Below are 69,854 nucleotides of genomic sequence, written 5' to 3'. Positions count from 1 at the left end.
ACAGTGGGGTCTCTGTCCCTGATCCCTGTGGGGCATCTCCTATGGATCTGAATGGATCTTTGACACTAGTTCCCTTGAAGGGGGTCTTTGACCTGGATATCTATGGTGGGTCACTCTCTCATCTCCATGAGCTGTCTCTGATATCCATTGGGGTTCTTTCCTGATCTCTATGGGGGTGTCTGCTTCTTATCTCCATCGGGTGTCTCTGACCCTAATCTCCATGCTGGTCTCCAAAGAGGGGTCTACCTATGCTGTCCATGGAGGGTCTCCCCCTGATGTCCACAGGGGATCTCTAAACTTGATTTCCATAAGGGTAGGTCAGCCTCTGCTCTCCATGAGGGATCCACCTTTGATTTGCCTGGGGGGGGGTATTTGCCTCTTATCTCCTTGGGGAGTCTCTTCCTCAACCTTCCTTGAAGGTATCTAGGAATAGTTGACCCAGATCTCCACAGTGGGGTCTCTGTCCCTGATCCCCGTGGGCTATCTCCCACACTGCATGGGCCTGGGATGCATGGGGGGATTTGTGTCCCAGTCTACATAAAAAGTGCCTTTTCTTGGGATGACTTGGACCCTGATCTACTTAGGGGACCTTCATCTCCATGGGGATTCTCTGACCTGATCTTCACTGAGAGACTCTATCCCTTGGAATATTTGACCTGGTTTCCATGGGGGGTCTGCTCTGATCTCCGCAGGGGTCTGCCTCTGATCTTCATTGGAGGTTTTGTCCCTGATCTCCATGGGGGTCTCTGCCCTGGGTCTCTAAGGGAGGTCTACCTCTCATCTCTCTGTGGCGCCTGTTGCTGATGTCCATGAGATTCTTCCATGATCTCAATGTTGGGGGGGGGGCGTCTTTCACCATGATCTCCATGGGGATCTCCCTTGATCTTCATGGAGGGGTGTAATTCTGATGTCCATGGAGGGTCTCATCCAATCTCCCTGTGGGGTTTCTGACCTGAATCACAATAAAGGGGCTCTAAATGTGATTTCCACAGGGTGGGGGGGGTCTGCCTGTGATCTCCATGGGGGTTTTCTGGGACGTCCATGGACAATCTTTGACCTGGATCTCTATGGGAGAGGTTCTCTGCCCCTGATCTACATAGGAGTAGGAGTAGGTGTCCCTTATCTCATTGGAGGGGTCTCTCACCCCAAACTTAAAGGGTGGACTGCCAGTTATCTCTATGAGGGGGGCTACCTCTGATCTCCATCGCGGGTCTCCCACTGATCTCCATAGGAGTCTTCCCGATCTTTATGGAGGGACTCCCACTAATCTCCATGAGGGATCTCTGATCCTGATTTCCAAGGGGGGTTTCTCCCTGATCTCCATGGAGGGATCTGCTTCTGATGGCCATGGGGGGGGGCTCTCTAACTCTGATCTCCATGGGGTGTCTGCCCCTAATCTCCATAAGGGTCTACCTCTGATGTCCATGGAGGGGCTCTCTAACCCGGATCTCCAAGGGTGGTATGCCCCTCATCTCCTCAAATAACCTTGCCAACTTTTCTTCCTTCCACATTTCTCTTCCCTTCCTGGTGACCTCCTTGGTGACCTCCTGATCTTTTCTCCCACATTTCCCTGAACATCTTTGTCCCACATCTCCACACAGGCTGCTGCCCCCTTCCATCTCTTGTCTTCCCTGGGTCTACAGCTCTCTATTCCTGTGTTCTTTGATCCCATCCCATGATCTCCATGTGGGGTCTTCCCCTGATCTCCAATGGGGAGTCTCTGAACCTGATTTCAATAGGGGGTCTCTAAACTTGATTTCCATACTGGAGTCTGTCTTTGATCTCTATAAGAGGGCTTCCCTGATATCTTCATGGCTTATTTCTGACTCCGATATCCATAGGGGATTCTGCATGTGATCTCCATGGGGGGGGGGGTCTGCTCTTGCTCTTATCTCCATGGGGAGCTTGCCTGTGATCTCATAGGGGTCTCCCCCCTGATCTCCAGGGGAGGTCTTTGACCCAGATCTCCACCCAAGTAACCCTGCCAACATTTCTTCATTACACATTTCTCTTGTGTTCTTTATTACCTCCTCATCTTCCCCCCATATATCTCTAAAAACGTTTGCCCCACATCTCCACATGCCCTTTGTTTTCTTCCCTGACTCTACCACTATCTATCACTGACTTGTTTTAAGCCATGATCTCCATAGGGGGTCTGTCTTTGATTTGCATGGGGGATATTTACCCCTTATCTCCATGGGTTTCTCTTACCTTGATTTCCATGGGGAGTTTCTTCCTCAATCTTCATTGAAGGTATCTATCCCTAGGGATATTTGACCTGGATCTCCATGGGGGGGGTCTTTATCCCTGATCTCCACGGGCTATCTCCCACACTACATGGGAGCTCTCTGCCCCAGTTACACAGAGAGTCTTTCCCTGAGACTCCTGCTCTCCTTAGGGGGTCTCTGACCTTCATCTCCATGGGGATTCTCTGCCCTGATCTTCATTGAGGGATTCTACCCAGGGATATCTCCCTGGAGGGGTCTCACCCCAAATTTCATGGGTGGACTGCCAGTAATCTCTAAGGGGGGCTACCTCTGATCTCCATAGGGGTCTTCCCTATCTCCATGGGGAGACTCCCATTAATTTCCATGAAGGGTCTCTGATTCCGATTTCCAGGGTGTTCTCTCCCTGATCTCCATGGAGGGATCTGCCTCTTATCTCCATGTCATTTCTTTGACCCTGATCTCCATGGAGGAGTCTGCCCCTAATCTCCATGGGGGGGGGCTCTCTAACCCGGATCTCCATAGGGAGTCTCTACCACTGATCTCCAGGAGGGGGTTCTCTGCCCCTCATATCCATGGAAGTGCCTCTCCTCAAATAACCTTGACAAATTTTCTTCCTTTCACATTTCTCTTCCATTCCTCAGACCTCCTGATCTTTCCCCCCATATTTTCCTGTACATCTTTGCCCCACATCTCCACACATGCTGTTGCCCCCTTCCGCCTTCTCTTGTCTTCCCTGGTTCTACAGCTCTCTATCCCTCATAGTTCCTGAATCTCATCCCATCATGTCCATGGTGGGGTCTACCTCTGATGTCCAGGGGTTGTCTGTGACTGATCTCCATGGGGGGGGTGTTCCCCGATTTCCATGGGGGAGTCTTTGATCTAGATCTCCATGGGGGTGTCTAACTCTGTTCTCCATGAAAGGTCTCTAACCCTAATTTCCAGGGGTGTCTCCCCCAGACCTCCATGGGAGGGGTCTGCCTCTTCTCTCTATGGGAAATTTCTGCCCCTGATCTCAATGGGGCATCTATGGCACAGCACTTCATGGTGGATCTCCCTCTGATCTACATGGAGGGTCTCTGACCCTGATCTCCATGGGAGGTCTCCCTGTGATCTTTACGGGGAGGGGGAGGCTGCCTGTGATCTCCAAGGAAGGTCTTTCCCCTCATTTCAATTGGGGATCTCTGATCTTGATTTCCTTGATATTCTTTGACCCTGACCTCCATGAAGGGTCCCCACTCCTATGGATCTTTGGCCTTAATCTCCATGGGAAGGTCTATGACCTGGCTCTCTAGGGGGGGTATCCCTCTCTTCTCCATGGGGTTAGGTTTAGGGGTCTCTGATATCCATGGGATGTTTCCCTGATGTCAATGGGGGAATCTCTCACCCTATCTCAATGGAGGGACTGCTAGTGATCTCCATTCGGGGTCTCCCACTAATTGCCATGAGGAGTCTCTGACCCTGATTTCCAAGGGAGTCTCTCCCTGATCTCGATGGGGTGCCTCTTATCTCCATTGGGTGGTTCTGACCTTAATCTCCATGGCGGTCTCCCTTGATCTCCATGGAAGGGTTTACCTATGATGTCCATGGAGGGTCTCCCCATGTTCTCCATAGGGGGTCTCTAAATTTGATTTCCATGGATCAGCCTGTGATCTCCACGGGCAGTCTTTACCCAGATCTCCATGGGGGTCTATGCCCCTAATCTCCATGGAGGGGTCTCTCACCCCAATCTTCATTGGGCTGCCTGACTGGGTCTCCAGTGACTGCCAGTGATCCCCATGGATGGGCTTACCTCTGACCTCATGGGGTGTCTCCCACTGATCTCCATCCGGGTCTTCCCTATCTCCATGGGGGGGACTCCCTCTAATCTCCAAGAGGGATCTCTGATCCTAATTTCCAGGGGGTTCTCCCCCTGATCTCCATGGAGGTCTTACTTCCACGTGGTTTCTTTAACTCGGATCTCCATGGGGGAGTGTCTGTCACCCAGATCTTTATGGTGGGTCTCTACCACTGATCTTTATGGGGGTTTATGCCCCTCATCTCCATGGAGGGATCTGGGCCTAAATAACCTTTCCAACTTCTTACTTACACATTTCTCTTCCCTTCCTGGTGACCTCCTGATCTTTCCCCCCACATTTCCCTGAACATCTTTGTCCCACATCACACACGCTGCTGCCCCCTTCCACCTTCTCTTGTCTTGGGTCTACAGCTCTCTTTTCCTCATGTGTTCCCCAGTCTCATCCTGTCACCTCCATGGGGGATCTGCCTCTGACATCCAGGGAGTGTCTCTGACTCTGATCTCTATGGGAGGGTCTGTTTCTGAGCCTCTGACCCTGATCCCCATTGCGGGGGTTTTCTCTCATTTCCATGGGGGAGTTTTTGATCTGGATCTCCATGGGGGGGTCAAACTCTGTTCTCCATGAGGGGTCTCTAAACCTGCTTTATAGGGGGGTCTCTCCCTGATCTTCATGGGGAATCTCTGCCCCTGATCTCAATGGGGTATCTCTGACACTGCAATTCATGATGGGTCTCCTCCTGATCCACATGGAGGATCTCTGACCCTGATCTCCATAAGGGGTCTGCCTATAATCTCCAAGGAGGGGGTCTATCTCTGATTTCCATGGAAGGTCTTTGCCCCTGATGTCTATGGGGAATCTCTGATCTTGACCTCCTTGATGGTCTTTGACCCTGAACTCTATGGGGAGGTCCCTCCCCTTATGGATCTTTCATTCTGATCTTATGGGGTATCTCTGCCTATAATCTCAACTAGGGGTCACTACCTCTGGTCTCCATGTGGAGTCTTCCCATGATCTCCATTGGGGGCTTCTGACCCTGATCTCCATAGGAGGTTACCCCCTGATCTCCATGGCAGGTCTGTGACTCTGATCTACATAGTATGCCTTTGATCTCCATGGGACTTCTCTGACCATGATCTCTATTGGGGGGGGGTCTGTCTCTGATCTCCATTGAGAGTCTCCCCTGAATTTCATGGGGGTTTCTGATGCTTATCTCCATGAAGGGTCTGTCCATGATCTCCATGGGGGTTGTCCCCCAGATTTTCATAGGGCCTGCATCTCCATAGAGGGGGTATTGCCCAAATAATCTTGCCAACTTTTCTTCCTTTCACATCTCTCTCCCCTTCCTGGTGACCTCCCGATCTTTCCTCCCACATTTCCCTGAACATCTTTGCCCCATATCTCCACACACCCTGCTGCGCCCTTTCACCTTCTCTTGTCTTCCCTGGGTCTACAGCAATGTAATAACAAATCACAATGAATCCAACATTATCAAATATGACAAAATAGAGTAAACCCCATGCATCCCCAGATGCAGATTATTTGAGACATGGCTTGTAGAGGGCCTGGAGGTAAGAATCCATTTCAGCTTCTGATACTTACAGTACCTTGGCTCACCAACTTCCCTTTTCTATATACAATAGCAGAAACATGCTTATTAATATATTGATAAGAAACCTGGCAACTGAAGCAAAATGCAAACTCGGCTATATAATGCATCAAAGACATAACTTTGAACGTAGGACAGGAAAAGCATCCCACAATGGAGACTAAAGGCATTTGGGAGAAAGGTACTTGAATACATTGGTATTATAATTTTACTCTGGTGTGTATCTAAAGTATTTACATCTCTGTTGAAATAGCCAAGATCTGGGCTTAATCATTTGTATCTCAGGAGACTGTGCTTGTTAGAAAAGATATAGGAATATCAAAAAGTGTATTTTGTATCAAATCTATAAGCATTGGAGATATATATATATATATATATATATATATATATATATATATATATATATATATATATATATATATATATATATTTGTCTCTCTGATCAATAAAATTTGAGCAGTTCATATCGAACATCTCTCCACCTGGCCCCCGGCTACACGCTCTTATTTCGCTACTGGAGTTGGACTCCAACAATGGCCAATGCAGGATTGGCTTTGCTTAACTATACCTATTTGTAATGAGAACTTTCTTATTCTTTCTTTTTGTTGATGTTGTGTTAAGTGGGAGGGAGAGGAGTGGAAGGGAGTCATAATAGGCAATTGTTAATAAAAATTACATTTAAAAAAGAAGTGGAGAGGTCCAGAGGAAAGATAGAGAAAAGATCATTTGGTCTAGCCATTAAGAGAGCATTGGCAACTTGGAAAGAACAGTTTCATTTGAATTAAAAGTGGATGGCAATGTTTGTGGCGGCCCTCTTTGCAGTGGCCAGAAACTGGAAACTACGTGAATGCCCATCCATTGGAGAATGGCTGAATAAATTGTTTGTATATGAATATTATTGTTCTGTAAGAAATGACCAGCAGGATGATTTCAGAAAGGCCTTTTTCAGAAAGAGACTTACATGAACTGATACTGAGTGAAATGACCAAGAGATCATTATATACTTCAACAACACCACCATATGAAGATCAATTCTGATGGACATAGCCATCTTCAAAAATTAGAAGAACCAAATCAGTTCCAATAGAGTGGTAATGAACTGAACCAGCTATGCCCAGCAAAAGATCTCTTAGGAGATGACTACGAACCACTACAAAGAATTCCCAATCCCTCTATTTTTGTCTGCCTGTGATTTTTGATTTCCCTCACAGGCTAATTGTACACTATCTCAAAGTCCTATTCTTATTGTATAGCAAAAAATACTTGTCCAGTATACATATATTGTACTTAATTTAGACTCTAACATATTTAACATGTATTGGTCAACCTGCCATCTGGGGGGAGGGGAGAAGGGGAAAAGTTGGAACAAAAGGTTTGGCCATTGTCAATGCTGTAAAATTACCCATGCATATATCTGGTAAATAAAAAGGATAAATAAATGAATGAATGAATAAATAAATAAATAAATTTTTAAAAAGGAAAAAAAAGTGGATGGCAGATTGCAGAGGATTTAGAAAAGACTAAGGAAAGAGCAAGTAGAAGCACAATTAGAGACTGCTTTCTTAAGTAGTTTACATCCAAAAGAGAGGAAAGAGATAGAATGGTAATTAGTACAGATAGCTACACCAAGTGAAGGTTTTTTTAAGGATTAGAGAGAGATGAAAGGGCAGGGGCTAATACATAAGGAAGGCTTGATTCTCTCTCTTTTGCTGGCTCTTCATACATGATCAGACTCTTGAAGGTGGGTGTTACTCTGGGCTCTGAAGCAGCTACATTTAAAGCCCCATGAATCTAGACCAAGATAGAGCAGCACCACAGTCTCTTTCTCAGTACTTTGTTCCTGTTTCCTATTCCTAGAAGGCACTCTCTCATGCTCGAGGAAAATGTCTCAAGTGATTTCCCCTAACCTGGGTTCAACCTACTTAGGACCCTAGATCTGTAGGGCTCACAACTATGGCACAGCTGGATGTTGAACAACCACCTGTACTCCAAATCAACCATCTAGCAGTTTTCATGATGGGCCGTGGCCTGGAAAGGTGAAAGGGTGGGTGGGGGAGAGATATATACCCTTTGACCTAGTGATAACACTACTGAGTCTATACCCCCAAAAGACCAAGTAAAATGCATATGTACAAAAATATGGCTAACGATTATTTGTAGTGGCAAAGAATTAGAAACTAAAAGGCTAAAGTCAACAAGCATTTATTAAGTGCCTCCTATGTGCCAAGTATTGGGGATTCAAATAAAGGCAAAAGAAATCCCTGCCCCCAAGAAGCTAACACTTTAATGAGGGAGACAACATGCCAAAAACTACGCACAAACAAGATACAGAGTAAACTGGAGGTAAACTCAAAAGGAAAGCCCTAATATAAGGAGGATCTGGAAAGATTACTTGTACAAAGTGAGATTTTACCTGAGATTTGAAGGAAGCCAGGAGGCTAAGATGGAAAGAATCCCAGACAAAGGAGACACTCAGCAAAAAAAAAATCTATGGAGTTAAGAGATGGAGTCTTATTCAAGGAATAACCAAGAGGCCAGTGTCACTGTACAAATATACAGCGTGTGGGAAAGAGAAAGTGTAAAGAGATTGGAAAGGTAGGACCGAGCCAGGCTGTTAAGAATTTTAAAAACTAGAGAATTTTATATTTGATTTCGGAGTCAACAAGGAGTCACTGGATGTTATTGAATAGGGGGAGTAACATGGTAGGATCTGACCTGAGTAACAGAACATATTGTGGTGTGTGAATGTAATAGAATACTGGGGTGCCATAAGAAATGACTAAAGGGACAATTTCAGAGAAACCCACTGAGACCTGTTTGAACTGATATAAAGTGAAAATACACAGAATAAGGAGTACAATTTCTACAATGAGAGTCATGCTGCAAAGGCAAACAATTTTATCAGACTTAAGAACTTATCAAAAACTGAAAGAAAATGACCAATTGGGCCTCCAGAGAATCAATGATGGAGCGGGCTGTCACCCTCCTGACAGAGAGACAATGGACTCAGAATACACAATAAAATATGCATGTGGTTAATGTGGGAATTTGTTTTGCTTGATTGTACATGCTTGTTACAATAATTTTCTTTTTATCTTATTTAAATGGCAGGAGAAACAATGCTTGTTAACAAAAAAAAAAAAAAGAAAAGAAAAGAAAAAAAATTTTTTAAAGAGTCAATGGAAATTCTAAATGACTCATGATGAAAAATATTATCCATCTCCAAAGAAAGAACTGATGAATCCTGAGTGTATATTGAACCATAATTTTTCCTTTCTTTTTGTTTTTTTTGTGTTTTATTTTGCAACATAGCTAATATGAAAATATGTTGGGGCATCTAGGTGGCCCAGGGGATAGAGCACCAGCCCTGACATCAGGAGGACCTGATTTCAAGTTTGACCTCAGATACTTAATACTTCCTAGCTGTGTGACCCTGGGAAAGTCACTTAACCCCAATTGCCTCAGGGGAAAAAAAGGAAAGAAAAGAAAAGATGTCTTGCATGACTTCACATGTATAATAATATCATATTACTTGCAAAAGGTAGAGGAAGAGAGGAAGGGAAAAATTTGGAACTCAAATTTTTTCTGCATTTATTATTATTAAGTAAAAATTAGATGCTATTTTAATATTTTCAAATAATTACCTTATGATTATTTGATAGTATTTTCATTAGAAATTGAAACATTGGAAGAAAATGATATTTTGGTTTCCAACTAATAATATTAATTATTTTGTCAGTAACTATTCAATGTTCACAGAATTCACAAATAGGTAGTATTTTCAATTTCAGTTTCAAACAGGTAAAGTTTCAAAAAGGCATATTTATTTACTTATTTAAAATTTAATATTTTATTTGTCCCAGTTACATGTAAAATGATTTTTAACATTTGTTTTTAAATTTTTGGAACTCAAAAAATATTTAAATGAGGGTTTAAAAACTGTTTACATGTAACTCAATAATATTTAATGGAATAAATGAAAAATATATTTTTAAAAGTCTGTGGCAAATACTCTACTAGGAGAGTAGTCCAGAGCTGCTGGACAGAGAACTAATATCACTCTAGTACTCTAGGATATGACCATCAGAGTTCCAGTTAAATGGAGGGAGGGAAAGAATCTAAAATATACAAACCCTTAAATAATTTGATTTTTTAAAAAAAGAAAAAAAAATACCGTTATCAATAATGAAAAAGGTAAATTAGCAAAAAATGAAGAAACAAAAGAAATGATATTCATTGTTTTCCCTTTTTCTCTTCCAAATCATTTTTCTTTTTTTAACATTTTGTTGATAATCTTTTCCCTTTTTTTCCACATCACTGTTACTTTCCAATGCAACTCTCAAAACAAATAGTCAAATAAAATAAATCAATGCTCTGAAACTGTCTGAAAATGTATACTTCTCTTTGAACCAGTAGTCTAACACCTCTCTTGAGAGACAGTGTGTTTCATGATCAACCCTTTAAAGTTACAAATAAACATCAGATTTATCACAATACTAAAGTTTTTCAATGTTGTTTTCCTGCACACTATTTCCTTCTTACCTCTCAACCCTTATAGCCTAGTGTCTGATTTCACTACTCAACTGAACTGCAATTTTGAAATTAAAAATGAGCAATTTTAATAAGCTAATCTCTATGATGTACCTAATTTCCTTTTTCAATATAATAAAATATAATATATAATAATAATTAATATAAAAGGAGAAGGAAGATTTTTCCTTTCTCAGCTTGATCATTTTATGTGTTCTGTTTCAGGTTTTTTTGTTGCTGTTATTCCCACTTAAATTAGGTACTAATTTTCTATACTGTATTCCTGATTTGGCTTATCTCACTTTGCATCTGTTCATATAAGTCACCCCATCCTCTGTATTCTTCATTTTTATCATTCCTTGTACTGAAGTAACATCTTATTACATTCATATACTACAATTAATTAGCTGTTTCTCAATTGATGAGTGTCTACATAATATCCAGGTCTTTACCACTGTTAATGTTAAAATGCTGTTAAAAATATTTTAGTGTATATAGGATCTTCCTATTTTTTGAACTAATGTTCTCTTAATTATTAAATCTGATAGTTTATTCTCAACCACTGGCTCACTCTATAATATTCTGAAACTGCTAGTGAATGCCTCCTTCTAAATTCTCTCTTCTCCCTGAGTCTTTTATGACACTGCCGTATCTTGGTTCTCTTCCTGAATGTGTGATTGCTCAGTCTCTTTTAATGGCATCTCTGTTCACATATGCAAATATCTGAATTATCTTAGACCTACATCTATATATCCAGTCCCCTATCACCAATCATTTGTGTATCACTACCTGGATGTCCCACTAGCATCTCAAATTTAATATGTTTAAAACAGAACTCAACTATCTTCCCCTGATCTAACTCCACCTCTCTTCAAAACTTCCCTATTTATTTTGAGAGCATTACCTTTCTTTTAGTCATCCAGGTTGACAACTTTGGAGTCATCTTCTCTTCTCCCCCATAACCAATCAGATGGAAAGTCTTATTGATTACACCTACACAAGTATATCTATCCCTTCTGTCCACTCACAGGCTGACACCATACATTAACAAAACAGAAAATGAGAGGGTTAATGGACTGGATATGCATTTTTTAAATGTAAAGTCAACTAAGATAAACACAAAAGAGAAGATTTTTTAAAATGAGAAGAGAAACAGATTAACTGAAATCCAGGGGGAAATGATAAAATAAAATCCAGTTCTTTGAAAAGACTAATACAATTAATAAACTTTAGCCAGTATGTTTAAAAATGAGAGGACAGAGGGGATAGCTGTGTTGTGCAGTGGATAGAGCAGCGGCCCTAGAGTCAGGAGAATCTGAGTTCAAAATTGGCCTCAGATATTTGAAACTAGCCATGTGACTGGACAATTCACTTAGCCACAACTGCCTCACCAAAATAATAACAGAACACAAAGTCAAATCTACAAAATAGCAAATAAACAAGGTGAAATCATAACAAAAGCAGAAGCACAATTTTTAAGTGAGAACTTTGTGTACATGTTAACAAAACTGAGAAGACCAAAGAGAGAAATGCCTTCAAAAATACAAAATGCCTGAAATCACAGAAGACCAAAGAGAGCTTAAAAATTCAACCTCAGAAAAGAACTAGCTATAAAAGAATGACTTTCTTTTTTTAGTGTTCTTTCTCTTGAAAGAAAAAGAGAATTCTATAAAATTGTTAAAGAGCATTGACTACTAATACAGGCAAAGCAACAATCATTGATCAAACGTTTACTATATGAGCACTGAGGATACAAATATAAGTAAAGGAGACGTTTCTGTCCTCAGAGAGCTTCCACTCAAATTAAGGAACTGAAAATAGGAGAGGGGGAAGTGTCCCAGAGGAGCATAGGGTCAAAATGGCAAAGCCAGAAGTAAATCTAGGAAAGGAATGAAGAAAGATCTACCCCAAAATGTATTCTGAGAAAGGAAGTATTCTACTAGACTCCTTTGAGAGAAGAGAGAAAACCATCCCTTCATTGCTTATGACTTGATGGTTTGCATGGAGAATCCTAGAGAATCAAAAAAGACTTGTTAAGACCAGAGTTTCAGCAAAATACAAAATAAAACCCTCTAGAGATCACTGGTAACTAGCTTCCATTGAATGATAAAATTAGAAGCCAGATGGCAGAGGGTTTGGGAACAGCAGAAAGGATTAGGGAAAAGAAGGGGAAGCACTGACTACAAAGTTCTCAAGGAGTTCAGCTGAGAAAAGGAGGAATGACCCGGCAAATTAACTAGCAGGGATAGTACTATCTAGAGAGGTTTTATTTTAAGAATTCAGAAGACATGGATGAGTTTATAGGCGACAGGGAAGCAGCCAGTAAGTGGGAAGACATTGAAGATTAGGAAAGAGAGTAGGGGGAGCAATCTGTTGGAAGAGATAGGAAGAACTAGAATCAGGGCACCTGAAGAAGGGAAAGTTCATCATAAGAGATGGAGTGGATGGAGTAGGGGGGGGGCACATCAAAATGTCAGATGTAAAATGCGGAAAGGAGAAGGGGAGCCTGAATGTCTTGTGTAGTGTTAGACAAGGTCCTCACCAGAGAGGGTGGGGTAAGCCAGTGGTATGGAAAGGTTGAAAAGAAAAGTTTTGGAACAATTGCTGTAATGAGTGGGTTAAGGACCAATATAGGATTGCCTTTCAATAGTAAGGGTCCAGTTGAGCTCAGCTAAAATGAATTTCTTGTGGACCCAACAAGATTTCATTATTTTCTCCAGCTCCATTCAGCATCATATGAGTAAGAGTGAAGAAATATGACAAGAGTAATGAGGTTAGGTTTAGCAAGATATGATCAGTGACAGTGTAGACTTCAGCTGGCCTTTTCTCAGGCTTCATCATTACTGGCTTCTCTTCATTCTATGACACTGCCAATCACGCTCTTCTTTAATAGCTTATTCTCTAGGTGCAGCTAAATGATGTAGGGCTTGGCACACTGGGCCTAGAATCAGGAAGACTTGATTTCAAATTCAGCCTACAGATACTTATTACCTGTGTGATCTTGGACAAGTCACTGAATCTCTTTCTATTTCAATTTCTTCCTCTATAAAATGGGGATCATAATAGTACCTACCTTCCTGAGTTGTTATGAGAATCAAAGGATATAAAAATTATAAATAGTGCCTGGCATATGATAAGCAATATGTAAATGTTAGCTATTAAAAATGAGAGAATACTACCTAATTTTTGCAACATGACTCTTTCCTGGTTCTTCTTCTACCTGTCAACTTATTTCCCTTGCTGGATTTTTATCCAGGTCACACCTGCCAAGTGCAGGTAAGCTTCTAGGACTCTGTCCTGTGACCTCTTCTCTCCCCCTATATTTCACTATTGATCTCATCCCCTCGAATGGATTCAATGAGCATCTCTATGCTAATGATTCACAAAACTACTTTGCATGGTGCACTCTGCAAAATGTCAACTCCTCTACATATACCTTTGATCACATCCCTCATTTCTTCTCCAAAAGATTGTTTCCTCAATAGTCTGCTCCCTCTCTAATCTTTGAATCCCTGTCTACTGGTTCCTACTCTCTTCAAGAATTACTAAGAACACTCACTTCTGTTAAAAACTTTAAAAAGCATAGGAATAAGTGGACCTTTCTTTAAAATAAGTAGTATCTATATAAAATCAAAAGCCAAGATTATATGTAATGGGTATAAGTTCCTAGTTTATCCAATAAAATCAGAAACAAAGCATGGATGTATATTATCTACTATCTATTTTATATAAGGCCAGAAATGCTAGCTATAATAATAAGACCAGAAAAAAATTAGAGAAATAAACAGGCAAAAAAATGAAACAAAATGATAACTTTTGCAGATGACATGGTTTACTTAGAAAACTCTAGAGAGTTAAGATTAGATAGAGATAAGTTAGATAAACTCCAAATGTGTTCATAACTTAGACACAAAGGGTGATACAAAAAAATTTGAGAAGCAGGGCAAAAATTATTGAGAGAAAGAAAGAGAGAGAGAGAGAGAGAGAGAGAGAGAGAGAGAGAGAAAGAGAGAAAGAGAGAGAGAGAGAGAGAGAGAGAGAGAGAGAGAGAGAGAGAGAGAGAGAGAGAGAGAGAGAGAGAGAATCACAGAAGGCAAAAATGGTCAGTTTTGATTACATAAAATGAAAAAGGTTTTGCAAAAAAAAAAAAGCAATGCAGCTAAAATTGGAAAAGAAGCAAGCATGTGGGGAAAAATCTTTGCAGAAAGTTTGATAAAAACCTTATTTTTAACATATGTAGAGAATTGATTCAAATTTATAAGAATAAGAGCAATTTTTCAGTTGAGTGTTAGTCAAAGGAATATTAATAGCCAGTATTCAAAGGAAGAAATCTAAGCTATAAACCATCACATTAAAATGCTTTAAATCACTAATAAACAGTTGAGCTTCTATTATTTAAGGTTCTATCTCTCACCCAATAGATTATCAATACTGACCCCAAAAAAGGGGAAAATAATAAGTACTGAAGGGGCTTTGAGGAAACAGGTAAATGAATATACTGTGCATAGAGCTGTGAAGTGATCCCATTGTTCTAGAAAGCAATTTGAAAATATACCCTAAAAGCTATTAGATTATGCATATCCTTTGTATGTACAGCAATTGTATTGTTGGGCTCATAAGCTCAAGAGATCAAAGAAAGATAAAATAATACCTATATAATATAATGCCTATATGTACAAAAATATACATAGCAGCTCTTTTTATTGTAGCAAAGAATCGGAAATGAAGTGGGTACCCAACAACTGGGGAATGGCTGAACAAATTATGGTATATGAATGTAATGAAACACTGTTGTGTTTTTAGAAATGATGAAGAGGATGGTTTCAGAGAAATCTGGGAAGGATTATATTAATTAATACAGGGTGAAGTAAGCAGAATAAGGAGAACAATTTATGAAGTAACTACAATATTGTGAAAACAAATAACTTTGAAAGATTTAGGAAGAGGAACCCTAATCAACATAATTATCAAATATGACTCTAAAGGATTCATGATGAAACATGCTATCCAACTCCTTTTAGACACATGATGGATGATGCAAAAATTTTAAATAAATTTTAAAGAAAATATTAACAAAGAGACTACAGCAGCTTATCAGTATAATACACTATGACCAAGAGGGATTTGTACCAGAAATGCAGGGCTGGTTCAATATCAAGAAAACTATTACCATATTTGACCATATCAATAACAAAACCAACAGAAATCATATGATAATCTCAATAGATGCAGAAAAAGCTTTTGACAAAATACAGCACCCATTCCTATTAAAAACACTACAGAACATAGAAATAAAGGAAGCTTTCCTTAAAATAATAAGTAATATCTATCTAAAATCTATAGCAAGCATTATTCGTAATGGAGAGAAGTTGGATGCATACTCAATACAATCAGGGGATGCCCATTATCCCCACTGTTATTCGACATTGTACTAAAAATGCTGGCTTTAGTAATAAGAAAAAGAAATTAAAGGAATTATAATAGGCAATGAGGAAATAAAACTATCACTCTTTGCAGATGATATGATGATATACTTATAAAATACTAAAAAATCATCCAAAAATCTACTGGAAATAATCCTCAGTTTTAGAAAAGTAGCAGGATATAAAACAAATCCACACAAATCATCAGTATTTCTAAATATTGCTGACATAGCCCATCAACGAGAAATAGAAAGGGAAATTACATTTAAAAGTAAGACAAAATAAAATACTTGGAGGTCTACCTGTGAAGACAAACCCAAGAGCCATATGAACATAATTATAAAGTACTTCCCACATAAATAAAATCATATCTAAACAATTGGAAAAATATAAATTGTTCATGGCTAGGCTGGGATGATATAATAAAAATGACAATTCTGCCTAAATTGGTCTACTTGTTCAGTGCCATACCAATCAAATTGCCAAAACATTATTTCATAGGGCTAGAAAAAATAATAACAAAATTCATCTTGAAGATGTGATGAATTCAGAGAGCATATTGAAGTATATTTTGTTTTCTTCCTTTTTGCACATCACTAATACAGGGATCTGTTTTACATAACCACATATTTTTAACAGATTTTGTTTGGGTTTTCTTTTTTGCTTCATTGATGAGTAGGAGAATGGAAAGAGGAAGAGAAAGAATGTGGAACTGGAAATAAAATAAAACTTAATTTAAAAAGTCACTTAATAAAAAAGGAAAAAAGTCACTTATTGATTATGCTGAAAATTATATTATTATTATATTGAAAAAAGTCTCTAAATAACTAATAGAGAAATGCAAATTAAAATAACCATGAGATCGTATCTCAAAAAAAAAGGGGGGGTGAAATAACAAATATTGGAGGGACTATGAGAAAAAAAAAGTGTATTGTAGAGCTGTGAAGTGGTCCAACCATTCTGGAAAGCAATTTGAAACTGTGTCCAAACAACTATTAAACTGTGCATCCCTTTTACCTCAATGATACCACTACCACATCTAGATCCTAAAGAGATCAGAGAAAGGGTGAAAGGATCAATATGTACAAAAATAGTATGGTAGCTTTGATTGTTGTATTGAAGAATTGGAAATTGAGGAGGGGTCATCAATTGGGGAATGGCTAAACAAGTTATGCATATGTATGTGACTTATTGTGCTGTAAGAAAAAATTACCCCTGGGGCAGTTAGGTGGTGAAGTGGATAGAGCACCAGCCCTGAATTCAGGAGGACCAGAGTTCAAATGTGACCTCAGACACTTAACCCTTCCTAGCTGTGTGACCCTGGGCAAGTCACTTCCCAAATGCTTCAGCAAAATAAATAAATAAATAAATAAATGAATGAATAAATAAATAAATAGATAGATAGATAGATAAATAAATAAATATATATACAAATAAATAAATAAATAAGTAAATAAGTAAATAAATAAATAAATAAATAAATAAATAACTAAATAAATAAATGGAAAAAGAAAAAGAAAGAATAAACCTAGGGAGACTTGTATGACCTGATTAGGGAGCAGAATGAGGAGAACAATTTCTAAAATAACAATGATATTGTAGAGAAAAACTTCAAAAGACTTATAATAAATTTTTAAATGAATGTTAAAAGACTTAGAAACTCAGATCAATATAATGACCAACCATGATTTCAGGGGATTCATGATGAAACAGGCTACCAATCTCTTGAAAGAAAGGTAATGGACTTATGAGTAAAGATTGAGCCATAATTTTTTTTGGACATGCCCAATGTAAGAATTTGTTTTGCTTGACTATTTTTAACTGGGAATTTTATTTTTTCTTGATTCCTCAAAGTGAGTGGAGGCAGTGAGAAAGAAAAGGTACAGCTTCATTTGAAGAAAAAAAAAATTAACTGCTTGGAAAACTAGACATCAGTCTGGCAGAAATTAAATTTAAATCATTATCTCATCCCACTGATGAAGATAAATTCCAAATAAATACATCAGTTAGGTGTAAAAGATTATATCATAGACAAATTGAGAAGCAAGTAAGGAAATATCTGTTGTACTAGCATTCACAAATCTTGATTTGTTTAGATTTTCTTTAGTCCATGGGTGCACACTTTGTTCTGTTCTTTGTGGGGGAAACAATGTTTCTATGGATATTATGTAATGTAGTCTGGACAAGCTGTGAAGATCCCTCCTGCTACTTTTCATAAACATATCACAGACTGAGTGTACCACAACATAGCATTCTCACTGTCTCTGTTATTTGCTTGCATTTTTTCCTGTTTTTCTTTTTCTTCCTTTTTGATGTGATTTTTCTTGTCCAACAAGCTAACTGTATAAATATGTAAACACATATTGGATGGAACATGTATTTCAACATATTTAATCTGTATTGGACTACCTGCCAGCTAGGGGAGGGGGTGGGGGGGAAGGGGGGAAAAAATCTGGAACAAAAGGTTTTGCAAGGGTCAATATTGGAAAAACTACCCGTGCATATGCTTTGTAAATAAAAAGCTTTAATAAAAACAAGGAAAAAAATGAACATATCACAGGTCCCTGGGTAAGGTTATATCTTCCTTTAAAGAACCTTTCTGTCACTGACCACCTTAGGTATATGCCAGTAATGAAATCCCTGAGTCAAAGGAGGCAAAAACTTCAGCCACTTCTCTTAAAAGAAAAAAGTTTTTCTTGGTTTACAGAAAAATCAGACCATTCCACAGTTCTGCCAGCAGCAACCCAGTATGCTTGCTTCAGCAGTTTCTGCAACAGTGGGGGGGGGGGGGGGGGAGGGAGGGGGAAGGAAAACCTGAAAGTTGTTTTGGTTTGTAGTTCTCATATTACTAGTAATTTGAAATAGTCTTTAATATAGTTAATAGTTTACATTTCTCCTGAGAACTTCATGTTTAGATCTCTTGACAATACTTAATCATTATGGGATGGTTCTTAGTTACCATAGGTACCAACTATGTTTGCATATGATGCAAAAAAAAATTATTAATCTTTCTACAGTGTGATCATGAAAGTTTTTCAATGTGATGTGATCAAAATGATGTCTTGTGTCTTTTGGGCTTCCCTTCATCCTTTGTTACTTAAGAATTTTCCACCTAGCTATGAAAAAATAGATACCTGATGTGATTCTTTTTAAAAAAAAAATGTGACTTTTAATATCCAGATCCTATGTATTGATTTTGAGCTTATTATTATTATATGTGGCCTAAGATGTTGGAAAATTAATTTTGATCAAACTGACTTCCAGTTTTTGGAAGGAAATAGGGGCATCTTGCCTCAAGTAATTTATGGTATCAGGTCTGTTGCATTATTACTCTTTTTTTTTCCCTTTTTTTGAGGCTGGGGTTAAGTGACTTGCCCAGGGTCACACAGCTAGGAAGTGTTAAGTGTCTGAGACCAAATTTGAACTCGGGTCCTCCTGAATTCAAGGCTAGTGCTCTGTGCACTGCGCCACCTAGCTGCCCCCTGGGTCTGTTGCATTATTGAGATTAGAGTTCATTTGTTCGGACTGTTTTCTTAACTAATTTACTGCTTAATTATGTACAGGCAGATATAACCTTGTGACTCTCCTAATGGATCAATTCTAGCATCAGTCAATAAACAACTATTAAGCACTTCCTGTTTACCATGCATTGTGCTGAAAATTAAAAAAATAGGTAAAAGACAGGCCCTGCCCAGAAAGAAAACTCACCAAGTAATAGGGGTGTCTATTGTCTCCAGGATAATACAAACTCCTCTGTTTGGCTTTTCAGGCCCTTCTTAACGTGGCCCCAACCTCCCTCTTCTCGTCACTACAGCTAACCTCTTCAGAGAGTCTGTAACCTGTGCCTTTGCTAGGGCTGTCCCTCCTGCCTTCACTCCAGTTGCCCCCTCAGCTCTTCCTCTAAGAAGCAGTTCCAGGCCCATTTTGTACCGGAAGCCTTTGCTGAACTTCTGGTGCCCTATCAGATACCTACTTATAGTCATGCTGTGCTAATACTGTATGTATTTACTTCTGTCCTCGGTGTTGCCTCCATTCTAATTTAAGCTTCACGAAAATTGGGATTATTTCCCTTTTTGTCCGCGTCCCTGGCATAGTGCTTGGCACATATGTGGTGTTGTTGGCGTCCTGTCCAGCTCTACAGGGCGGCGCCTTGGCACAGCACTCAAGTCATTTCTAGGAAACGAATGGGCGGGAGGCCTCCTGACATCCGGGCTCTCCCGTGTCCCGCCACCCTACAAAACCCCCTCACTCGGCCCAGCGCTCAACTTACTGCCACAGCCCGCGAGACCCGCCTGGTGAAGCCCCGACGCCTGGATACCCCAACACCCACTCGGCCGCCCTCTCACGCGCGTTAAAACAGAAAACGGACGCACCACCTTCCCGCCCCTTAGTCCGCCCCAACCGCTAGCCCTCGTGGAAAATCCCTCAAAGAGACACAGGTGTGAATAAATGGTCACGTCACCTGCTTCAGACTCCCTCACTGGACGGCTCCTCGGAGGCGGGGCCTTCGGGGCCTGCGGCGCCTGGGGGAGGCCTTCGGGGCCTGCGAGGGGGCCTGCGGGGGCTGGGGCGCCTGCGGCGCCTGAGTGGGCCTGCGGGGGCTGGGGCGCCTGCGGCGCCTGCGCAGGTGGTCGAGCCAAGACCACGGTGACCCATTCTGATCTCTTATATCCTCCCTAAAAGGCGAAGACCTTTATTTTCCCAGTAAATTGCATTTGTTGCCACTCGTTTCAGTCGCGTCCCACTCTTTGGGGTTCTCTAAGACCCTGGAATGGTTGGCCATTTGACAGATGAGGAAACTGAGGCAAGCAGAATTAGGTCACTTTCCCAGGGTCAGCTGGGACAGCTAGTGTCTGAAGCTGGATTTGAAGTCAGGAAAAGGAGTCTTTTTGACTCCAGACCCGGCACTCTTTGCACTATGACGCCCCCTAGCGCCCCTTAATAGAGCGACACAGAGTCGTATTTAAGAAATGCTTCTTTGATTTGACTTTCATCCATCTCTCTGTGGCCTTCGACGTGTCACTTGATATGTCTGGCCTCAGTTTCTTATTTGTGAAATGAGGCCTTGGCATGTTTTCTTACTCTTGAAGTTGAAGTGCAAGTCTGCCCCGTGCATATCGAATTAAATCATTCCTTAGGACAACTGCTTGTGCATTTCTACAGCACTGGTTCCAGTTTCTTAATATAATATAATATGTTATATAATATAATTTATATATTTTACATATTATATATTATATATGTATAATATAATATTATATAATATATGTATGTGTGTGTTCTTAATATAAAATTAAATTATAATATAAAAACTGAATTCACTCGTGCTGTGTGGCACTTTGTTTAGAGAGCCCTGAACTTGAAATCAGAAAAATCTTGGTTCAAAAACCTGCATCTAACACTTGCTAACTATGTGATCCTGGGAACATCTCTCAGTTTATTGGCACTTCAGTGTTATTATCCAGAAAATGGGGATAACAGTGACACCTATCTCCCAGGGCCACTATAAAAAGCGTAGGATGCTCCTCAAAACACTCTAAATACCCCAAATCACTCTAGAAATATTAACTAGTATTATTAAATGAACTTTGGTACCTCTCATCAAAATCTATATTTTTAATGTCCCTTTCCAAATACTTGACGTGGTCAGAGAAGATTGGGGAAGTGAATCGGTGGAGTCCCTGTTGTAGAGTACATGTTGTTCCCGGAGGAGCGAACCCCTCAGTCACCCTCTGAGATGCCAGACCTAGGAGTGGAGAGGAGACAGAGATGAAAATGAATGTGACTGGTATTTAGCTTTAAAAATAACAAAACTCAGAGACCAAACCTACAAAATATCTGGTTAGTGAATTCAATTGAATACCTATCATTGGTCACCTTGAGATGCTTCCCTGGTTCCTCTGGGATTGCCTTCAGGAGCTCAGAAACAAAGTGGGATATCCCCACTTTCCTATAAAGAAGGAATCTTTTAGGAAATAGGAGACAGAAACCTCAAATGATGTATCTGGCCCCTAGATTGTTGCTTGATTGCTCGATAGGTACTACTTAGGGTGTCCAAAAACACTAAGAAAATAAAGTAATCCAAAGCAGGTTTTTGGTGAGGATATAAATGGACAATTCTCAAAGAGGGTTCTTCTCAGCAAGAACAACCTTGGAATACACCTGAGCTGAATGTTTTGAAAGACAGACAGCAATCCTGTGGGAGCCACTTCTGGCCTGGTTAGGACATGGACTCCATGGTCAATGCTCCTCAAAAGCCGTGCCTAAAGCTGTCTTGGAGCTAGTCATCAGCAAGGCTCACACACTGCCCGGTCATTCATTCAGGATCTCTTTTATACTTTGCTTATTTGTCTATCTTAACTCATTTTCCTTAGTGATTTAGAGGGAGAAGGGAAAGCAGCAGGTTGTATAAGATGGTCCTTAAGGTTCCTCCAGCTTCATTTGTCAAGGATTCTAAGTCAGATATCCCATATGTCTTATGTTAGGAACCCCCTAGGTTGAAGAGCCTATAGACTCCTACTTCAAATAAAGCTTTTAAATGATTAGATTTTCACTATTAATTAAAAATGCAAATTAAAACAATTCTGAGATACCACTACACACCTCTCAGATTGGCTAAAATGACAGGAAAAGATAATGACAAATGTTGGAGGGGGTGTGGGAAAACTGGGACACTAATACATTGCTGGTGGAGTTGTGAAAGAATCCAGCCATTCTGGAGAGCAATCTGGAACTATGCCCAAAGATCTATAAAACTGTGCATACCCTTTGACCCAGCAGTGTCTCTACTGGGTCTGTATCCCAAACAGGAAAAGGATCCATGTATGCAAAAATATGGCAGCCCTTTTTGTAATGGCGAGGAACTGGAAACTGAGTGGCTGCCCATGAGTTGGGGAATGGCTGAATGAATTATGGTATATGAATGCTATAGAATATTATTGTTCTATAAGAAACAATCAGCAGGGTGGTTTCAAAAAGGCCTGGAAACACTTAAATGAACTGATGTTAAGTGAAGTGAGTAGAAACAAGAGAACACTGTACATGGTAACAAAATTATGTGATGATCAACTGTGATGGACCGGCTCTTTTTAACAATGAGGTGATTCAAAGCAATTCCAATAGATTTGGGATAGAAAATACCATCCAAATCCAGAGAGAGAACTATGGAGCCTGAATATGGTTCAAAGCAGACTATTTTCACTTTTGTATTGTTTATTTGTTTTTTTCTTATGTTTTTTTTTTATCTTTTGATCTGATTTTTCTTGTACAGCATGACAAATATGTATATATGCTTAGAAGAATTGCATGTTTAACCTGTTGGATTATTTGCTGTCTGGGGAGGGGATTGGAGGGAAGGAAAGGGAAAAATTTGAAACACAAGGTTTTGCAAAGGTGAATGTAGAAAACAATCTTTGCATGTATTTGGTAAACCTATTAGTTAAAAAATAAAATAAAATAAAATAAAAGGTTACCTATTAGATTTTATTCAGCTTATGGAAAATGCCCCACTCCCTGAAACCAGAGACCTCATTTCCATAGTTACAGGAGACAACGGAGCCACATGGTTTGGACTGCTGTATACAAAGAGGTTCTAGAAACAAGAGATAAAAGCAGAGGCCAAAATTACAAGTAGAAACATTAAGACTGTCCCTTCCTCCTGCTACCACAGGTGGATGTGAGCCATGCAGGGAAAAAACCCTGGTCATACTATGAGAAAGAGTTGTGGCTTTTTGAGGGTATCACTACTTTAGAACAACAATCTCTTTCCAGCTTCCTCTAGCAACTTTGATCTGAACAACAAATGATTGATGGAAGAAACCTAGATGTGTGTGTGTGTGTGTGTGTGTGTGTGTGTGTGTGTGTGTGTGTGTGACACTATGGACAATCCACTATCCCTTCCTCAAGAGTTCCATTTAATTTTTAGGTCCACAAAAGGGAAAAGTTTCACAGGAGGAAAAAATCCACTTAGGCAACAACAAAAGTATTATTATCATACCAGAAATAGAGATATAAGATATAGAGGTTTTTTTCAGATCCTCTTCAAAACTGAGATATCACGCGAGTAATTACCATGTTGAGAGCATGATAAAGAATGATTCTCCATTCCAGTGATAGCACTGCCATTTTGGGCTGACTCCATGTTAACCTGGAAACGTTCCAGTTTTTGGAAGAAAAATCAGTGATGATCATAGCCCCGGTATTAAAGTTACACCCATTTGTCGAATCTTAGGCTGACCTCCATCATTGCAATCTGAAGACAGAATTAGTAGAAAGAGCAGAGGAGGGGGCATCACAACACCTGGGTTCTAATGGGCCCAAATGCCCTGTGGATCTCATGGTATCATTGGAAGCATCAAATGGGAAGGCTCTTTGAAGAGTTGAGCACTGCATTACCCTTTAAAGCACATTCACATCCCCCATATACCAACATAGAAATGTACACTCTTATGTAGCACACTATAACATATCACCTGGTTACCCAGGACTCTGTGTCACAGGAAGGGGTTCATGGCACTCAAGGGCAGGAAATGTATTTATAACATAACATAACATAACTTAGTGTTGCTTTGGGCTCGTCTGTCTATGACGGGGTATGTCAAGGCCAAACTTGGGCTCTGTTATCAGTGAGAAGCTACAAAACATTTCTATTCCCCTCCTTGTTCTCCATCAGGGAATAAAATGTTGCTTGTTAGGAATCCCTCGTTCCTCCGGCTTGCATGTCCTTATCTCTTCACTCTTTCTTCCTTTTTCCTTCACCACTGGCAAAAATGGTGTCCATCCTCCTCTGTTCTTAGATGGTTTCTCTCTTACCCACCCCATGGCCAATTGGGCCTAAAGTTCCATTCTGGGTATTCCATGTTGGAGAAAACAAAGTAGTAATGGCAAAGAAATGCAAATGTCCATGGCTTTCTGGTTCTCTTTTGGGGGTAACTTGAAACTTTTTGTTCCTGGACCAAGAGGACAAGTGTGTGGAACAGCTTTCCTTGGAGCCAAAAACATGTTTCAGGATTTGATAGCTTTTTGGAAATGAAATTTGTGGATCTCTTTGAAATCGAAATTTCCTATATCTGGAGCTTCCTTAGCTGGAGGGGGATAGAACATCTTTGTTATTAGCAGTGCTCTTGCCTTTAAAGTTCAGTGTATCTTCAAAAGAGTTGTTGCTGGAGGGTGTGTGTGGATAGTCAGTCAATCAGTCAATAAACTTCCTGATAAACACTGAAAATATTGGCTAGTTTCCAGGCCAGTTTTTTCCTTATTGCTCTTCACATCCTTTGTCTTTCCTTCCCTTCTCCCCCCTCCCCCAATAGCCACCTTGATCAAGATCCCCAATAGGCAGGAAACATTTTGAGGGCTTGGACAGAGGGCTACCAAGGCCCGGCCTTCTCATGCTCCAGATGACCTCATGGGGCCATTTTGGAAATGTCAGGATTATTATGGTGATTCTGGTTTGATTTGGGGCTTGGAGAATGTGGTCTTGTCATTATATATTCTGATTCTGAGAGAAATGTTGCTCATTCCCTCTATTTTCTCTCCCTGTGCTCTTCCCTTTAGCGTCTACACTACATAGCTCCCTCACTGACACTTTTCCACCTGTACATACATGTGCCCACAGACACTTCCCTTGGCCACCCACTATTTACTGGTCATTCAAATACTGAGGGGAACTGAGGAAGGACTTTGTGTCACAGGGAGGGGTTCGTGGCACCCAAGGGCAGGGAATTTATATATTAAAACAGTAACTTAGTGTTGCAGACCAAGGTCTCTGCTTTGGGCTCATCTAGCTCTGACTGGGAATGTCAAGGCCAGACTTGGGCTCTGTTATCAGTGAGAAGCTACAAATCATTTCTATTCCCCTCCTTGTTCTCTGTCAGGAAATAAAATGTTGCTTGTTAGGAATCCCTCGTTCCTCCGGCTTGCACGTCCTTATCTCTTCACTGTTTCTTCCTTTTCCCCTCACCACTGGCAAAAATGGTGTCCATCCTCCTCTGTTCTGGGGGGATTCCTCTCTTACCCACCCCGTGGCCACCCGGGCCTAAAGTTCCATTCTGGGTATTCCATGTTGGAGAAAAGAAAGTAGTAATGGTAAAGAAATGCAAATGTCCATGGCTTTCTGGTTCTCTTTTGGGGGTAACTTGAAGCTGGGGGCCAGTGAATGACAGGGAAATCCCAAAGCGGCCCACCTGGCGGTGGTCTCGGCATTTTGTGCCCGTTCGTCAGGCCCACAGTGACTGAGCCACCAGGTTTGCTGTAGGCACCGGGCTCTACTAGGGGAGTCCCTGTCCCCAGGGGGCTCCCAGAGTCTTTGTGGGGGAGCATAAGAGACACACACAAATGAGGAGGGCACAAGAAAAAATGTGACAGTGAAGGAGTGATCCAGAGAGAGGAGAGGTTCAGATTGGAGGGAATCAGGGAAGGCTTCTCGGAGGTGACGCCTGAGTTGGTCCTAGGAGAAGGGAGATTCGAGCAGGTTGTGATGAGGTAGACCGGGGGGAACAGAAGTCTCCACAAATGCACAGGGGAGGAGAGAGACCAGAGGAGGGCGAAGAGGACCACAGGGAGGCACAGGGCTCGGGCTGTAGGAGGACAGCTTGGCTGCAGTTGGAGGAGAACCTGAAATGCCAGGCTCAGGAGAGCATCAGGACCAAATAGCTGGAGGGTATGTGGGCAGGAGAGAGGCTTGGTCAGAGAGCTGGGGAAGGAGCCCCATTGTCTTGGCAACCATTGGGCCAGGATGAGCCGGACCGGGGAGACCGTAGTCAGGGAGCCCAAGCCAGGGGGCTTTGGGATGGCCCAATGCCAGGCGCTCGGGGCCCGTTTGAGAGAGGTGGCCCTGGGAATGGCCAGGGCATGCTGCCCACGTGCCAATGGCTTTTGCTGATCATTTCAGGGCAAGAGCCTCCAGCGGGCTCCCGGGCTCCCTGACTTTGTCTGCCTTGCATCCCTGAAGTAGTCAAGGAAGGAGGGCTCCTCCTGATAGTCTAACAATGCTGTAAAGACTGGAGAGCCAGGGCAGAGGGAGCCACGGCCTGTGGGCCAGAGAGGTCAGTGCAGGACGGCACAGGAAGGGGTGACGGTGGCAGAACTCCCTGCTCACCAAGCCAGGGGGAAATAGGGAGAGGGGAAAAGAGAGGGGGATGGTGGGGGTGGAAGACTGGGTCCTGATTTTAATGCTGAAAACCCTGGACCATGAACTCTGGGCCTCTGGATCCCCTCACCCCTGAACTACTGCAGTAGTCAGCTGCTTTGGGGTTCTGCCTCCAGTCTCACACCCCATTCGCAGCCAACCTCCACTCAGCACCCAAAGGCCTCTCCCCGTGGGACAGCTGTGGTCTGACCATGAGGCTTCCCTTCCCATGAAGCTCCATGGCTGCCCATCCCCTTCAGGTTCAAAAGGAAAACCCTCGGTTCAGGATTCCAAGCCCTCCCTGACCCAGCTCCTGCCTTCCTTTCCTGTCTACACTCTCCCCCATCCACATACTCTGTGACCCGGCTACACCTGGCCACAAGACTCTCTGTCTCCCAGCTCTGGACATTTTCCCTGGCTTTGGCACTGCCCAGGATGCTCTCCTTCCTCCCCTCTGCCTCCCACTTCCCTGGCTCCCTTCCCACCCCCCTTCTGAGAGAAGCCTTTCCCAGGCCCCCTCAAAGCTCCTGCCTTCCTTCTGAGATTTTCTCCAATGTGCCCTGCCCATATTTCCACTTAGCTGTTGCCATCTTTTTTTCCCCAGGAGAGGGTAAGGTTTTTGAGAGCAGGTCGTTTTGTGGGCTTTCTTTGTGTCCCATGGCTTAGCACAGTGCCTGGCACACAGTAAGTGCTTAATGACTGCTGCTTTGAATCAACTTGACCCTCATCCAGCAGTGATAGAAGCGGCTGGCAATTAATCTGCTTGCTCTGCCAAGAATCTTCACAACCTTCGCCAACTTACTTTATCTCTCCAGGCCTCAGTTTCCTTGTCTGTAAAAGGAAATGATTTGAGGGCCCCCGGTGTATTTTTTTACTCTTGAAGTCTACTTGTCACTTGGCCATGGACCTTATCATGCTTTAAGTAGCTGCCTTTTGCATTTCCACATCATTAGCCCCTATATCTTAATATATAAATTGTGGTTCCTTTCATCTGAACTTGGAACCAGGAAAATTTTAATTCAAAGTTCCTCTTCTAAGCTTTCTGATCTAGGGAAGCTTCTCAATGTCTTTGAACCCAGGTTCCTCATCTGGAAAAGAAGAATTATAATGGCACCTGCTTCCTAGGGCTACTCTGGAGGCCATGAGATACTCTTCAAAACACTCTGCGTTTCTAATATCTATATAGAAATATTAGCTAATATCATTAAATGAGCTTTGGTGCCTCTTAGGGGCAAGAGATAATAGACGCAAAATACCCCAAAGACCTTCAATCATTGTTGCCGTATCAGCTATTATTATTAAACATACCTCATTGCCTCTGGTCCAAATCAATATGTTTAATGTCCATTTCCATCACTTGGTGTGCAATAGTCTATTGGTAAGGAAAGGCTTCCCAGGAGCCTCGATGAGACATGAGGAAATTGGCCTGTCGCTCTGAGGCACCAGATCTGAGGAGAGAAGCCACCGGTCAGTAGGAGTAGGGGATTATAGCGTGATATAAAACCCAAGAAACACCAAGAGCAGAACGTGGAGCTACCATGGCTATCCCATCAGTTGCTTTGGGGTACCTCCTGCCTCCTCTGGGATCGCCTCCAGAACCTTAGCCACACAACGCTATGAGGAAGGAGTTTATTTTTGAAAATGGCTGAAAGTCATTCAAACCCCAAACAAAAGATGTGGATTTTTGCTCATTTGATTTCTGGGGTGCTGGGTGAAGAAAGAAAACCTAAAGCAGGTTTCTGGTGAGGATCTAAAAGGACTAAATTCCCAAAGAGGATTCTGGGACTTTTCTGAGCAAGAGCAAGGCTGCTTGGAATACAATTAGGCCTTTCACATCACATCTGTCACCATCATGGTTTCAATAAGATGGCCTAAGAAATTAAATGGGGATTTAGGGGGAGTTTTGTGGAAGCTGTAAATAACACAGAAGGCCAGCAGATGACACTGTTCCTATGATGAAATTTTACAATAATGTTCTATAAACACCACATAGAAGAAAAAGAAAAAAAATTAGATTTCTCCTCTGGTACGAAAGGAGGGCCAAAAAAGATTAGGCAGATTTGTCAAATTATGGGGGTCTGTGATCTTTATCCCTGTGAAGTGGATAAAGCTGCCTAAAGTGAGGCTTTTGAAGGATGGACAGCAACCCCTTCTGGCTTATTTAGGTCATGGAAATTGCAGGCAATATTCCTCAAAAGTCAAGCCTAAAAGCCCTCTTAGAGTTTATCCCTTGGCACAGGACCCATGTATCTCTATGCCATTTATTAGGGTCTTCTGTCCCATTTTTGCCTATGCCTGTTTCAATCCAACTTCTGCAGTGGTTTGTGGGGAGAAGGGAGACAACAGTTTATATAAAATGGTCCTTAAGGTCCCTCTAGAGCTAACAGTCAATGATTCTAAGGGAAGGGATCCTCTTTTTTATCATGGAGCCTCTTGGCCTAAATACTCCTCAGAATAAGGCTTTCATATTATATTTAATTCAGCTTATGAAACCTTTTCCTAAGATGGAGGAGATCTGTTTCCAAGGTAACAGGAAACACGACAGCCATACGTGGATTGAGCTTCCGGGTGCAGAGATTCAGTAAACAATGAATGGATGTAGGAGCCAAATTCATCAGTTTGATTTAATCTTAATACCAGGAAATGTCTCAAAAGATGTGAGTGCTCATTATCCCTTTTGTCTGGTGCAGTGTCTGTGGACTCAGTCCAGTCTTCCTGGTCCCAAACATTGTACTAGCAAAAGGCATTTATTTCTTACGGTCCCTAATCTGCCTCTCGTCTCCCAGGGGGGTTGTCACTTCAGCTCTAGGTTGCCAGGGGAACAGCGCCTAATCAAAATTTGCTTCTTTGGTGGAAAAATATCATCTTGTCACCTCTGTGTGCACATCACTCCCCCCTTTGCTTAGTGGAATCGTCCAGTTCTTATAATTCGACCTGTGTTTTTGATGAGCAAAAAAATCACATTGATGGATACAGCTTGGTTTTGTCTGTAAAAGGACCAGGGAATCAGACACTTAAGATTTTCTCATTCCTGATTATACAGATAAAGCAGGTTCTGGCCAGCTGCAGGGAAGGGAGAAAAGCTCAGGTTTTGTCTGGAGAGATAATGACTGTTGGGTTCAAATTCGAATCCTCATTTGGCAGGATCAGACAAAGGATTTCCCAATGCTACAGAGCACAATTTGTGGGGATGCTTGCTTAAATGAATGCATGCATGGAGCCAGAACAGCTTTCTCCCATTTGAAAGCAAAACATTTTAGAACGAGAAAGAAACTCATTAATATTCTGGGGATGGAAATTTCTTGAAGGGACACAGCAGAGGAATTATTTTAAAAAGCTGAAAATGTCAGCTCTGAAAGCTTCACCTTCTGGAATTGCTGTGAACGAGAAATCATTTTGACAAGTATAAAGTCAGTCACACAAAGAGTAGGTATCTGGCCCCATTGGCCCTTGATGTCATGTTGTTAACTCAAGGCATAAGAAAGAACATCAACCTCACTAATTAGCTTCCATTTCTACCCTTTTCATTACACATCCTACTATTTACTGAATGGCTTTAGAAAATCTCCGTTATATTCTAATAATCCCTAATTTCAATAAATAGATGAAAAATTGAGAATTAAAATCTCAAAACATAAAGCTCCAAAATATTTATCTACCTTTTCGTTTTAAAATATACTTTTTCTTTTTGTAAAAAAAAAAAAAATTCTCTTTTTTGGCCGGACACCCCCTTATGGTCTCTGCCTGACAAATTTCCCTTGCAATTTCAATCCACCAAGGCATCCCAGCCAATCACCAATATTAGTTTGGAACAAATGGTTTACGGAAAAGAGAGAACAAACCACCCTAAGAAGGGAAGAAGTCATGATTCCCTTTTTCCTCAACCTTTGTCCTCTTCCTCTCTGATTTTCTAGGGCATTGTGGGAAGCATCAGACCTAGTGCTCCTCCTCCAGAGGCTTTTTTGCAGTATTTGCTTCATCCCAACAGCCATTTTTCATCCTTTTGTGGCCCTGTTGGTTATATGTGGAGTCAGGGAGGGTGCCCTTCTCCCAAGTGTTGAAAATCAGGGCAAGCCCTGAGGAATCTGTGTTTTCTGCCTTTTTCCAGAGAGGACTAGTCCCTTTTCATAGAGGGCTACTCCTCCAGAGTGTGAGCTTCTCTCCTCTGTTCCGCAGCTTCTTCCAGGACCTTCAGCCCCATTTTCTACTAGGTGACTTAGTGGATAGAACGTTGGACCTCAAATCGGTCATGTTCCTGACCTCAGATTCCTCCTAGTTGTCCACTTACTCTGGACAAGTCACTTCATCCTGTTTGCCTCAGTTTTCTTGTCTGTAAAATGATCTGGAGAAAGAAATGGCCAAGCATTGCAGTATTTCTACCAAGAAAACTCTACATGGGGTCACGAAGAGTTAGACACAACTGAAAATTGTGACAAACCGAATTATGACATAACGTGCATCTGTAATTCTAGAGATTACCTGCAAGAAGGTCTCCTATCAGCCTTGTATGCCCTCCATTCCCTTAGAGCATAGGCTTCTGCAACCGATCCCAGTTGCCTCAGCTGTGACTGCAGTACAGCACTGCTGGAGCTTCTGCCCATGTTTGCTTCTATGGAGAAAACCTGAGATTGGTTGAGTCTGAGCCCTGGGACATGACACATCACTGTCCATGGTTTCTATGTCTCCATAGCTTCAGTAATCTCACTGGAAAGCCTTGGCTCTATCTCTTCGATGTAACTTTGCCTACAGTCTTTGCATCTACAACCCTGATCTGTATCAGTTCCTGAACATTGTTGTACCCTGAGGAAGAACATAACAGGTTTTTCTCTTGTTACAATGTGTTAAAAACAGAATAACTAAAGACATAATAACATTTAGCTAACCTATGTAAACATTTAGCTAACCTGTGTAAACATTTGTTCCCAGTGATAACTGATTGTCACTGCAGCAGTGGATACTTCGTTTCTGAGTCTGTATCATCACTGTTCTCTCAGGAGACACTCTTGCCTATCCAGATCCAGCCTCCCAGAATTCTTCTCCTATGTGATATGTGACTCGAATAAATGCCAATTTGGGGTCTGCTATCTCTCTAGCAAAGGGGGGTATGGCTTCAGCCTTACACATAGATGAAACAGCATCCCGGATTTAATTATGACCTTCACTCTTTTTATAATAATAATAACAAACATTTATATAACTCTGGTACTAGCATTTACTACACTAAGCACTTTACAATTCTCTTATGTGACTACCTTTCTACCAAATATCAGTTCCACAAAGAACATACTTGGATATATGTTTTATTGCTATTATTGTTTAGTCAATTTAGTGCATCCGACTTTGTGACCCCATTTGGGTTATTCTTGGCAAAGATACCAGAGTGGTTTGTCATTTCCTCCTCTAGTTCATTTTACAAATGAAGATACTGAGGAAACCTGCCAGCTGTGGAACTCTAAATTTTAAGGGGTGAATGTTCATTTTTTTAGGTGCAATTAGGAAATAAAAATATCTTTAAAAGAAAAAATTATCTAAACCACTATTGATTAGAGAAATTCAAATTAAAACAACTCTGGATACCACCTCACATCTATCAGATTGATAAATAAGTTAGAAAAGGAAAATGACAAATGTTGGAGGGGATGTGGAAAAATAGGGACACTAATGCATTGTTGGTAGATTTGTGAGATCTGGAAACCAATTTGAAACGATGCCCAAAAAGCTATAAAACGGTGCCTACCCTTTGATCTAGCAATATCACCACCAAGCCTGTGTCCCAAAGAGATTAAAGAAAAAGGAAAGAATATATAGAAAGAAATATTTATAGTAGTTCTTTTTGTGATGAAGAATTAGAAATGGAGTGCATGTCCATCAGTTTGGGAGGGACTGAATATAATGGAATATTATTGTACAATAAGAAATGACTAGCAGGATGCTTTCAGAAAAAACCTGGAAAGACACAAACTGATGCAAGGCAAAATGAGCAGAACTAGGAGAACATTGTACATGGTACCAGCAATATTGTGCAGTGATCAACTGTGAGTGACTTATTCTCAGCAATACAATGATTCAAGACAATTCCAAAGGACTTATGATGAAAAATGCTAGCTGCCTCCAGAGAAAGAAATGATGGAATATGAATGAAGAAGGAAGTATATTTTTAAACCTTATTATTTTTTGGTTTGTGTGTTTTTTTTGCAACATGACTAATATGGAAAGGTTTTACATGCGTACATTTGTATAATTTATATCAAATTGCTTTCCTTCTCGAAGAGGAAGGGAAGAATTTGGAACTCAAAATATTAAAAAGTTAAATTTTTTGTTTACATGTAATTGAGGGGAAAAATGAAAATTAAAAGAAGAAAACATTGGGCCACTCGAGGAAAAACATGGCAGAACATCATAAGAACAAGGTATTTTTTTTAATTTTAAGGATTTTAGAACAAAAAACCAACAACAACAGAAAGAAGCCATGGTTTCTTGTGAAATAAGTGACCAGGAGTTACTGATATTTTCCTGTCTATGGGGTTTCCATATGTAAGGGATGTTGTGCTAATGTTGTATTTTACCCATGTACATTATAGGTATCCATATGGTTCTGTAAAATGGGGCTTTCCGAGAGGTATGAATAGATATCTCCAGAGGTATCAAACTCAAGGGCCTGCAGAGTTCAGTGGGACCAGAACCAGATTAAAATGCAATTGGGAAATGTTTTTAAGTCAATATGTGACCATTTGAGTTTGCTCTAAAGTAGGAGTGGGGAATCCTTTTTCTGTCAAAGACCATTTGGATATTTGTAACATCATCTGCAGATCATACAAAATGATCAATTTAGAGAACTCAAGCACTGGGACGCTGTTGCTTTCCACTCATCGTTTCCTGACGTTGCCTTAGCAAATGATTTCCTGGACTTCGTATGGCCCACAGGCTCAATGTTCAACCCTTGCTCTAGAATCTCCTCCATCCACCCTTCTCCAAGGCTAGATTTAAATCGATCTACCTGCTAAATATTGTTAGTCTTGGGGAAATAATTTCTGGATTCAAGCTAAACTGTTGATCACTATCTCATAGCAGGGAAGCAGGACCCCAAGCCATCAATCCAAGGCTTTATTCCCCAGCGAATGCCAGTTCCACAAAGAACACATTTATCCAAGCCAATGGCAAACCGAAATCGGAGATTTGCTCGGATGAGAATATATCAGGCAATACACAGGGTTCTTCCATTGGGAGGAAGACAGAATAAATCCTAGATCTCACCCAAGGAGAAATTCCCTGAAGTCTCTATTGTTGGAGTTAGGGATGTGATTGAGGTGCTGGCTCTGCTCTGTGTCCACTTTTTCCTAGACTCTTTCTCTCCTTGCAGAGATCTGAAGAGTCTGGAACCCTATGTTTTCTTTCTTGACGCTGGAAGGCAGGCCAAGATCTGTCTTCTTCCAAGCTCTCATCAATTCTGCTCTTTATGCAGATGAAGAGCATGGAGTAATCCACCTCTACCAATTAGGAGAGTCCCATTAACTCCCAACATTCTCATTTTGTAGGTGGGGAAACTGAGACACAGAAAGAAATTGTAATCTTAAAAACGCATCTATAATTTTAGAGATAAGGGAGAAAGATCTAAAGAGAGGAAGGGTGTTTAAATCTCATTGACTCTAGCCTCCCCCCTCCCATTTCAGGCAAGAGAAACTGGGTCCCAAAAGTGAGGAAAGCTCTACCTCCCACCCTGCCAAAGTCCCTCCAGTCCATTTTTTCATTTTATAGACAAAACCTGAAGAGGATAACAGAGCTTCAGGACCCTCAATTCCAAGCCCTTTGTCTTATATGGACAGAAACACACCTAGGGAGAAGATGCAAGTGCCGGATATTGATGTCATACCTAGCAAGTAGCAGGGACAAATCTCAAACCTGGTTCTGCCAGCTCCCTGCATTGGGTCCAGACACTACGAAGCTATTGGCCAGCATCTCTTGTTATTGGAGCCTCTGAATCCCAATGAGGGGTGAGGGCTGGATGTGTGTGGGTATGTGGTTTTATATTCCTTTCTCAAGCCAGGACATGTTTAAAATTAGCCTTGACCTTTGAGGGGGGGAACTCGGGAGAAAGATTTATAGGCAGTTTTAGCAAGAGCTAGCAACAGCTGATTGCAGCCTAACTGCACCCCCCTCCATCGGGCCTCCCCTCACTGTTCCTTGCCTCTTCTGGCCAAGCCAGGCCACAGCCTCCCCTATGCAAGAGTGCTCTCCTGGCTCTCCACTCTCCTGGGAGAGCAAGCCCACGGCAACTTTACCCCATCTTCAAATCGAAAGGCCCCACTGGGTTTGTCTCGGGTGAATTAGCTAAAGCATGGAGGACCGAAGAAGAGTGAAGAGAGCAGGTAAGGGTAGGGGGTATAAAGGCTGCCAAAGGAAGGTACAGATGACTGGGGAGGAAGCAGAAACTGGGCAGAGCTGGCAGGGTGGGGCTCCTTCTCCACTAGGAGAAGTAGAAAACCCCAAGGGTTGGAGAAAGGCTAATCTTCCAGGGAAGGTTCCTCATTTGGATGGCCCTCTGAAACACACCAGATTTGGAGTACCCCATGGTGGAGGTGTGGGGCAATCTGATCTTGAGCAAGCCCTTCAGAGACTCAGTTTCCCCTTCCCCTGAACCACCACCTGTATACCAAACTGGAGGTATTTGGGTAGGCCTTTTTATTCACTAATTAGACTCTTCCAAGTCTAGATCCCTTGCTTCAAGCCTCCCTGACTCTTTTCTGATGTGACAAGGGTCATCGTCAATGATCCATGAGCCTCGGTTTCTCCCTTTGTAACTCTAGGGTCTAGGTAACTGTAGGACCTGTAAGTGTCTTTCTAGGTCCGATGTTCTTTGGTTCTAGGTCCCTTTCCCATCTCAGTCTCTGAGGGAGTTGGATTCCCTGGTCACTGACCTCTGACCCTGGGTTCTCCCCTGGGTAAAAGGTGGGACTGGATCTCTGAGCCAATTAGCATCTTCCTCCATCATTCCGTCTGTCCAGCAGGAGGGGCAGTGTGTGGCTGCCTGAAGTCAGGAGGGGCAGGACACTGGCTGAACTCGAGCAGCCATGTTGTTGCCCCTCTCTGGGCTGGTTTCCTGGGCTGCAAAATAGAGTAGAAAGAGTCAAATGTTCAGTCTTTTCAATTGTGTCCAACTCTCTGTGACCCCATTTTGGGGTTTCCTCGGCTAAGATACTGCAGTGGTTAATCATTTCCCTCTTCAGTTCATTTTACAGATGAGGAAACTGAGGCAAGCAGGGTGGTACACCATGCCCAGGCCACACAGCTAAAAAGTGACTAGAGATGGGTTTAAATAGCAACTCTGTCCACTGACCAGTCTTGTGGCCCAGGGCAAGGCCCTTGCCCTCAGAACTTCAGTTTTCTCTCCTGTGATGTGTAAGGAAGAATATGTTCTCCTTAAATATCCCCGGCCCACTCCCAGAGCTCTTGTGAAAAGATCGCAGTGTTCTTTGTCAAACCCAGGGAGAGTGTGAGCTGTACCGGAACTCTGCCTGGGCCATGACAGTTAGGGGCCAAGAAAGGGATCCGAATGGTTTTTAAATCTTGGAGCTGGGAGGGGAGAAGGGCGGGGGTCACACAGAGCCACAGGGGAAGGGGTCTACTGCTGGAGAGATGGGAGAAGGGGGCAGAGTCAGAGACACGGAGCCGGAGAGAAAGAGATAACACAGAGGAGACACAATGAAGGAGAGACAGGGACACACAGAGAGAGCCAGAGAGAAGGGGGAACAAGAAACAAGAGACAGAGAGACTGACAGAGAGGGGAAGAGAAAGGGAGGGAGAGAAAAAGAAGGAGAGAAAGAAAGAAGGGGAGAGAGTGAGAAAGGGAAAAAGAAAGAGAGCGAAGGAAAGGGAACAAGAGAGAAAGGGAGGGCGGAGAGAGAAAGGAAGAGAAAGAGGGAGAGAGTGAAAGAGCTAAGGCCCGGGCTGCCAGCCCCATTGAAGCTTCAGGCAGGCCGGGGGCCACGCTGAGACCAGCGTCGCCTTTGGGCCCCCTTCTTAAGGGGTCGAAGAGCCAGGGGAGGGAATGGGGCCAGGCTTTGGTAGTGAGGGGGCCCGAGGCCCATGGGCCCTGCACGTGGGATGGGGGAGGCTGCTGTGTGGCCTGCCTCTGGGCCAGGGACCAATCTGTCCTACTTAGGGGCCATTGCTCCCGAGCCCTGGGCTGGGGCCAGCTCAGTGCAATGACCCTGCTACTGCCCCAGGCTCCCCCTGCACAGTCTCCCCTCCCCAAGCCTCCCTTCCTCCTCTCCTCCGCCAATGGCGCCAGGCCCCTGTCGTTCTCTCTGTCTTTCCCTTTCTCCCTTCCCTCCTGCCCCCATCTGTCTCCATGTCTCTTTCCCTCAGTTTCTCCAGCTGTCTTTTCCTTCTTCTGTTATGATGTGTCTCTGTTCTTCCCTTCCTTCCCTCTTCCCTCTTTCTATTCCTCGGGGCATCCCTCCATCTTTCCTCTTCTCTGGGCCTCAGTTTATCTCCCATCTATCCTTGAAGCTTTCAGTCCCTCCATGTACTCTGTACCTGCCTCCTTCCATCTTGCAGTGTCCCCCCTCCTCCCGGCCTCCCGGGAGGGTCCAAAGGGCCATTTCGGGGCTGAAAATGGGGGGGTAGGCAGCTCCCTCGCCGGTCTGCGGCCACCTCTGCCCTCTCTGACCCCAGGGGCCACCCTGTGAGCAGGGAGCGGGCCGTGGGAGGAGGGGACTTGCTGCTACCCAGAGCCCTCTATCTATTGGCAGCCGGGGAGGCAGAGGGAGGAGAAGGAGAAGGGGCTGCATACAGTAGTTAGGGAGCAGCACTCCGTGCTTGGGGTTTGGAGGCCTCCGTTACTGACCTCTGTCCTCCCTGGGGCCACCTCCACAAGGAGGGGACAGGGGAAGGACAATATTACAAACAGCCCCCTCCCCCAGGGGCCCTCCCAGCAAAAGCACAGCCGGCTGAGCCCTAGCCAAGGCAGTCTGGGACCTGGGAATAGCAGACTGAGGTGGGAAAGTGGAGAGAGAGACACAGAGAGAGACTGAGAGGGACAGGGAGAGAGACAGAGACAGAAGGTGAGAGACAGAAGTGAGAGAGACAGAGAAAGAGACTGAGAGAGAGAATAAGTGAGAAATTGAGAGAGAGAGAGAAAGGTGAGAGACACAGACAGAGAGGGAGAGACTGAGAAAGAGAGCTTGAGTGAGTGAAGAGAGAGGTCCAACATGTCCCAAGAGATGGGGGAGCTCACCCAGACCCGGCTACAGAAGATCTGGATCCCCCACACCAGTGGCAGCCGGCTGCAGTCTCGCAGGGGCTGTAAGTGGGGGGGGGGCTGAATCACAGGGTTGTGAGTGGGGGTGGGGGGTGAGGGAGCTGTAAAGGGGAGGTGGGCCCTGGGGGGACATAGGGGGCTATGAGTGGGGCTGGGCCCAAGCGGGGTGGGGGTGGGGGGGGCGGGAAGGGCTGGCAGGGTCTGGGGAGGGGCAGCCCCTGGACAGGAGGGGGAATCTCCGCTATTTCTGTCCTGCTGCCTTACTTTCTCAGCTGCCCTTTTTGCCTGGCTCTTGGAGGCTTCCTCTCCTAGAGAACTTCATCTCCTTGGGAATTCATAATTACTTAGAACATTCCGTTTTCCTTCAGAACCTTCCCCTCCCACCTAGAACCTTTCCTTTGTTACTTAAACCGTTCTAGTCTGTCTCCCTCCCTTCCGAACCACACAGATCTTGGGAGCCCCAAGCCTGCCCGGGGGAATTACAGACCAAATCCTGTCCTTCACCATGTCCACCCCCCTTTTATAGAGAGGCAAACTGAGGCCCAGAGCGGGCTCACCCTGCACGTGAATAGACTGGAACAGGAGAGTCACCTAGTCCAACATTCGACAGGCAGGTTAACTGAGGTCCAGGGCAGGAAGGGAAGTTTCCCGAGCTGGAAGCCCTTCCAAGTTTGGAAGCCAGTTCCCCTGACTCCCAGAAGAAGACCAAAAGTGGCGTTCTTTCTCTGGGTGCCCCGTCTCCAGCCGGGGGCTGGGGTGAGACGAGGTGACGTGTCTTGGTTCAGTCCCTCTGGCTGTGGGAAACAGGTGCTGGTTACACAAAACCGCCATGTGGGGCCCTCCTTCCCTCCCTCCGTTTCAGAGTGTCCTGTTTCCATTAATGGGAGGACACTGTCCCACTGTCCCAGAACCAAATGTTGCGGGGGGGAGGTGATAAAAAAGAGAGGGAAGGCAGGAGATGCCCCAGTGCCCAGGAACATCAAAGAGAGGAAAAAAGCATTTGAAATTCAAATTTTAGAACAGGGGAAAAAAAGTTTATGTGAAGAGGAGGGAGCGTAAGTTGGAGGGAGAAGGAGGAAGAGGAGGAGGAAAGGAGGAAGAGGGAGGGAGGAGAGGCAGTAGGAATGGGATTGAAGGAGGTCAAGAGCCAAAAATATTTTCAAGGAAGAGAGGGCCAGCTCCCCAAAGATAAGAGAGCCTGCCCTTGTTCTGGGAGGACTGCTTTGCCGAGCTTTATGGGTTGGGGCCTGCAGATAAGCCACAGCAACAGTTAAGCAAAGGCCTTGAGCAGGGGAGGCCTTGGGCCAAAGTGAGGTCTTGGAGCAGCCAATTCTCCCGCCTTGCTCAAAGGGCCCCTTCCAGTATCACCCCGAGCTCGGGAGAACCCAGGGTCCCCCTCCACCACCTCTCCAGCTCCCCGACTCCTAAGCCCCTCTGGGGCTCTCCCAGGTCCAGCCTGGTCTCTGGAGCTGCTTCTCTCCTGTTCTGAGAGCAGTCATCCCAATTCCAGCCTGAGCAATTAGGAAGTGCCTACCTCAACTCCCACAGGCGTCTCAGTGGGGGCTGGGAAATAAGCCCCAAAGATGGCAGCCCCACCTTTGTAATTGGGAACCTTCAGGCCACCCAGGCCTGTCTTCTGACTTTTGCAAAAGGGAGCCGAGGACTGGGAAGGGGAAGTGTCCCAGTGTGCCTGGGGTGCCCTAAGACCCTCTGCCTCTCAATAATGAGCACGCCTGGCTGTAGGCTGGAAGGCTTGCATAGGCCTTTCCTCCCATGCCCAAGCATTAGCATTCCCGGTGTAAAGGGGAGGAAACTGAGGCTCACCAGGTTGGCTACTTGTGTCCAGTAAGTACAGCCAGAGCTGAGATTTAAGTCCGGGCATCCCAATTCCAAAGGCCTTTTCCCGCCACCCACCGCGCTGGCAGGCTGCCAAGGCGGTGAGTAGACAATCGCCATGGAGGCCTGAGACACCTGGCACTGGGAGAAAGAGGCCAGGGGGTCTCGATGCCCTCTCCCCAGCCCCAACCGATGCTGGGGAACGGCACCAGCATCCCTGCCACACTTTCCTTTGCCCGGGTCTCTCCTCTGCCCCATCATAGGCTACCTTGTACTCCACCCTGTACAAAGCATCGCCCCCCTCCGACTTCATTAGATCATACCCTCCTGGAGGGCGAGGATTGGGCGAGGGAGGGGGACCGGCAGCAGGCATTGGCCCAAGCACATACTAAATGTATGTCAAATTGAATTTCAGCATCCATTCCTCAGTTTACCAACTCGCCAACAATGGTGATCATGGTGGGGCTGCCTGCACGAGGCAAGACCTATATCTCTACCAAGCTTACCAGGTACCTCAACTGGATTGGGACCCCAACCAAAGGTACGTACAGCCTTCGGGCCAAGGGGATCCGATACCATCCCTTAGTTCTCCAGCAGAAGGAAGGGATTCCCCTTCCTTAGGATCCCAGAGTCAGTGTCTTCACCACCTAGTGGCCTCGGGAATGGTCAAGACCCCCAAAACACAGACCCAAGTGATATTCAAACACACAGTCATCTCACAGCTCCAATAAAGACATGACAACGTTTTAGCCAAAGCGAATTGCTTCAAGTTGTGGCCAAAGGGAATCGCTTTAAGTTGTGGTCACTAGCTGAATTCGGGTTCTGTGACTCCAAAGCAATGCAGTGTTTTTGTGTCGTTTCCCCCCCACCCAAGATCCAGAGTGGGATCAGCTTAAGGGCAGGAATTGTCCGCCCCAGTGTCTTGCATGTAGGAGGCGTTTAATAAATGCTCACTGAATTAAATGGAGCTTGAAACATGATCTCAAGTATCAAGGATAAGGGAGTCCAGGTGCATTCCATCCTCTGCACATGCTGGAAAGACCCCCAAAGGCGGTGGACCAGGACAGGGAGATAGGAGGATCCACTGAAGGAAAACAATTTAGCCTCAAGGAAAGAAGCCTTGAGCAGAAGTAGAAGTAGCAATGGAGGCAAGTTGGGAGGAGATTCCGGCTCCTCCCATTGCTCCTGCTTGTGTCCTCTGAGGCCCAGCAGAATGGGACTCATCCCTCCCCATTTGGTCCTTGTTTGTATCCAGATTGACTCAGGCTGAATGTAGACAGTAGTCTCTGCTCTGGCCAGAAAGCCTCCCAGACTGATCCACTGGTTTTTGACTAGAGGGAAGAGGCCATTTCTCTGCCTCATTTCTTACCTAGCCTTAATCACCGAATGGGCGTTACCTCAGTCAAACTGAGACCTTGGCTTTAAAAGGCAGAGGTGTCCCATTGCATCCTGGGCCACCTCCAGTCCTCTTGATCTGTGTCTTGCACTGGTCCCAGAAGGTTCTGGAGGGGAAAGTGAGGCAGGTGACCTTGCCCAGCCCTCCCTCACTTCAAGCCAATTCACTTGATGTCACTGCAGTACCTCCCTGACATTATATGTCTCTTCAAGAATGAAGGCCAGCTCTCGTATTCTACCTGAGTCTCCTCTTTCCCAGGGGAAACCTCCCGGTTTCCTTCTACTAGTTCAGGAACTGGGGCCTTCCCAGACTATTTGCCCTTCCCTGGATATACTTCCTACTGTGGTCTCCAGAAGTAAACCCAGTACAGACTCCTGCGGTCCTTGCTACCTCAAAATAAGTCTGGATCCCTTTCCAGAGAAGAAAAGAAGTAATGAGACTGAGAAATCACCCCATCCCTAAGCCCCTTATGCCTTGAGGTTCAATGGCTCGAACTCACCCACTCAAAGAGGTTTTCTCCCAACTCTTATGCCCTTGATGGTTCAATGGCTCGAACTCACCCACTCAAAGAGGTTTTCTCCCAACTCTTCCCCTCTGCAAATCCAGACTTCACTGGACCTAAACCCAAATTCAGCTCCTGCTTATCTGATCCACCCATGACAACCTTTAGCATTTGGCTTCTGACCCCTTCCTCTTCCCTGCCTTAGCTTCCCCTTTCCCTATCACTTCCATCACCCTCTCCCTCTCCCTCTCTCTCTCTCTCTCTCTCTCTCTCTCTCTCTCTCTCTCTCTCTCTCTCTCTCTCTCTCTGTCTCTCTCTCTGTCTCTCTCTCTCTCTGTCTCTGTCTCTCTGTCTCTCTGTCTCTCTCTCTCTCTCTGTTTCTCTCTCTCTGTTTCTCTCTTTCTTTATATCTCTCTCTCTGTTTCTCTCTCTGTTTCTCTCTCTGTTTCTTTCATCTCTCTCTTTTTGTCTCTCCTTTTCTTTGTCTCCCTCTGTCTCTCATTTTCTTTGTTTCTCTCTATCTCTCTGTCTTCTGTCTCTGTCTCTCTCTTTTTCTTTGTCTCTCTCTCTGTCTCTCCTCTCTCTGTGTCTGTCTTTCCTTTTCTCCATCTCTCTTTTCCCCTCCTCCACCACCTTCATCAGACCTCTTCTCTCTCTGTTTGTCCTCTCTCAGGCAGTGTGCAATGGCGGCCCTGAAGGATGTCCACGATTACCTTGGCCATGAGGAAGGCCACGTGGCGGTAAATTGACCTAAGGGTCTCTCTGTGTTGGGTCAGAATCACCAAGCAGCAGAGCTGGAAGGGAAACCCCATAAGTCATCTGGGGTGACCTTGATGACTTCACAGAGGAGGCAAACAGAGGGAGGCCCAGAGAGCGGCGAGAAAATATCCAAATGCGCACTTATATCCATGTACACAAGCAGTTACACAGTAGACCCTCTGGCCTTGAACCTGTGCCTTCCCTTTCTCAATGTCACCCGGAGAGCTGGGCACAAAGGAGTCTCACACTTGCGTGTCTTGTCAGTGAAGGCCCAATTCCAGCCCCATCTCCCTGACTCTTCCTCTTCCTCCAGGAAGTCCTCCCCAGTCATTCAATCTAGACCCTATCATCTGTCTCTAGGTTTTTGATGCCACCAATACTACTAGGGAAAGACGGTCACTCATTCTGCAATTCGCCAAGGAGCACGGGTACAAGGTATAACCACCCTCATTCAGGGCTGACCGACTTTTGTCTTGTGTCTAGACATTCACAAATAGAGGCGAGAAGAGAAAACCCTGGGGGAAATGGCACTAGAGTAACCCTGGTCCTTAGCGACCATATAGTTCAAACCCTTCGTTTTAGAGAGGGAGAAACTGAGGCTTGGAGGGGGTAAGAGATTTGCCCAGAATCACAGTCAGACTTCTGGGTTGGTGATCTGAGTCCTTGTTCCGGTCGTAGCCAGATATTTCAGCAAGATTTCCGTCTCAAATGTATCTTTTAAGTTTATGTGGAACTTCACAAGCTCATCTCTAAAGGCCAGGCCCATGAGGGAAACTGAGGACCTCCTCTCTTGTATGCTTACAGGTTTTCTTCATCGAGTCCATCTGTCATGACCCAGACATCATTGCCGAGAACATCACAGTAAGAGAGCCCTGCTCTGGCACAATGCCTGTCTTAGCCCACCCGAGCTCAACTTAAGGGTCAATTCCCCCCTTCCATGGCCACTTCTTTAGGGGAGCCCGCCCCCCAACATTCTGGGCTGTGAAGGAGAAAGCTGCGCCCCACAAAGTAAAAGTAACCTATAGTTAAGAGCTGGGAAATGGCCTTAGAGAAAGTCTTGTTTGACTCCTTTCTATACATGAGAAAATTGAAACCCGCAGAGGGAAGTGATATTAACCCCAAACTGTATGGAACAGTGGGTCACCTTCCTCCCTGGAAAGGTGCTGGGCTCATTTAGAAGGAGTTAGCTAATCTCAACCAGACTGTTCATGTTGAAAAGTCTGGGAGACATCCCTTAAACCTCTCTTCCATTTTTCTGTATCTCTGTGTCTGGCTCTCCCTCCCTTTCTGTATCTCTCAATTTCCATCTCTTTCCTTCTCTATTTTTCCGTCTGTCTGCCCGTCTCTCACTGCCTCTTTCCTTCCCTCTCTCACTGTTTCTCTTTCTCCTCTCTCTTTTTCTCCTTCCCTCTCTCTGTCTCTGTCTCTGTGTCTCTCAGCAAGTCAAGCTGAGCAGCCCAGATTACAAAGACTGCGATCGGGAGAAGGTAGTGGAAGACTTTCTGAAGAGAATCGAGTGCTATGAGATGAATTACCAGCCCATTGATGAGGAGCTAGACAGGTCTGAGGACCAAGGGAACTCTGCTGCTGGGAGGGTGGCAGGTGGGAAAGGCCCTGGACGGGAGGCAGGCCCGAGCACTGGGGCTAGAAGTGACTCTTGAGGGTCAGAGAAAGTGCTCTGCCCAGGAGCCCCCGGGAGATGATGGATGGACGATTGGTGCACTTTGGATTCCCTCCGAACCTCTGCCTGGGGCCTCCCAGCCTCCTGGCTGGTGCTGACTGACTGAGAGTCCCGCACACAGGCAGGCGCAGAAGCCAGTGTCGCTCCAGCTTTTGCCAAGCTGACGGAGGGAGCCTGGCTATTCTGGGGGGAGCCTTTCTGGAAAGAGCAGAATCATCCCCAAATCTCTCTTCCATGTAAATCCAAGCGTTCAGGGCTTAGCAGAAGCAGTGCATGGTTCTGGGCACAGCTGGGGAGAATTGCTCTCTGGGATGAGGGGAAGGAAGTTCAGAACCTCTTGGAGAACAAAGAAGATATAGAAAGTTAGGGGTGGAGGTCTGCCTTCCTGGAGTGACCGGCACTCACTGGAGGGCTGGAAACCTGGGAAAGACCTGAGTGTCCTTTGCTCCTACTCCAGCCATTTGTCCTACATCAAGATCTTTGACGTGGGCACGCGCTATCTGGTGAACAGAGTCCAGGACCACATCCAGAGCCGCACCGTGTACTACCTGATGAACATCCACGTCACGCCTCGATCCATCTACCTGTGCCGCCATGGCGAGAGCGAGCTCAACCTCAAGGGCCGCATTGGCGGGGATTCAGGCCTCTCCTCCAGGGGCAAGCAGGTAGGGGCTCCTGGAGAAGAGCTCAACACCACCATTTTTGCCTTCAGCTACCTGATTAGAAAAATGCAGGAAAGGAACAGAAAGTTCCTTTCTCTCTCTCTGTCTCCCTTCTTTCTTCCTTTCATCCATCCCTTCCCTTTCTTCCTTCCTCCCTTCTCTCCCTCCCTTCTTTTTTCTTCCTTGCATCCCTCCCTTCCCTTCCTTCTTCTCTTTCTTTACCCCCTTCCTTCTCCCCCTCCCTTCTCTCCCATAGGCCTTTCCAGCAGGGCCAATCAGGTAAGGGCTGGGGCTCCTGCAGATGGGAAAAGGGACTCAATACAACCATCTTTTCCTTCACCAAACTTCATTCATCTGTTCCTTTCTCCTTCCCTCTCTCTTCTTTCTTCCTTTCATCCCTCCCTTCCCTTTCTTCCTTCCTCTCTTCTTGTTTTTCTTCCTTTCATCCTTTCCTTGTCTTCCTTCTTCCCTTCCTTCACTCCCTCCCTATCTTCCTTCTTTCCTTCTCTCCCACAGGCTTTCCACCAGGGACAATCAGGTAGGGGCTGGGGCTCTACCAAAGGAGAAAAGGGACTTAGTACAACCATCTTTTCCTTCACCTAACTTCATTCTTCTGTTCCTTTCTCCTTCCCTCTCTCTCTTTTTTCTTCCTTTCATCCCTCCCTTTCATTCTCTCTTTCCTCCCTTCTTCCTTTCTTCCTTTCCTCCCTCCCTTCCCTTCTTTCCTTCTTCCCTTCTCTCCCTTCCCTTCCTTCCTTCCTCCCTTCTGTCTCCTTCCTTCTCTCCTTCCACCCATCCCTCATTTGCTCCTTTCTTCACTACCTTCCTTCACTTACTCTTTCAACATTCCTTCTTTCTCTCAGTCATAAAGTCTTTGCCTTCCTTCATTCCATTTTTCCTTGACTCATTATTTCTTCTCTTTATTCCCTCATCCCTTCCCTCATGCTTTTATTCCTTTGCTCATTCCCTTCTTCCTTCACTCATTCATTTATTCTTTCACTCATTCCTGCTTTATTCCACTAAACCCCGTTTCCCTTTACTCATTCCTTCTATACTTCCCTCCTTCATTCATTAAATTCTTCCTTCATCAAAATGCGGAAATGTAAATTCTAAAGCTCCATTGTCAACTCCTTCCTTCCTTCCTTCCTTCCTTCCTTCCTTCCTTCCTTCCTCCCTCCCTCCCTCCTTCCTTTTTTCCTTCCTTTCTTTCTTTAGCATTATTTCATTTTATTCCCCTCATATCTCCCCACACATACACTCTGCTCAACTGGATTAACAGCAGTTTCCAAAACTCAACAGTCTCGACACCATCAATACCGCCCCCCCAACCTGGAGCTTCCTCCAAGGCCAGACCTCCTCCCAAACACTTTCCTGATCCTTCCCACTGGTAATGTTTACTTTCCACAGATCACTTGGAACTGGCCCCAGCATCCTGGGAACATTAGGGCAAGGACTGTGCTCCTAGCCTCTGTCCCCAGAGCTGAGCCCGGTGTGGAGCACAAGCAGCCTCTAAGCAGAAAAGCCTAAAGAGAAAGCCCCCACAGTCTTCTCCTCCTCACTTTGCAGTATGCGTACGCCCTGGCCAACTTCATCCAGTCCCAGGACATCAGCTCCTTGAAGGTCTGGACCAGCCACATGAAGAGAACCATCCAGACGGCCGAGGCCCTGAGGGTCCCTTATGAGCAGTGGAAGGCTCTGAATGAGATAGATGCCGTGAGTGAGGGACAGATGGAGGGAGGAAGACAGGGAAGGAGGGGAAAAAGGAGGAAGGGAGGGATGAAGGGAAGGAGAGAAGGATGGATGGAGGAAGTAAAGGAGGAAGAGAGGGAGAAAGGGAGGAGAAAGGGAAGGAGGGAAGGATGGAGGGAGGGAGGCTTATTAAGGAAAGGGCCACATCTAGATACTACTGGGGAACATGGCCCTGTGAGGCAAGAGGGATTCGCCTAGCAAGGTCCCTGAAGACAGTGACCTATGAGGAAGGTACCCGCCCTATATGCATTCACACACACACACACACACACACACACACACACACACACACACTCCAGAAGCACACCCGTATATTCCCGCAACCCACACTGAAACTAGAGACATGGAGGGAAGGCAGCTGCTCCCAGGGCCCAGTTTATTCGGTGCATCTGTGCACTTGCGCGTGCCCACGTCCCACTTTGGACGCCCATATCTCCTTCCTGCCCCCGATTATCAGCACCTGCTGCATTTCAGGGGGTCTGCGAAGAGATGACCTACGAGGAGATCCAAGAGCATTATCCAGAGGAGTTTGCGCTTCGAGACCAAGACAAATATCGCTACCGCTACCCCAAGGGAGAGGTGAGGGAGGCCCGCTGGGAGCCTCGCCCAGAGCCCCATGTTTAGCCAGCTCCAGAGTCTGGCAGGCACCCGCACAGCTGGTTTCGGGCCTCCTCCCACTCTCAGGTGCCTCCTGCTCACCTCCTACCTCCCCTGAGAGTACATTCACAGTATGCCCTATGTACCCTGGGAGGGAGAGCCCATGACCAGCGCCCCCAACCGGGTAAAAAATGACCTGCCTCATCCCTAGTTTGGTTCCAAGTTCCCTGGATTGCTGAGACACTCTCTTGGCCAGCTGAGTGAGGGAGACGCCCATGCCTTCCTCTCACTGCGGACTGCAGGCATCGGGTTCCCCCATCATCCAGCAAAATGAACCAAGGACCAGGGCTATGGGCAGTGGGTTGGAGAGGGGTGGGCGATGAGGCTAGGCCTCCCGGTGCTGCCCTGGCTGTCTTCTGACCTTGGTGGCCCTCCTTGCTCAGGTGTGGGTCTGTCTCTCCTTTCTAGTCCTATGAGGACTTGGTCCAGCGCCTGGAGCCCGTAATCATGGAACTGGAGCGCCAGGAGAACGTCTTAGTGATCTGCCACCAGGCCGTCATGCGCTGTCTCCTGGCCTACTTTCTGGATAAGACTGCAGGTAACCGCTAACTTAGGGCTCAGGGCAGGGCCCGGGGAGGAGCGCCCGGCTTGCCATGGCTGGCCACATGAGAGCAGGGGGGGAGACAAGGGGCACTCAGCAGTCTGAAGCAGACATGCCAGAGAAGGCCTTGACCGGTGTGCCGTGTTCCTGACAGCGGCCTGCCCAGTACAAAATAGATCAAGGTGGTTTTTTTAAAAAGCAAATAGATCTCTTTACTAAAAGAGATAGAATAGCATTATTACAAACGCCATTGTGCAAAGCAAGACGTTGCCCACACAGAAAGTATCCGAAGGCCGGAGCAGGCAACACCTGGAGAGGAGCGGACTGGGGGCTCTGGGGGTGTGGGATGTGCTTTATCTATTAACAATCAAGCCTTATCGTGCAAAAAAGAGAGAGAAAGAAAAAGGCTGCCAGGACATGGAGGGCATCTGGGTTCTCAAAGATGGTGCCCGGTGGACTGCCTCCCTTGGCAGCTCCGAGTGCCAGGCCCGGCAGTCACATGAACGGGCTCAGCCCGCCTCGGCTCATCACTGGAGGCCACGGCACCGGGCATCCTGGGAAGGGACACCCCATACCCAAGCCTGCAACTCCCCAGCTCAGAAGCAACCCTGGCTATGTCCCTTGGCCTCAGTTTCCTCCTCTGTAATGTAGAAGATATTTCTAACAGCCGCTTTACAGACCACAGTGAGGAAAGCACTTTACATACCTTCAAAAAGTCAAAAAATGGAAGGTCTTTTTGATCTCTGGCCAGAATGTGGAGGGGCTGAGGCCGGCATCAACAGAGAGAGCTTTGGAAGTATAGAATGCCCTGCTTGTGGAAAGGGGCAGTCAGCCAGAAGCATCTGCGTTTAAGGCCTCCTCTGATAAACGCTGGCTGTGCGACTGTGGCCAAGTCACCTCAGTTCTCAGGGCTCTTGGTCACTCTAAGAACAGCAGATGCTCCTGCCGGTGAAAGCCTGGGCCCAGTCCCTAGGCCTAGCCACATCTGGGGACTTCCTCCCTCCGAGGCAGGCGCCCTTCCAGACCGATTCTGGCTGACTTGATGCTCCGGATCCTCCAGAGAGAGGGAGGGAGGGCCTCCCTTCCCTTGTCCTGACGCCCCGGGGACGGGCCATGCTGTCCTTAGGCTGACTCGAGGACAAGGCCCCCTCCATTCTTACATTGTGGATCTCTCTATTCGTGGGTTGCCGTGGTCAAAGAAAGACCCTGGCATCTACAAGCGGGGCTGCTGGCAGGGAGGCCCTGGTCCTAGATAGATGCAGGTGGGGCTGTGCCCTCCGTCACCCTCCCCAGCCCCAGAGCCATCTGGCCTTTTGGTGGGAGAAAGACAGATGAGGACGGGGTGGGATGGAGGAGAGCGTGTGGGACAGCAGGCGGCCTGGGAGCTCCTGGGACTGGAAGTTAGAGGAGACGGGCGGGGAGATGAGCTTTTGGTGGGAGCTGATGGGTGAGGATGGGCCGGGGTGGGGCAGATGGATGGCAGCCCAGCCAGCAGACGGACGGTCATGGTTCCTCCGGCCAGCGCTCTCTCCCTTCCCTTCCAGAGGAGCTGCCTTATCTCAAGTGTCCCCTGCACACGGTGCTCAAACTCACCCCAGTGGCTTACGGTGAGTGGCGCGGCCCAGAAGCCTCTCCGGCTATGGTGACTGCCACCAAGCTTCTCCTCCCTGTGCCCAGTGTCAGGCGGTATGCCCCCATGTAGAAGGGATGCCCAAGGTCCCCCGCGCCCCAGTTATACTCACATACATTTTCTGACAGAAAAACAAGGGCCAGAGAGAGGCAGGAGTGCCCCCATGCCATCCAGCGAGCTGGGGTAGAGGCCTTTGGCCCCCCTGGGACACTCCATTTCTCCCGCACCCTCTACTTCCTGCCCCCTGTGGCTCAACTTCTTAGGGGAAGCCTTGGATGCCAGTGGCTTCTGTCTCCTCTCCTCTTGGTCCCTTTCCAATCTTGGCAGCCTGGCGGTCCCCGGCCCCAAACTCCCCTCTTGTCAGCGCTGTGGGGTGCAAGGGACTGCCCTCACTCCTCAGCCTTACCTGGCTGCAACCTCAGGGGCAGGGACACCACCTTCTCCTGGATCCTGTCCCATCCTGCACTGCCCTGCTCCCCACCCGTCTCCTCCTCCCCAGCCAGGCGCCCCTCGTCCCGGGCTCCTCTGCCAGACCAGCAGCATCATCTGTGCCCTTAGCCCCCAAGTGTGGCTGTCCCTCCACACTGTCCCAATCTTCTGTCTCCCTCCTCCTCCCTTCTTTCCCTCTCCCACCTTTTCTTTCTCCTCCTCTTTCTTCCCCTTTTTTCTATTCCTACCCATCCTTCTCTCTCCCTCCACCTTCTTCCCTCTCTACTTTTCTCTCTTCCCTTCCTTCTCTTTCTCCCCCTTCTCTCTCCTTCCTCCTCCTTCTGTCTCACTCCGCCTCCTTCTCTCTGTCTCTGTATCTCTCTCTGTTTCTGTTTCTGTCTCTCTCTCTCTCTCCTAGCTCTCCCTCCTCCTCTTCCTTTTCCCCCTTCTCTCTCCTTTTTTCTCCCTCCTTTCCCTCCCCCTTCTCTCTCCCTTTTTCCTTCTCTTTCTCTCCCTTCTCTCTCCTTCCCCCACCTTCTTTTTTCCCCTTCTCTCTTCTTCCTCTCTCCTCTCACTTCTCTCCCCCTTCTTTCTCTTCCTTTCCTCTTTCTTTCTCCCCTTCTCTCTCCCTCCTTCTTTCCCTCCCCCTCCTCTTTCTCTCTTTCTCTTCCTCCCCCTCCTTGTCTTTCTCTCCCTTCTCTCTCCCCCTCCTTTCTACCCCTTCTCTTTCCTTCCCCTCCTTTCTCTCCTCTCTCCCTTTCTTTCTCCCCTTCCCTCCTCCTCCTTCTCTCTCTCCTTCCTTCCTCCTTCCCCCTTCTCTCTCCTTTCCCCTCCTCTCTATCCTTCTTCCTCCCTCCTTTCCTGCTCTTTCTCCCCTTCTCTCTCCCTCCCTCTTCCTCCATCTTCTTTTTCTCCCCCTTCTCTTTCTCCCCCTTCTCTCTTCCTCCATTTCCTTTCTCCCTCCTTTTTCTCCTTCTCTCTCCTCCTGTTTCTTCCCCTTCTCTCCCTCCCCTCCTCATTCTTCCTCTTCTCTCTCCCTCCTCCTCCTTTTTCTCCCCCTTCTCTCTCCTTCTTTGTTCCCCTTCTCTCTCCTTCTTCCCCCCTTCTCTCCCTCCCCATTCTTCTATCTCCCTCCCCCTCCTCTCCCTCCTCTCTTCTTCCACTTCCTTCTTTCTCCCCCTTCTCTTTCTCCCCTTCTCTCTCCCTCTCCTTGGTTCTCCCCCTTCTCCCTCTTCCCCACCCCGTCTGCCCCCTTCCTTGCCTCCCCCTCCCCATCTATCACTCAAGGGTTGAGTCTGGTGCCCACTCAAACCCCTTTTCACCCATCCCCGCTGCGGGACTGATAGCTTGCTCTCCTGCCCCCATTCTCAGGTTGCAAAGTCGAGTCCATTTACCTGAATGTGGAGGCGGTGAACACCCACCGGGAGAAGCCCGAGGTAGGTGGGTGGGCTCACAAGCCCCCAGAGCTGCTGCCTCAGGGAGGCTGGGCAGGCCCTCCCCTCTGTTAGCACCCAGACAGCCCTCGGGCTCACCCAGGAAGGCGGGGCCGGCTCCGACCTTGGGCTGCGGGCAGACCCACTCTGGGCCCCGGCTGCCAGCCAGCCTGGCCTGGCGTCAGGGCCACGGGGGCGTGGGGGCGAGGTGTGGGGAAAGCCCAGGCTGCCCATCACGGCCTCAGCCGGGACCCACCCTCCAGGTGGGATCTTGCAGCTAAGGGCCACACTTCCACTGTGTCACCACGGGGGGGTGGGAGATAGGTGGGGATGAGAGTAGTGGTCCCGCAACAGATCCTCTCATCCTCCTTTTGGACCTGTTTCCTCACCTGGAAAGTGGCCAGTTAGCTGGGTCCAGTGATCTCTAAAGTGAGATCTCATGGCCGAGACGGCGCCTGTGTCTGCTGCCCCATTTCGGGGGGAGAAGCCTGGAGAGGTAGGAGCCCAGAAGGCATCCTCCTCTCCCTGCCGGGCCTCAGTTTTCCTCATCTGTGTTAGCTGGACCCAGTCTCCACGTTCCTTTGGGCTCTGAGAGTCTGTGGTTGTTGGTGGTCGGTTGGAAGAGCTAATAGCCTGTGCCCCCCAAACAAAGCCGGCCGCCCGTGGGTCTCGGGTCCCTTCCTGTGCGTCTCCCCTCCCGTGAGCCGGAGGGATCCCGGATTGCTTCAGAGGGCTGGATTCACAGCTCGGCTGGACCCGGGAGCTCTGTCACCTCAATTTCCATCCTCCCTCTGCCACCCCACCCCCTCCATCCACTCAGCTGGCCATGCTCCCACACACAGGAACTTCCACCCTGTTCCTCTGGCCAGCCCCCCACCAACCAAACAACCCTACTTGGAAGACCTGAGTGAAGGCCTCCCTTCCCTGAATGCTCAGGTAAACCTCCCTTCCCCTCCCTCCATCCAGGCAGTCTCTTTTGGGGGGCTACCACTCCACTGGATCCGACCTACGACCTAGAGGCTGGCTTCCAGGATCTGCCGAGGGCCTTCGGTGGTCCCTGCGGTGCAGAGGGGCAAGGGGCAGGGCAGAGAGGGGGCCAGGAGGTAGCGGCCCCGGACGGGCCTCTGGTGTCTCCCTGTTCGGCCTCAAGCCAAACGCAGGACATGCCTTTATTAAATGCCAACTGCGTGCCAGGCACTGTGCTTAGCACTTTATAATTACTCACTCACTGGAACCACACAGCCACCCTGGCAGGTAGGTGCTATCAGGGAACTCATTTTACAGATGAGGAAACTGAGGCAGACAGCAGTTAAGTGACTTCCCAGGGTCACACAGCCAGTGTCTGAGGGGAGATCTGGACTCGGGCCTTCCTGCCTCCAAGCACCTCCTCGCTGCCCTTAGTCAGCACCGGCCCGGCCGCTTGGAGAGCTGCCACCCTCACTGGTGGTGGAGGAGCGGAAGGTGCCCCTGGGGAAGCCAGCAGTCAGGCTGGAGACAAAGACTGAAGTCAACCCCGTAGACCGGGGCAGTCTATACAGTTTCTGAAATCGGGCCGGCACATCAGGACTGAAAGGTACCCAAGGACAACCTCTTTGCTTCACAGAGGGAAACTGAGGCCGAGAAGCAGAAGGGAAAGCCTTTTGCCAAGGTCCCCCAGTAAGACGGCAGCAGCAATCAGGCCAGCTGCCAAGTGTCCTGGGTTTTCAGTCCCAAATCCTTCCTACAACGCCCCTCTATTGTTGCAGAACGTGGATGTCACCCGTGACCCCGAAGAAGCCCTGGATACAGTGCCAGCTCACTACTAAGCATCTTGGGACAGGCCACAGAGCCACTTCCTCTTATTCCCACAGACAGAGGCTGGCCTGCCCACCCACAGAGGGATCCATCCCCACCCCATTCACCTTTTGGTCTCCCAGCTGACCGGACCAAAGCTTCGCCCCTGTTTAGTGTTTTAACTTTTGGAAACTGAGGGAGAGAGGAAGGGATGGGAGACAGAGAATGATAGCGAGGTGGGGCAGATTTAGCTAGTGACACCACTCCCAAGCGGGCCCTCGCCGATGCCCCGTGGCGGCTGGCCCCCAGGATTCCCGGGCACACGGCTGGGCCTTTTTGAGGTAAGGAGCATCTCCAAGCACCCCCAACGATTTACAGGCCGAAACCAAAGCAGTCAAGTCTCCCTGCTTTGTGGACTCAGCCTTCAAAACAATAAAATTATCGAGGTCTCCGAGTTTGGGGAAACTGTTTCAAACAGTAGGCCTGCTTCATTCCCACCTGCCATCTCTGCAGCCCTTCCCAGGAGTTCTGTGAGTGACATACTTCCAGGCCAATGACCAGAGAATCCAGGCCTCCCGGGGTAGGGGTTACACACCAGCGTATCTTGGAGTCTTCCCCCCCACACACACACACTCTCTGACCACCAGGTCTCCCAACTCCTTACCAGACTGTCCCCAGTTCTCTTCCTTTTCAGAACCAGTTGAGGCCTCAGTGGCATCCAGCCCTGAAGGAAGCCCCGGTGAACTCTCCCACCCCAGAACCAAGGCCACATGGCCTACGCCCCATCCCAGCCTTGCAATGCATGCTGGTTAAATCTCCATGAAGAAGCAACAGAGCTTCCAAGCCAGCAGAGCTGGGGCCCAGTCCCACATCTGACCCCTACTGGCTCTGGCACCTTCCACTGATGTAATAGGCCAGTGATCCCAAGCGGCAGCATGGTGGGCAGCCCTTGCTGAGCCCAGGTCCAGCCCCATGTCTTCCTGTGCTTGCCAGGGTAGGAGCTGTCCACCAGCACCCCAGCCCTACTGCCGTTGCTCAAGCTGACCCCCTAGACCCAGGGCCAGAAGAGGCAGCTTACCATTGCTCTTTGAGGAAGGCTAATTAACTGACACAGAGTGCCAAGCCTGGATTGGGGAAGACAAGTCTTCCCAAGTTCAAATCCAGCCTCAGACACTGACTAGCCCATGTGACCCCCAGGCAAGTCCCTTCAGGTTTCTTTCAGTTTCCTTGGACAAGGACATAACCAACCACCCCAGAGATGGCAAAGTCATGACACACCCCAAGTAGAACACACCCAGAGTCTGGAAGCCATTAAGGAAAATCTCCAGGGGGCACAAGAACCTCAGTTACTTACTTTGGTGGGAAGAGGATGGGGAGGAGGACAGGCACTGGACTAAGTGCTTTCCAAATACTTTCTTGTGACTCTACCCCCCCACCCCAAACTCCAAGGCCAGTCCAGGACAAACATTCACACCGGGAGCAGCGTGCCGCTGTGGCTCCAAAGTCAGCAGCCCGGTCGGCAAGGAGCCCACGGGGAAGGCCTGGAGGTGCATAAAGATACCACATGGGTGAACTTGCAACTTTTATTGAACTTAGACTACAGAGGGGACGGGTCCTAAATCACAACTACTGTGCACAAAACATGTAAAATACTGCTTCTTGTGCTTTGGAATCGCCACTTTCGTGGGGCACTCGGAGTGTGCACTCTCCTAGTCCAGGAAACTTCCAGAAGCAGAAGCAGATGCAGAGGCACAGGCTTCGGCCTCACCGTCAGCATCAGCCTCGGCATCAGCCGAAGCCGAAGCCGAAGCGGAAGCAGAAGCGGAAGCCGAAGCCGAAGTGGAGGCCGAAGCCGAAGCGGAGGTTGAGGCGGCAGCCGCGGCCTCCTCCCGAAGGGCTTCGTTGTACTGGACCGCCCAGCTACGAGGGTCCCTCTTTTGGATCTAGGAGAAAGAAGAGTCAGTCATCTGTTAGAAGCCAGGGAGCTCAGCAGTAAGAGGGTCCCCCGTCTTTCAGGCCCAGGGGGCGAGCAGCCCTCCCCACACCTCACCTCACCCTTGCTACTACCTTAGCCACAAAGCGAAGGACCTGCATCTTGCTGGTCTCCAGGAAAGCTCGGGGTCCCCAGAGGAACTCATACTCCTCAGGGTCAGTGTAGGGAATCCGGTTGTACTCCAAATACCTTGGGGATGAGGGAAAAGAGTCCTCATCTCCAAGTTTGGCCTTCCCCCTCCCCCAGACCCCCACAAATCACTACCCTGCCCTCCCCGACTCCATCCGGGGTCAGGCCTTTTCCCAAGCCTGACCCCGATGCCGCCTGCAACCTCGAGCTCTCGGGAGCCACGAGGCTAAATGTGTGCGGTCAACTGAGAGACAGTGAGGCAAAGGCTTCTGCCTCCCTGTGATTGAAGGACCTCGAGTTTGCTGTGTGGTGTGTGGTAAACAGCCTGGCCACGCTCTCTGCCGACTGCTCTGATCACACCACTCCTGCCAGCCCAGGGGCCGGGGGGATTTCTGCGCAAGCGGAAGATTGCTCGTAACAGGGATGGCCACGGAAACCAAAGGGCCGATAATGGCTCATGCTCCGACATTTACAAAGCACTTCACTTACAGCTACTATGTGAGGAAGACACAACAAGGGTTACTACTGACGTCCAACAGCCCAGACACGGAGGGAGCGCTGTCTGGGGGGACAGAGCTCTCAGGGCCAGGAGGGCAAAAGGGGCCGAGCCCAAAGCAAGCTCCTCCGACCTGAAGCTCGGCACCACGGGGCTCTGGGAGGGCTTGCTCGGGAAGCATCAACTCACCTCTGGCGGACAAACTCGTCAGTGACCAGCTTCTTCACATCCCCAAAGAGCGGATGCTTCTTGCTGAAGAAACAAGGAAAAAGCATTTTAGCTGATGCAAAGGAATCTGGGAAACATTTCTCAAAGAAAGAGACCCTTGAGAGGGTCAGGGAAGCTCTGGTCAATGTCCCAAAGCATCCGAAGGACAGCAGCAGTAGCTGCTGCTGCTGGCTAGCCACTTCAGTTGTGTCCTACTCTCTAGTACCCCATTGGGGGTTTTCTTGGCAGAGATACCAGAATGGGTTGCCATTTCCTTCTCTAGCTCATTTGACAGATGAGGAAACTGAGACAAGCAGGCTTCAGTGACTTACCCAAGGGGTCACACAGCTAGTGTCTCAGGCTGGCTTTGAACTCAGGGCTTCCTGACTCCTAAGCCAGTGCTCTAGCCACCCTGAAGGGTTGCTACAGAGGAAAAACGGAGGTTTGTTCTGCTGGGATCCCCAGAGCAGAACCAGGAGAAGCAAGTGACAATCCCAAGGGGGCAACTAACCTTCAGAGACTAGCAGATGACTCACAGTAGAATGGCCTAACTCAGGGGCAGCGACAGAGATGGCTTCAGAACGTACTCTTCACCCTGGGAGAGCCTGTGCCATGGTTAAGATGTACTCCTATGAGATCATCACGAATGGGGATTTGGAGCTATATGTGAATGTCTTCCCTTTCAATCAGCCATGTCATCACCCCTTTGGCAAGAGGGAGCCTACTGGACGCTGGGACAGGTCTCAGGGTCTGCACTAACCATTCGCTTCAAACTGTCTCTCTGACTTCTTCCCATTGCTCCCGGATCTCAAAATGAATCAAGACTCTGCTGAGCTCACCTAGTCTGAAGCCAATCCTAAAGAATCCCTTTTATTCCACCAGCCCACCCCACTTGGCACAAACTCCTCTTTGATGGCCCTTCCAACTTTAGACCCCAGGCCATGATCCAAGGCCAGACTCAAGGGAAAAACTCTGTGTATGCCAAAGCACTTACAACCATACTCTTGGTGGCAGGAAAAGACCGAAGAAACTAGAGTGTAGGAATGGAATGAAATATTATTCTCTAAGAAAACAAATAGAAACATTTTTTAAATGTGAAGCCTTCTCAGAGTCTTTAGTTTCTTCATCTATAAAATGGGAAAATAAAAAACTTGCATCTCCCACTTCACAAGACTAGGGGAGAATAAACGCAGATGCAATGGGCCTTGTGGTCCCAGGATTCTAGGAAGACACCAGGGCTGCATTTCATTCTTCCTGCTGCGTGGTCCAGCCTTCTCAGCACAGCTAAAGGGATCTGAGCTAAGGGAAGAACGGCCAGTGTCGGGCGTTTTCGCCACAATTCCTAGCATTACCGGAGACATGTCAGCCTGCCTGCCAGCCTAGTGGGGAAGGTGGGGTCTGGGAGACTGAGCAAGCCCATCTTTGGAGGAGGGGGAAGGATGGTAGAGAAAAGCATTCAATCACTACATCGTACTCTGGGTTAAGTCGCATCTTCCTGAGCATGTCCCAAACCATACCTGGTAAAGAGAGAGAGAAAGGAGAAAGGGAGTCAGTGAGTGGCAGATCGCTTCCTTTACACCCCATTCAGTCTCTCTCCCACAAGGGAAGATTGGGGCTACTTACCCTCCTTGGCAGAGTTCCCCTTCATGAAAATCAGGCTCAGGATCACCATCAGAAGTCCCATCTTTGCTGTATCATGTTTTCTGGAGAACAAAAGAAGAATTCACCTTCATCATGCAAAGCTGATTTCAAAGGGAAATTGGGAGACCAAACAGATGCCTCCCTACTCCCAATCATCTTCTCTCCAAGACCTCTGGGCCCAAACCCAGTCCTCAAATCTCCTAAGCACCAGCTGTGCTAATTCGCTTGTGGGCCTCCACTGTAAAGCGTGGGGACCGAGCTAGACTCAATCCCCTGGTGTCCCTTTCAGCTCTAAAACAGATTAGATTCTGCTTCCCATTGCCAATGGACTGGAGTACATTCCCTTCCTGGGATGGCATAAAGCGGGAACAGTGAGCCCTAGAGTACTCCCGAGGGACTTCTCAGTTACAAAGGCCAGGCCCGGGTTCCTCACACCAAACCCGGGTTTCTTATTTGGTCCCTGATCGGGCCAGTTGCCAGCCAGTGTGGTGTCATGAGCTAGAGGAAGGGGAGATCCCAGGACTCTGGGAGCAGGAAGGAGGGAAACGACATCAGATTCTCTCCCTTCTTACGGTCTCGGAGCATCATCTTCCAAGGGCTCCAGCTTGTTCAGGAGCACATAAGCAGGAGCCTTATCATCGATCTCCTTCAGCTCTAACCCAAACACCTGGCGAGGGAGAGAGGGAGAAGCTCAGCAAGAGGGTGCTCAACAGCATTCAGCAAACCCCAGGCAGAGAATGAGACAAGTTGGGGTGTGTGGAAATTGACTCACATGACTAGAGGAGCCTGGGAGGCTGGGACAGAGACGGGAAATAGAAAGTGCAAAATGCAGGTGAGTGGAGTTCAGGGGCAGGACGGCAGCAGGAGAGGACACAGACCCGAACTACACATCTCCAGGCTTTATGAGGAACGTGGGCAAACGGGCAAAGAAAGAGTGTGGCACCGGCTGGAAATGCTAACGAGGGGGAGGCTGGGCAGCCCGTGAGGACAAGAGTCCGAGGTTCTAGCCCCTGCACACGTAAAATGAGGGCACATGGCACTGGTCTTTCCCGGCTATCATGTGATGATTCAGCAGCACCCACTGACCTGCTCCAACATCTGACCAGCTCGATTGATGATCTCTGTGGTCATGTCCTTGTATTCTTTAATAACAGTATTCACAATATCTATGGAGGACAAGCAATAGTCACAGCTCCAACTTCCTTCACCCCCAACTGGGATGGGCCCCAAGGCCCTTCCCATGGACTCCTCGTTCTTAGCCTCTGTCCAGTACTGGACACGGAATGATCCCTTGCTGCTGTTTGGGGTATCTTTCCTACTTCCTGTACAACCTGTCAGGCCCTTCTCAAACTTTTTTCTTTACTGTATGTTCAAAAGAGGCTCTCCACACTCAAAAGAGTGTGGAGCTCTGCCCTGCAACTCTGAGACTAAGTAAGATGAGGTGACAGAGAAAGTCTAAAACTCCTGGGCTCAAGTCTGATGGGGGCAGGAAGGAAGCTGACTCAGGGCACAGCTGGGGAAGGCAGGTTCCCTGGGGCAGCCACTTACCAGTTCGGTGAATGGGCACTTTTGTCTGATCCTTCACTAGCAGGTAATGGACCACCTCACAAGCCTAGGAAGAGAATGTAGGGTTAGAGCTCGAGAGAGACAGGAGGCTGAGACTGTTGGAGTATGGTGAAGGGAAGACAAAGAGAACCGAGCTGACAAAGCACAAAAAAAAAACAAACAAAAAATTAGGTGAGGTAGAGGAAAACCGAGCTCTTACCTTCTTCTTTTTCTTCTTCTTTTTTTTTTTTTTTAAGAAAAGGGATTTCTTTAGTATTTCCTGGTTTTTCCCCAGTTACATTTAAAACAATATTTACATTTGTTTTTAAAATTTTGAGTTCCAGATTCTCTCCCTTAACCCTACCCCCACCCCTATTAAAAAAGCTCATGTGAAATTATACAAAACATTTTCATAAAAGTCATGTTGTGACAGAAAACATCTACCTCCCCCCCCCCCCCCAAAAAAAAAAAAACCTCAAGAAAAATAAAGTAAAACAAGAGTCATACCTTCTTTTCCAGCCTGGAATGAGATCTGTGGGGCAGGCTTCCCAAACCTGCGCCAGCCACCTCTTCCTCTTCCTCCTCTTCCTCCTCCCTGCGGCTAGGCCTGCGGACCTCATCCCTTTCTTCGTCGCTGTTAGACCTCTCCACCTGCAGTGGCAGGAAGAAAGAAAGGAGATGGGCTTCCCCTAGGAGGCGAGGGCCCAAAATCCGGGAAGCTCTTCCTGCCTAAGGGGCATCAAGAGCTGGTGAGTCTCATTTCCCAGCTGGCCGGGTAGGTGAAAGGAAAGCAGAGTCAAAAATCGCTGCACATGTACTCCCTGGAGGCCTAGTGGGGAGAACATCCAGGGTCTGGGGCTAAGGCTGCTTTTCTGGTACAAAGAGGGCATCCTCTGCTGGAAGAGGCTCTGGGGGTGGAAGAAAAGCAGGGGAAGAGAGCTGGGCAGGGACTTGGGGTGCCAGCAGACTGACCTCGAGAGGAACCTGCACTGTCCTTCTGCGAGCTCCTCTCTTCTTTCTGGGCGACTTTTTCCCCACAGCCGCATCTTGATCCTGAAAAGCACTAGCGCCCCCAAACCCCCATGGACTAGTTAGGATCCCTCACAGACACACCCCCCTTTGAAAGGCCGCCTCACTAGCCACCACTGGGCCACTAGGTGGCTCACTAAGCCTGTGCCCAAACCCTCCCCACTTCGGGGAATGAGCCCCCCACCAGATCCCGGCTGCCCTGCCTCCCTCCCCCAGCATCCCCCTCCTCTTGAAGCTCCCCATAACAATCAGACTCCCTTGGGCCTGGCGGCCCCCCCCCCCACCCGCTCTCTCATCATTGGTTCCTCTTTCAAAAGCCACCAGACCTTAACACTACCTGCTTCTAAGGGCCTGGCTCCCTCTACAGGGCCGTCGGCTACGGAACCTGCCTCGCCCAAGCCCCGCCCCCAGCCAAGAAGATGGAGGACGGAGCCTCGCTCCATTGCCCATTCCCACCCGCTCCAACCCAAGTCCTCGCCCAGCGCCCCCTTTCTTCCCCCCTCCCCCCCCCCCCCGGAATTTTCCCGGCTTCCATGGACCGAATCCTCCTCCGGGTAGCAATCGATCTTCGCCCCCACAGCAAGCCCCGCTCTAGCCCAAGTTCTCTCTCCCCCCCCCCCCACCTTCCAGGAGCTTCCTCGATCTGAATCCTAGCCGCACCCCCCCCACACACACCGTAGCCGGCACCTTCCTCCATTCCAGGAGCTCCCACGGGCCAAAGAACACTTCCCACGCTTCGCCTACGCCTCCTCCCCCAACATCGGCCGAGCCCCACTCCCTCAGTAGCCGGTGAAAGCCCCCACTCAGCCCCCCCCCCCCCGTCCCCATCGGCCGCCCCCCGCCCCCTCAGTAGCTGGCGAGTCCTCCCCCCCCCATCCTCGGCCTCCCTGCCCGTCTTTGCTCACCTGGCTCCGGCCACCCCGAAGGCCGAGGTGGAAGGGCCCTCGTCCAGGCCGCCAGCGGCCTCGGCTCCGCGGGCCCTCGAGCGCAGCGAGTAGCGAGGCGGGCCGGCCGCGGGAGGCGGGGAGGGGCTAGAGGCCCGCCAGCGCCCGGAGGGGCCGCCGCTCGCCCCCGCCTCCTCGGCAGCCTCTCGCAGCTCCCCCTCGGCTCTGGCCCCGCCCGCGCGGGCGGCCCCGGCCGCGCCCGCCCATGGGCTGCCGGGGGCGGGCCCCGAGCGCCAAGTTTGGATTGCCGCTCATGGTTCGGGCCGTCTCGGGGAAGAGAGGCTGGGCGGGGGCGGCGGCCGCTTTGCGCTCCCTGCGCCTCTGGCTGCCCTCGCTCGCCTCGCTGCCCTCGCTCTCCTCGCTCTCCCTGGGCTGCTGACCTCCCCACGCGTCTGGGCACGGACTGCAGAGGAGAAGGGAGACACGGCGCGTGCGCCACTGTGCCCACCGGAAGCCCCCGACCTCGGGAGGGGAGGGGGGCGCCTGCGCGGTCCCACTCGACTCACGTGCCGGCGGCCCCCCAGCCACGCGAAGCGGGGGAGCTCGCGCCCACTGGGTCGCCTCCCCTCCCGCACGCCCTCCCCAGTCAGGGACTCGCCCCGCTCCACGCACTCAGCACTCCCACTCAGCGCGACGGGCCCCCGCACAGCACTTACCTCGAGGCGGCAGCCGCTGCCTCAGCAGCCTCAGTCTCCCCGACAGCCCCGGCACAGGCGCCCTCCTCCTGGAAGGAGCCCTCCTCCGGAGCAGACCCGGCCCCCGGGCCGGGGGTGGGGTTGGGGCTGGAGCTGGAGCTGCCGAACTGCGGGGGGGCTCCCTCCGGGGCCCAGCGAGGCCAGCGGGTGCGAGAGCGGCCTCGCTGCTGCCGGCCACTGGACTCGCCCTGCAGATCGGTGAGGGTGCCCAGCCGGTGCCAGGCATCCATCATGGCCTCCATCTCCTCTCCTCGGCTCTGAGGGCCGCCGCCTCGGGCGGACCCTCTTCGGGGCTGCTTGGCTGCCATCTCTTCCCTTCCGAAGCTGTCTCACAACTGAGGGCACACACATATGAGGGCCATTATAAGTCTGGCAGTGCCCAATAGGGGCAGCCTACGTCAGCACTAAAAATTATGGTAGGGTCAACTCCCCTCCAGGTGCCAACCGGGACTAGCTGTCCTTGTATAGGCTGGCCCTCCTCAGGGCCCTCCCAATGCCCTTGACGGCCCGAGTGGGCCGTCCCAGCACCTGTGACACAAGAGGTCATCACAGGGCTCCTCCACTGAAAACCCGTGGGGCGGGGGAGCCTATTCCATCCTTATTGTTCACTTCGGTTTACTCCAAATCCCCCGGAGTCCGATATATTTCTATCGGTTGGGTCCATTCGGCCCGGGTCACTTCCCTCAGTCCATATCAGTCCCCCGCTATACAGTCAGTTCAGAGAGTCGTGCAGCTCAGTCCACTCCCGTCTCTTAGCTATGCTCCCTAAAGGGCTGGCTCTGAAGAGACCTGATCACTCACCCTCATTTCTCTTTGATGAAATGGGGGTGGAGGAGAGAAGGATTCCATCCCAACAATCCTTTGCAGTCATTTCTGCTAATTCAAGTCTATCAATACAACTGCCAGACGCCTATTCCCAAAGCAGAGCTCCCTGTTCAGGGAACCCCAAATGCACACTTCTCCCCCTGATACCTTCCGGATCCGGGTCCAGGGGTTCCCTCTCATGTGATCTATGTGAAAACCAGACTGATCTCTTTGCTTTTTAGAGCATGAGACATTTGAGCTTTCCTCTCAAGCTGCCCACCCCCCATGCCTGACAAGTTCTACCTCTGGGAAGCCCTAGCTCCCCTCAGAGATCAGCCCATAGCCCACATCCTGAAAGGACCTTTTCTTTGATTTGCCCTTTTGTGAATTTCTAACTCGTCCCCCACCCCCTCCAAATCACCTTAGATTCATTTGCTCTCCATCTTGTATTCACTCATCCGTGAAAGTGTACCAGAACAGTGTCATTCCCTGTCAAGAACTGTCCTGCATTTATATTTTGTGTCCCCAGCGCCAGGTACGTAGTAGATACTTAATAAATTTGTTACATTGATTAGTTTAACCTTCAATTTAACTGAGTTCAGTGGAATTCAGTTGAGTTCAGTGAACAAGAGGGAGTCAAGAAATCATTGTTCTTGCAGGTCAGTCATTTCAATTGTGTCTGGCTCTTTGTGACCCCATTGGAGTTTTCTGGGCAAAGATCCTGGACTAGTTTGCCATTTTCTTCTCCAGAACTGAGGCAAACAAGGTGAAGTGACTTGACCAGGATCCCCCAGCTAGGAAGTGTCTGAGGCCGGATTTAAATTCGGGTCTTCCTGACTCCAGGTTTGGCACTAGCTGCAGGAGATTCAGGATACTTGCCTTTCAATTCTACCTCCAACACTTCCTATAACCTGTGTGACCAAGGAAAGGTCGCAAACTATCTGTAGGGGGGGGGTGTCATAATATCTTGGATAAATCTCCTCATCAGTGGGTGGAAAGGTGACCCTTATGTCCCATATCATTGGGAAGAGCTTCCAAATCAAGGAGATTGCAGGTCCCATTGACTATCTGCTACTATTATCTTGAATTTCAAGTGAATTCCCTGTCACCCCTGGTTGCAGCAGCCCTCTGTAAGCCAAATGCTCAGTATTTTCCCTTTGTTTTCTGGCTATTTCTAGGCAGCAGGGAGAAGGGAAAACTCGAGGAGCAGGGAGTCCAAAGGCCTGGGACTCCTTGTCTGTTATTGCTTGCAATTGTTTCATATGGTGCCATAGCAGGAGACTTCAAAACAGTCACTGGATTTATAGAAAACAGACTAAAAGATGCGAGAGCTAGGAGAAACCAAAGCCAGCCAGCCCTCCGGCTGAGATTCTGGACAGCACTAGCCCCTGAAGGAAGATGAGGGAGACGGCTCTTGCCCAAACCTCCAAGGACCGTCTCCTTATTACTCACTGGCCTCAAGCTACAGCTGGCAATCAGCCGGGAAGCAGATGCCATTCTAATAGGAGCCAGGCTCCTGAATGCCACCTGCCATGGGATGGCAAGGTTCTCTTTGCTTTCACTTTGTGACTGTGATCTGGAATTGCTCTTCTCTACAAAAAGCTATCGGATGACTGTTCCTTTGCCAAAAGTGAAGTTGAGAATGCAGATCTTAACAGGGATTTAGGACTTTAGCTCACTCTAGGAATGGCTGGACCTTAGCCAACTGGGAATATTCATGCTATCTTTTCTTTTCCGTTCCATCCAGGAAATATAGCATAATCTACAATATATTATCCTTTTGGGTGGCCGGAAGGTGGCATAGAGATAAGATAGGAAGCCCATGAGATAGCTGTTTTGACAAATTATGATTTGGGGGGGAATATTTTTTTTTACCTATTTAAAAAAAAAAAAAACTCAGCGAGGAGTTCAAAGGAAGTTTAGGAGCCAGGGGACCCTGCTAAGCAATGTCTGTGTGCTTGCAAAATGACCGGAGCTGATAGGTCAGACATAGATTTTATCGGGGAGTACTTACGCGCCTGTATCTTAAGAAGCACATGAGCATCTCTTAGCCTTCTCCTAACTAGCTGGCTTTAGTTTCTAGTACCGAAGAGTACAAAGAGCAGACTATTGTGGAAAGGAGAAAATTCAGTTCTAGGGGAACAGCAGTAAAATTCTATTTAATTCCAGTTTCAAATCATTTGAGTTCAACTGAACAAGGAGGCACTTACAAATGGTATATATTCAATCTATGACTCTCCAATTTCATAAAAGTGTCTGGTGTAAGAGAGGACCCATCAACATGCCCAAACCACGATTGTATGTTCTACTCCCCCCAATAATAGTACCTCATACCCCAGGGCTACATAGGCAGCCAAGAGCCTTCTCCAAGGCAAAAGGCACACAGGATTTGCCATACCCACAAACTCTCAGAGTACTGGACTTGCAAGACAAAGCCAGTAGCATTTGAACCCTAGACTCGGGCTCGGGCAATCCTGAAGGGGAAGCCCCAGTAACAAGCATCACTGACCTAAGAACAAGGAGACTTCGATCCATAGGGAGAGCTTTACAAAGGGAGTTACTAAAATTCAGCTTCATAAGATTTGAAGGTTCCACAGACTTCTGCCCTGGCCACATCTCGTCTACAATTCTGTGCCTTAATTCTGGGAACTACACTGAAGGAAGGATATTGAAAAGTTGGAGCATATCATCAACAAGATGGGCTACTAGGTGCTGAGGAGACTGGATGGAGACCATGCTGTAGCATCAGTGTTTATCTGGGGAGAAGAACAGGGAAGAGGTGGCGTGGAGGCCCCCCACTCTTTTAACTATTTGAAATGTTATCCTTTGGAAGAGGGATTATCCTTTTTCTACTTGGCCCCAGAGGACAAAATTAAGACCCCAAAGGGTGAGAAGCTGTAAGGAGGCAGATTTCGGTCCATGATAAGGACAAATATCTAAAATGTCATTCTATTTCAAGTTAAAAGGGAATGTTTTCACTCACTGGAGATCTCCAAATCAGGGCTGCCCACTTGTTGGGATGTTTAAAGGGAGACTCCTGTTCATATACAATGATTTCACTAAGGTCTCTTCTAACACCCCCCCAAAAAAGTCAAACAGTTGTCCTGAGCTGGAACGCCTCCACTTCTTGGCCCCCAAGCAGAAGCCTTATCTGATCCCAATTATAGTCCAAACTGCCACAACCTTAAGAAGCTTTCCCTGAATGATCCAGTCCATAGCCATCTCTGTCTTCTCTGAGTTACCCAAGAATTGCCCTAAATTTGAGGGGGGTAGGGGATCAAGAAATAAAGGTTTGAATCTTGTCTCTATCACTGACTGAAGGTCCGAACCACCTATTGGAGGAAATTAGTCTCTCACTTTTCCTTTCTCCCCCCCCACGCCCCCAATATAGGCAAGTATGTTGCTTTTTCTGCAACAAAGTAGGTGCTCATCATTTGGGAGGGATACAATGATGAAATAAGCAAGGACAATAAGAAATTCAGGGAGACACGAAAGGCATGTGGAGCTGAGCTTCCCCCAAAAGAGACTTTCCCTCTTTCATTGTAGCGGTGGGAGCCCATAGCTGCAGACTACATGCTGTCAGACATGTACCAGCTTTGATTTGGTTTTGCTGAATTCATCTTTTAAATCATGGTTGTAAGGGGAAACTTCCTGAGGAGGGAATAAGGCAAGGAAGAAAGTATCAATCCAAATCAAAAATGAGCCAAACCCAAATCATCAGAAATGATTCGAACAAGTCTAGCAAAGAGAATTCTACCAATAAGACAACATGCACAAATTGTACAGGGTGTAGCTAAATGGCACCCTTGTTGTGAGAGGAAAATTTCTATTCCTGAAACACCCATACTAATCAAAGGGTAAAAAAGGTCCAAATTAATACAAAAAAAATATGATTTTGAAAATGAAAGCATAGAAGATGTTTGGGAACATTTAATTAATAAAAACAGAAGTGTTTTTGAAACTGTAAACATTGGTTAGCTAGATGCTAGTTTGATCTTTTTAAAAAGATAGCAAACAAACAAACAAACAAACAAAAAAAGATAGCAAAAGCAAAATTGCAAAGGGGAATTCTCAACAAGTGGAAAATAGAGGCATGAGCAATATAACATAGATATCTAAAATAATATAGATATATTAAAAAGAATAGTAGCTCTCATTGAAAGAGTACTTTAACATTGGCAAAAAGCTTTCCCTCTTTTAGCTCATTTTAACCTGGAAACAGGTATTCCTCAGGCTTGTACCAAAGCACCCAGACGGTGATTCTGGCCACTGGGGTCAGGAAGCCCGGGTCAGGTCCTTTCTGCTTTCAACCTGATCTCAGAAAAAGAACAAGTGGCAAATGAGGAGTCTAGAGTGGGAGAAGTGAACATTTTGTGCGCAGATTTGCAAGTGAACTGTAGCAAGCATGTAAAGAACAAGTCTGCATTATGCTGCTTAAGGATTTTCAAACCAGGAGGGGGAAGGCTGTCTCCTAAAGTGTTTTTCTTTTTCTTTTTTTTCTTTTTGGAGACCAACATAGCCCTGATTCTCAAAGAAAGAATGATGAAGCATGGAAAGAGCCGTACAGAAGGAATATCACCTATGGCGTCCTTGCCAAATTCTTCAATAAAATGCTGGTAAAAGATTCTTGTAACAAGTGCAACTTATTTTTCATTACAACCAAGTCGAATTTATGCTGGGAACACAAGGGTGGTCTGTTATCAGGAAAAGAGCTAGCAGGATCAAAAACGTTATTAACAAAACAACAACCACAACTGGAATGGATTCGGGAAAAGCCTCCTAAAAGACAACTTTCTTTTATGTTAAAAACAAGATAATGTGTAGGAAGGAAAAATGACCTTGGTGTACTAGGGTTACTGCTATAGCAGGATAGAGGAATCATCATCATAATAAGGAAGGCCCCAGCAACAGCAAGAGCCCCCATTTCTGCAGCGGTGGACTAGATAGGATGGATTTTATCTCCATTTTATTAGACGGGAGGCCACTGAGTCGGACAAGCTCACAGTTTCTAGCTGTTCGCCTACCATCCCACCCCTTCTCCCTTCTCCAAGGCCGGTGTTCCCATTGTAATCTGCTGCACACACAAAGCTGGAGCAACTGCTTTAAGACTCTGAGATTGCAGAGCCAAGGGTCCAAGCCCCAGATTGCTTCATCTTCCCAAAACTCCCTCCGATCACCTCATTCCTCTTCTCCGAAAGCTTACCATAAAAACTCCCAGATTCCAAGTTGGGCTTTCAAGGTTCTCCACGCTCTGAGTCTTAGAGTACCTTTGGGGCTTATCACCCATTACTTTAATGGTCACATCCTACCCCCTCCAACCGGCCCCAGTTACTTACTGTTGGCTGAGCCCGCTCCCGGCCTCCTCCCTTCACTGGTGCTAGAGCTCCTTCAGAGGACCCTCTCACTGGTGGAGGACAGAAGACAATGGCAGGGAGGGGGTAGGCGGGCCTTTGCTAAACTTGGGAGATTTGGAGAGGACTCACATGATGGGGGTGGGGAGCCTCAGTGGACAGACAGCTAAAAACAGCACAGAGCAGAGGGAGCCCTGGGTAGTGGGGGGAGAAGGGGGGCTGGAGAGGGAGAGGTCACTTGTGCAAAGAGAACAGGCCATTAAGGGAGAAACCCAGAGGACATCTAGTTCAACCTGAACCTCCTCTGGGACATCTCTCAGCTCACCTCCAGAAACACTGGGCTTTGAGGCAGCTGGGATGTGAAAGTAATTGCTCCCTCTCCTCTATCCTTCCTTTGGGAAGAGAACCTTGATGCCAGGACGTGCAAGTGAACTAGATTTGAGGGAGTCTGGCTCTCTCCTCCAGAGCCTCTGGATCCAGCGGCCAGAGAGCGATCAGGACTACTGGAGATGGCCTTGGATGTGGTGGGAGGCTTGGCCTTTGTAAGCAGGTCTTGATTTGACTGAGGCAACGCCCAAGCAGTTCACTGACCAGAAAGAGCCGGCTCTTGTAGCTAAGGGTTGGATGGGTTTGTGTGCTGAGTTTGCAGTGGCAAACCCAAGCTGGGAGACCACTCTGACCTCCCCAAATCTAAGTTTCTTTCCCTCTAAAGTGGGTATAGCAGTACTTGTGCCACTTACCTGGCTTGCAGTGTTGTCGTACCACTGACTTTATTCCTCTTCCTTTGAAAGCTTTCTTTCCAATACTCGGTGTCCTCTGTACTACAGAAGCCTGTCCACCCACCCCCACCACACCTCAAGAGTGGGAAGCAAAAAGGCCTTGATAGTATCTGCAAGAACTTGGCTGTAATAGTAACTCCCACTCTGACAGGGCTTTAAGGTTTACAACAAACTTGAGAGAAGAGGCAGGGGGGGGGGGGGAGGCGGAAATAAAGATTCCTTAAATACCTGCTTTGTGTTCAGACACTGTGCCAAGTGCTTTACGGATATTATTTCATTTGACCTCTGAGAGGTAGGTGCTATCACAATCCCCATTTTGTAGTTGAGGAAACTGAGGCAAACGAGTAAAATGGCTTGCCCAGAGTCACAAACCCACTAAATGTCTGAGACTGGATTTGAATTCTGGTCTTCCTGACTCCAAAGCCAATGCTCAGTCCAGTCCCAGCTGTGAGGTAAAAGATGCCTATAAAGGGCTGAAGCTCTTAAAAGTAGTGCTTGAATCAGATAACCGAGCACTTAAGGCTAATTACCTATTGGACAATGATCTATATCTATACCTATATCTATCTATATCTATCTATCTATCTATCTATCTATCTATCTATCTATATCTATATCTATATATACAGAGAGAGAGAGAGACAGAGAAAGAGACAGAGAGACAGAGAGAGAGAGAGAGAGAGAGAGAGAGAGAGAGAGAGATGTTTGGAAAAATGGCCCTTCTCAGGGTTCCGTGCTGGCTAGATGTTTGATGTGTACAGATAATTGTAGATAAGGATTAAGGGGTGGGTGAGAGAGGAGAGAGAACTTCACTTTGCAGCAGGATGAGGAGGAGAAAGGTTAGGGGCGAGCCTGTGGCTCCTTCACTTCTCCCCCTGACTCCAGCTGTTCCTGAGGCCTCCAGAGAGCTAGCCCAGACTTTACAACAGCGGTCCTCAAACTTTTTAAATAGGGTCCAGCTCACTGTCCCTCACACTGTTGGAGGGCCGGACTATAGTAAAAACAAAAGCTCACCCTCTGTCTCCACCCCTCAGCCCATTTGCCATAACCCGGCGGGCCGCATAAACGTCCTCAGCGGGCGCATGTGGCCCACAGGCCGTAGTTTGAGAACCCCTGCTTTACAAGGTGCATGGATAGTCCCTCCTATTTTCTTTTATTTTTTTCATCACTCCCATTTTCAAGACAAGAAAACTGAAGCTGGGCCTTATTCACTCAGGGTCACTTA

General features: G+C 47.2%; 2 protein-coding genes, 1 long non-coding RNA gene and 1 other non-coding gene across 8 annotated transcripts; 1 reads left to right on the top strand and 3 right to left on the bottom strand.

Annotated features, from left to right (window-relative positions):
* Nucleotides 1–21,204: 21,204 nt before the first annotated feature.
* On the bottom strand, nt 21,205–51,337 carry LOC141548895 (uncharacterized). 3 transcript variants are annotated; one of them, XR_012484144.1, is made up of 4 exons: nt 51,205–51,337; nt 35,624–35,810; nt 28,017–28,156; nt 21,205–21,329 (listed from the first exon to the last, which is right to left on the bottom strand). It is a non-coding gene; the product is annotated as an uncharacterized LOC141548895 (long non-coding RNA). The 3 variants fall into 3 exon arrangements; XR_012484145.1 differs by lacking the exon at nt 51,205–51,337 and adding an exon at nt 38,233–38,292; XR_012484143.1 differs by lacking the exon at nt 51,205–51,337 and adding an exon at nt 36,043–36,087.
* On the top strand, nt 37,724–53,491 carry PFKFB1 (6-phosphofructo-2-kinase/fructose-2,6-biphosphatase 1). Of its 3 annotated transcripts, XM_074278171.1 has the most exons (13): nt 37,724–38,012; nt 40,220–40,345; nt 42,345–42,442; nt 42,822–42,896; nt 43,266–43,322; nt 43,901–44,022; nt 44,600–44,807; nt 46,371–46,517; nt 47,028–47,132; nt 47,619–47,748; nt 49,296–49,358; nt 51,182–51,246; nt 52,989–53,491. In XM_074278171.1, exons 1-13 carry the CDS (start codon nt 37,919–37,921, stop codon nt 53,046–53,048), a joined length of 1,350 nt encoding a protein of 449 aa, XP_074134272.1. In that variant the 5' UTR covers nt 37,724–37,918; the 3' UTR covers nt 53,049–53,491. The 3 variants fall into 3 exon arrangements, with proteins under 3 accessions (XP_074134272.1, XP_074134270.1, XP_074134271.1); XM_074278169.1 differs by lacking the exons at nt 37,724–38,012; nt 40,220–40,345 and adding an exon at nt 52,086–52,179 and having other exon boundaries at nt 42,382–42,442; XM_074278170.1 differs by lacking the exons at nt 37,724–38,012; nt 40,220–40,345; nt 52,989–53,491 and adding an exon at nt 52,210–52,443 and having other exon boundaries at nt 42,382–42,442.
* Nucleotides 53,492–54,585: 1,094 nt separating this feature from the next.
* Nucleotides 54,586–62,003, bottom strand: LOC141548649 (uncharacterized). The gene is made up of 13 exons (XM_074277661.1): nt 61,657–62,003; nt 61,309–61,403; nt 60,962–61,250; nt 60,000–60,090; nt 59,535–59,678; nt 59,031–59,094; nt 58,569–58,648; nt 58,055–58,149; nt 57,465–57,544; nt 57,316–57,358; nt 55,824–55,886; nt 55,084–55,198; nt 54,586–54,959 (listed from the first exon to the last, which is right to left on the bottom strand). Exons 1-13 carry the CDS (start codon nt 62,001–62,003, stop codon nt 54,726–54,728), a joined length of 1,740 nt encoding a protein of 579 aa, XP_074133762.1. The 3' UTR covers nt 54,586–54,725.
* On the bottom strand, nt 55,369–55,501 carry LOC141549281 (small nucleolar RNA SNORA11). Its single transcript, XR_012484314.1, has one exon. It is a non-coding gene; the product is annotated as a small nucleolar RNA SNORA11 (small nucleolar RNA).
* Nucleotides 62,004–69,854: the final 7,851 nt, after the last annotated feature.

Source organism: Sminthopsis crassicaudata, chromosome X (assembly GCF_048593235.1).
Source record: "Sminthopsis crassicaudata isolate SCR6 chromosome X, ASM4859323v1, whole genome shotgun sequence".
Taxonomy (NCBI): domain Eukaryota; kingdom Metazoa; phylum Chordata; class Mammalia; order Dasyuromorphia; family Dasyuridae; genus Sminthopsis; species Sminthopsis crassicaudata.
Note: the sequence above shows the minus strand (reverse complement) of the source record. Positions and strands in the feature narration are given on the sequence as shown.

What these genes read in the sequence shown, in the direction of transcription:
- PFKFB1 (XM_074278171.1), top strand. Translation starts at nt 37,919, where the DNA reads ATGTCCCAAGAGATGGGGGAGCTCACCCAGACCCGGCTACAGAAGATC. An exon ending in GATTGGGACCCCAACCAAAG is followed by an intron (nt 40,346 to 42,344) that starts GTACGTACAGCC and finishes CACCTTCATCAG; the next exon opens with ACCTCTTCTCTCTCTGTTTG. An exon ending in ACCGCTACCCCAAGGGAGAG is followed by an intron (nt 47,133 to 47,618) that starts GTGAGGGAGGCC and finishes TCTCCTTTCTAG; the next exon opens with TCCTATGAGGACTTGGTCCA.
- LOC141548649 (XM_074277661.1), bottom strand. Translation starts at nt 62,003, where the DNA reads ATGGCAGCCAAGCAGCCCCGAAGAGGGTCCGCCCGAGGCGGCGGCCCT. An exon ending in AAGATGCGACTTAACCCAGA is followed by an intron (nt 55,887 to 57,315) that starts GTACGATGTAGT and finishes TTGTTTCTTCAG; the next exon opens with CAAGAAGCATCCGCTCTTTG. An exon ending in TCCTTCGCTTTGTGGCTAAG is followed by an intron (nt 54,960 to 55,083) that starts GTAGTAGCAAGG and finishes TCTTTCTCCTAG; the next exon opens with ATCCAAAAGAGGGACCCTCG.